This window comes from Ochotona curzoniae, unplaced genomic scaffold, assembly GCF_017591425.1.
Source record: "Ochotona curzoniae isolate NIBS_2020 unplaced genomic scaffold, NIBS_Ocur_1.0 contig_64, whole genome shotgun sequence".
NCBI lineage: Eukaryota > Metazoa > Chordata > Mammalia > Lagomorpha > Ochotonidae > Ochotona > Ochotona curzoniae.
This window is the reverse complement of record NW_024466502.1, coordinates 3,593,366-3,665,454: the sequence shown is the minus strand read 5'-3', so window position 1 is coordinate 3,665,454 and position 72,089 is coordinate 3,593,366. Positions and strand designations below refer to the sequence as shown.

At 41.6% G+C, this 72,089-nt stretch overlaps 1 long non-coding RNA gene across 1 annotated transcript; it reads left to right on the top strand.

Annotated features, from left to right (window-relative positions):
- The first annotated feature begins 24,818 nt into the window (after positions 1–24,818).
- On the top strand, positions 24,819–49,065 carry LOC121163471. The gene is made up of 3 exons (XR_005884894.1): positions 24,819–24,933; positions 44,947–45,123; positions 49,000–49,065. It is a non-coding gene; the product is annotated as an uncharacterized LOC121163471 (long non-coding RNA).
- The last annotated feature ends 23,024 nt before the right edge of the window (positions 49,066–72,089 follow it).

Here is a 72,089-nt window from a genome sequence, read left to right as displayed (position 1 = left end):
GACTTATCATTTCATTTTGCAAATTCCTCATCCGTTCTTCATATAATGTAAATAGTAACCATTTTACCAAGCAGCATCACTGTTATTTGGTTAGAGGTACGAAAATAATGGAAAACTATTCAGATTTGAATTTGATATGAAAAGCAAAGGAGAGATATTGTAATTAAGATGACTTGGATGTCAGAAAAGAAAACAGCTGGGCCAGGCTTAAGTATCCAGTTAAGTGTGGGAATGTAACACAGGAGGATCTTGTGTGTTTAATAAAAGTCCGGGGAAACTCAAGGTAATATCACTTCAGTAATTATTCCTTTTAAGATTTCCATTAGAAGAACACGTAACTTAGGTTTCCTGAGAATATAATCTGGAGCACATCTGAACACTTTTAAACTGGATTCTGCCTGTTGCTTAGGATGTTTTCCTATTTGAGAGATTTGACTGGCAAATGAGACTTTCATCTTTTGATGCTGTCAACCGACATCCTGTACAAAAGGTGGGATGATGGATTTCTTCTGATCATGTGATCACTGTGTAATTTTCCCTTCCTGAGCTTCTCTTTCTCGCCTGTCATTGAGCCCTGAAATAGAACTTGCTCTGTCAGTCGTCCTTCCATTTGTTCTTTTTGCACCAACACTGTTGTTGCAGATGCCCACACTATATAGTCTTCTTAAAATTTGAAATGGTTAAAATAAGAAAGTGACTCTTCCAAACATGTTTAAAACCCTTGATGTTTATGTAGCTGTGTTCAACATTGTCTTTTGGTGGAGAAAATCAAAACCATGTCAAACTGATGTCTTTTTTCCCTCTAATGCTAATTAAGCTGTAAAATTAAATGCTAGATACTTTAAAATTGTGAATCAGGGCCTGGTGTGGTATGCTAGCAGCTAAAGTTCTCACCTTGCACATTTCAGGGTCCCATATGGGCGCAGGTTCTAATCCTTGCAGCCCTGCTTCCCATCCAGCTTCCTGCCTGTGGCCTAAGAAAGCAGTCAAGGATGGCTCAAAAGCTTTGGGACCCTACACCTGTGTGGGAAACCTGGAAGAGGCCTCAGAGGCCTCCTGGCTTCAGATTGACTCAGCTCTAGCCTTTGTGGCTGCTTGGGGAGTGAATATTGGACGGAAGATCTTCCTCTGTGTCTCTCCTTCTCTCTGCATATTTGACTTTCTAATAAAAATAAAAATAAATCTTTAATAAAAAAATTGTGAATCAGTTCAGAATAAAACTAAGTCATTCATAACCTTGAATTCTGATCTTGGTTTCTCTTTGTAACTACCCTTCAGTGTCTTGATATGCTAGTAGATGTAGTAATTTTTAGCTATTCCATTTCTCTAGGGCTTTAGATGGAAATTCAAAACATTCCTACTTTTCATAAGACCATGAGTTATACCCACTATTAGGAAGATGAAATTAAGGGTTTGAAATGTTTAAAAAATTTCATGACTCATTATAAAAAGAATCAAAGCGGTTAGGTTCTCTCTCTCTCTGTTTTAAAGCTCTCCCATCCTCCAGTTCACTGCCTAAATGGCTGCAATGGCCAGAGTTGAGCTGCTCCAAATCCAGGAGTCAGAAGCTTCCTTCAGATTTCCCATGCAGATACAGGGTCCCAAGGCTTTGGGCCATCCTCCAGTGCTTTCCCAGGCCACTGGCAGGGAGCTGGACAGGAAGTGGAACAGCTCCATGCAACATGAACCCATACGGGATGCTTTGGCCTACAGAGGATTACCCATTTGAGCCATTATACTGGCCCTTCAAATTTAAAAATTTGTTATTTGATAAAAATGAAAAGTGACAGAATAGTTTTAGATCTAATAACCAATTGGTTACTCTATTTATGTTTGAAAATGGGAAATATATCTGTATTCTTTAATGGAAATTTGTCTTGCAGAAATTCTTCAGTATGTCCTCCATGAAACTGGACATGACAAACTTTTATCACAATACAATTTGGAATGGATAATCTTTCTGAGTAATTAGTATGACACAGGATGATTTAGCAAAGAAATCCTTTGAAAGTGTTATGAAAAATAAGAAAAAAAGATTTTATTAGAGTTTGTTAAAGCAAGATCAGGTGACATAGAATTTAAATGGAATTTTGTTCTATATAACTAAACATTAATCAAAAGAAATGACTGAGAAAATAATAAAATAATTTGCTAATTCTTTTACAGTTATTTTTAAATGCTACTTATTAAAACATAGTACAGATATCATGACTTCTTGATATATCATGTAAATGACTCAGTTAAAAAAAGTCAGTGAATGTGTCCCATTGATGCACGTGTCTACTTCCGTGGCAATGACAGGCTGTCTGGATTACAATTGCTTTGCAATATGTCTTGGAATTTGGTATTTTGTTGCTTCTAATTTGTTAATAATGGTTAAGATTATTTTAGCTATTCAGGGCTTCTTGTGTTTCCATTTAATATTATATTTTTTAGATCTTAGAAGAATGTTCTTGTTATTTAAATTGGGTTCACACTGAACCTGTAAATTGCTTTAGGTTATCTAGTATGACCATCCTGATAATATTAATTCTACTGTATGAACATGGAAGGTTTTAACCTTATTTTTGGTGTATTCTACTTTTTTTTCCTTAATATTTTGTATTTTTCATTGCAGAGGTGGTTCACATCCTTAGTTAAATTTATTCCAAGTTTAAAATGTTTGTGGTAACTATGGATGGTAGTAGTGTTGCAAGTTCTCCTTAGCCACGTGTAGTTTGATATATGCACATACTACTGACTTGGTGTGTGATTTGTGTCTTGCCATTTTCCAAGCTGATGTGGACCAACGGAACTAATTAGAAACCCCAGAATTTTAGCCACATATCTAATCTTTGACAAGTGAGCTGAAATCACTTCATAGAGAAAGGATAGTCATTTCAACAAATGTTACTGGGAAAATTGGATTTCTGCATACAAATGTATAATGCAAAGCACTACCTTACCCCCTATAAAAAATTAACTCACAGTGAATTAGAATCTAAACCAAAGGCCTTGATCTAACAATTTACTAGAGAAGATTACAGGATAAGTGCTGCAGGATATTGGTCTATGCAAAGACTTCTTGGATAAGACCACAGAAGCACAGACAATGAAAGCAAAAATAGGTATTAGACAAGTGGGATTACACCAAGTTATAAAGCTTCTGCACAGCAGTGAGGTGAAGAGGCAACCGACAGATTGGGACAAAATATTTGCAAACTATTCATCTGACAAAGGATTAATACAAAAATATGTAAGGAGCTCAAGAAATTCAACAAAAACAAAAAACCCAGTTAACGAATGGACAAAGGAAGGAACAGGTATCTTTCCAAGGATGAAATACAGGTGGTCAACAGACATATTAAAAACTGTTGGCTCACTAGCTATCAGGAAAAGGCAATTAAAAATCACACTTAGAATGTCTGTCATCCGGAACTCAAAAAGTAATCCATTCCAGCAAGGATCTGAGGAAAAATGTACTCTAAAACACTCTTGGTAGAGATGTAAACCAGTACAAGCATTGTGGAAGACAGCATGGAGATTCATTAGCCAGCTCGCTCCTGCATTTGTGCCCAATGGATATGAAATCATCATATGAAAGCGTTCTCTCTACCCCAATGTTTATGGCAGCACCTGAATTTACAGTAGCTAGGTATGGAATCACTTCGGGCGTCCATATACTGATAACTGGATAAAGAAAGTGTGGTATATAAACATAATCGCATATAATGAGTGAAATTTTGCTTTTTTTCCCCAGCAAAATGGATGTAACTGGAGACCATTAGGCTTAGTTAAATTAGCCAGGCCTCCAAAAGACAAATAGTATGATTTATTTGATTTGTGTTATTAAAATGTGTTTGTTTCATCATTGTTTGTAGTCCTCGTCTCTCCTCTTGAGGAACAGAGGTCTTCCTAGGTTCTATTTGTTGAATTCTTTATTTAGAAGAGGATTAAGCCTGTGACTACAAAGTTAACTCAAAGTAAGCTATTGGAAACATTTAAAACTCAAAGCTAGGAAGACATTTCTCTCTTTTCCTTTCCTTTCACATATATATTATTACATAACACATGTATAATTTGTTAAATTGGATAAAGAATACTGTGAAACAAATTCTTTACCCAGTTGTATATTGTGCCTTTAACTATGTCAACTACTTATATGCACATGTAGATGTATTTTAGAAACACATACACACACATGCACACGTGTCAGTGGCTGGAGCTCATGCCCTTGTACCATCTTCTGCTGCCTGATTTAGCGCGCGAGCAAGGAGCCAGTACTAGTGTTGTAGAGCTGAGCCTCCTGTGGCATATTGGACTACTCTTTGATGCAAGCTGGCAGAATGGAATCTGGATCTTCAGAAGAATGAGGTTGACGGGCCTGTTCTTACTAGCATATGTTGTCCTCATTACTCTGAAAAAGTGTTGGGATTCTTTTTGCCTTTTGGAGAGGTATTTGAGGTCTTTTTCTGGTTCGCTGGAGTACTCAGGCTTATCATGTGTGTGCAGATGGGTATGACCTCTCCTTTGTACAAGAGTTTGAAAAGACAGTGGTGGTCCCACATGCTGCCCTGTGTGCTGAGCTTAGGGCAGATACCCATAGGCTCTGCTCCCGGTGACGGGAGGAAGGAAGGAAGAAAAGAAGGAAAGAAGGGGAGGAAGGAAAAAAATAGGAAGGAAGGGGAAGATGGACGAAGGAAGGAAGGGGAAAAAGGCCAAGCTCAGGCCTTTGTACCCTAGGGGGCCTCCCACTTTGGATTTCAGAAGACATCAGTTAAAGTAACAAGAAGCCAACATTTACTGTATTCTGCTTTAAGCCAATACTTCCTTGACAGACAACTCTTATTCTAAAACATGAGCACTACCACGACAAAGAGACAAGATCCCAGTGCAAGATGCTCGAGCCTGCAATTCAGACTCAGTTCCCCTTTTTCTGTGATTATTTTGTAAAATAAAGGTCATTTAGTTCTTCTGCTGTTTCAGATTAACTGAGAGAGGGGTTCACCTGCTGAGTAGGCTGAGCCTGGGTGTAATACTTCCAGTCACATGGGGAAATGTAATTTCATGTAGGAAGTCTCCAGAAATACCTAAAAAACATTTACAAGTGTAACCATTATCTCTGAGAAAGGTTATTTCAATGCCATGCATGTGTATACTCCACAAACTTACTAAGTTGGCCATATGGTAGTTTTAAGCTTTATAATTGGGACTCCATGATACGTAACTCAATAAATAGGATGGAAAGTACCCTGAAAAATAAAAATGGTAGAAAAATATATGGAAAACGTGACTTGAGCAAGACAAAATGAGTTCCCATTTGGGAGAAAGAAAAACAGACAATAAATCAGTTGAAAAAATACAGATGAAAATCTGGATAGAATTATCTCAAATGAGTTAATGGGTTAATTCAAAATAATATTTTAGGCTTCCATCCACAGGCTCACAGATCTACTAAGTCTGAGCTCAGCACCGGCTTTCTGAATCTGTTCTGTGTTTATTTTAGTGGAAACAAGTAAAGAGTTAAGACTTAACTAAATTACTTTTCCATTAGGTAAATGTTGCACTGGTGCCATAAAAACAGTTTTCTCAAAGTTTAACTCATCGGTTGGAGTCTAAGATGAACACGAAAGCACACATGAAGCACAGATACACATTTATCTCGCATTTAGCTCTTACTGGTACTGTGGGCAGAGAACAAATTATGTCACCAAAACCAGTATTTGTTTCATGAAATGAGTTCCAAGATAAGTAGTTACTGGAATGCATTCTGCTGGCATTCTCTGACGTTCCGAACTCAGACCTGGCAAGCTTAGCATCTGCTTTTTATTGTATAAATTCATCTTAGCAATATTTGTAAACAGAAATAGAATGCCAAGGTTTGAACATTAAAGATGGTTACATCTCACATTCTGCAAATATTCAGAAGTATATACAATATCATGTTTCATATAAACATAAGTAGCCTTACACTCATCCCTGAAAAGGAGAAAACTACCCAAAGAGGATATATTTCCAGACATTTTTATAAGTTACCTGATACTGTAACCCTACCCTAAGCTCTGTTTTTCCTTACTATTAATTGGATAACCAGACTGGAAGAGGACATTTGTAACTTCTGTGAGTAGAGCAAGCAGTCATATCCAGAACATACTTTAAGGAAAAAAAAACCCTCCTACAAATCATCAATAAGAACAATTTCAAATTACCAATAATCCATGATCTGTTCAACAGCATTGGCCACTGTAGGTGGACACAAAATAAGCATGGTTTACTTGTTGGCAGATGAGAATGTGTTTTCTTCCCTAGTGGAATTGGAAATTCAGACAGAAACTGATCCAATTGCAATCATGTAGAGGAATACTGTACGTTACAGTACAAGGTCAGCTAAAGAAAATGTACTTGACTGATAAAAGCAAGCTATAAAGGAAGACAGCATCATGGAAATGTAAATTGTGCAACACAGGTGCAAAGGGGAATATACTTCAAGTATTTTCTTCCACTCAGGTGAAGAACAAAAGCAAGCCCAGTCATGTCCCATTCTACGGAGATTAGCAGACTGCTTTGGAGAGAGTATAATGAAGAAGAAAGAGAAGGGAGCTCATTGCTTTGATTTATAATGCTAATTCAGTCTCTTAAAAATAGAAGATCTGGGAAAATATTGCAAAATGCTTGTATTTATCCTCTATACGAGATCCCTAAATGTGCTGCATTTTGGGGGTACTATTCCATAGGTTTCAAATATTTTTTTGAAACCTAAGCAATTCAACCTAAGCTAAGCAATTCAAATGCGGTTAATGATATAAATTCAAGTTGAGTGTGTTAAAACATGTTGTTTCACCTTCTGTTCTTTTCATCTCCAGCCTTGGAGTATTTCTCCTAGCAAAGTAAATCCTGAGGCAAGCCTGTTTCATTGTGACTTCATAGGGGAGGGCTTTGTTGCGGTTGGGGAAATGCATCATGGAACGGCGAAATTTGCTTAGAAAGCTCCTGAACTGTCCATATGCATCAAGAGCAGCGACAGTCCCTGGGGATAAGGGAGGTGACAGGTCCGCAGGTCAGAGGTAGGAGACATCCAGAGGGAAGACTGAAGCGCTGCTTGACTCAGGGCTCTGCGGCATTTATGGGATCAGGGTGAGTGAGGTAAGCACCTCCCATTGACCAGGTACACAGAAGGCTAAGACAGAGAGGGAGCTGCTGGATGAGGCCAGCCGCTGGGAGATGGCTCATGGAAGTGTGGGAGAACAATTGGCTAGACTTGCAAGATGAGAGAGCAATGTAAAAAGCGAACTGATCTTTGCTCCCATCTCTCCTCCAACGCTCTGTCTGCTCTTGTCTGCTTTGTGATGGGATGGCTTCAGCGGTTCCACAGGGGGAGGCTCCAGTTGAAATGCCTGGTTTTGGATGGAGTGGTTTGAGAGCCAAGGGGCAACAGCAGTTACCACACATGCAGACGACTCTCCGTGGAATGCCGTGTGGTTGGGTCCATACAGGTAGGGGATTTTCTCTCTTTGTTCTGATCTCATAGAGCTGGAAGTTGGTGCCTTATAACAAAAAGGGAAATGGAAACCAGTATAGAAAATTGCCAATAGGTTGTGTTTACAAATTACATTTGATACAGGAAGAAATGTTTGAATTTGACTCTCATGTTTATCAAACAGTAACAAGAACTAAACTTGGGAAATTACTTAAGACATGTAACCCTTTTAGGCCCCTACCTTGAAATCCTGGATTTCTCTGTAGCTTTATTTTTTCTTCTTCTTCTACTTTTTTTTTTTTTTTTTTTTTTTGGTGTAGTAAACCCTTCCATTTGCTACATGTCCAACTTTGCATTTGGTTCTTTGCAGAACCAAGTAAATTGTTCATGATATCATTTCTTTTCAAAGTGAAGCATAATGTTCTTTCTCAGCGGCATATCCAAGGTAAACAAGTATGGAAACTTCTCCTTTGAAGACCCTCCGTGAGTCTGTTGCTGGTTAAGTTCTCCTTGCAGAAATCAAATAGAGTTTCCTGTTATATGTTTACCGAGGCCTTTTTAATTCAGAAAGTACAAAATGCAGGGCTGCAATTTTCCCATTTGTTAATTTTTTCCCGTTGAGTCCATTCCTTCTTTTTAAATATCTTCTTTCTTGTAGTCCACCTCGTTTAGCAGTAAATATGAAGGATTACAAACATTCTTGGTAGATATAAAACATTCCAGGAAATTTAATTTCTTTAGTCATGGATTTGAGCCATAATGATACTGTGCATTTGTATAACATCCCCGCTATGAGAAATATGAACCTCTTTTTCATTATCTGGAGACAAGCATTATTATCGTAATTTTGCATCCTATGTAACTGAGTCACAGGAAATGAACCAGAAATAAATCATACCTGGAGTATAACTTGCAAAACAATATACATATATATAACACAAAGAGGAGTACTGCCCTGGGCCTTGGGCCTTTGCATCCTGGAGGGCAATACGGCTGGTCTGGGCTGGGAGAGGATGGGAGCAGCGAAGGCACTGAGCAGACCTTAAGTGGGCACCATCTAGGGCTGCTGCTGCTAGGAGAGCGCAGAGCTTTGCTTGTCTTTCCAGGATGCTGCCTTGGGAGGCAGCTCTCAGTTGCATTTCATTTGAGCCTTCACCTCCACCTGTTTTCTTCCATGACATCAGCACCCGAAGCCAGAAGTGATGTCTTTGAGGAAGGAAAGGAACTTCATGGGCCTCCTGTGGAGCTGAGGTCAGTGTCCTTCAAGGTTCCCTCCACCTGGGAGGTTTCAGCAGTGTTCCTTACACAGGGGACTCTCACGTCCAGGCTCCGGAAGACCCAGAACCTACTAGGAAAAGAGGTTGATCTGTTAGTCGTGCCAAAAGAGGGCTCTCCTCCAGACACTGTGTCCAGGGCCTTCTAAAGAGGCATTCTGTATTTTGCCATTATGTTGTGTGTGTGTGTGTGTGTGTGTGTGTGTGTGTGTGTGTGTTTTATTTGTGCTTTATTTCTTGCTTCAACAGTGCAAGCAATAAATGCATTGGGTTCTAGAGAGAAAATGCATACCATTCAACCCTTGAAATGGTAGCTATTAGTACTTGAGTTCCCTGGCACACCTACAGGTCTGTGCATTCAAGCAAGCCTGCAGTTCTGCTGCCACTGATTCTGAAGCAGGTGGAACATCGGCTTCTGCACACAGGGAATCCCTGGACCCCAATTCCCTGGTAGATTCATGTGTCCCGAATTTAGCACAAGTAATTGGGTCTTTCTTTTTGGGCATTCCAGTCCTTGATAGACTTATCAATGACTTTGACAGAACAGCTTGTACACATCACATACTCACACACACACACACATACAGAAAGGAGAATCTGAAACTGTGTTGCCTTTTGGTGCCTCCCATCTCCAGTACAAGGAAGTTCTTTCATGAGAACTTCAAGAACGGAAACACACCGTGTCTGTCACTAAAAGGGAAAAAATGTCATTGGACCAGTAAGCAGTGTTAGAACAATGAGAGCTTCCTGGAGCCGAGAGTCAGAACAAATGTGTGAAAGGGGGTGAGGGGACATTACCATACTAAGCCTTTCACAGGAAAATGCTAAGTAAACGGAGGGCTTCAGGTCAATATTTGGATAAGGAAATATGCCTCGGTCTGATTCCTCAGCAGTGTCCAAAACACAAGAATGCTGGAGAAACTTTGTTCAGTGTATGCAACAACAAGTAAAATCATACTCTTGGAGTCTGGGCTGGCCATTCTCATGATAATTAAATGAGACTGGGCGGGGAGATGTCTTTGTGAACTCTGGGGTTACACGTCAGTGGCGCTCCTGGGAGGGGGAGGCCCAGCTGCGCACAGGGCTGCAGTGTGCCTTTGTGTGTCCCAGCTCTGAGTTTCTCAGGCCTGCAATGACCAGGCAGGGCACACTAAATTAGGGAAGATTGCAGCTTCATTTATCCTCGACACAATTTAAAAGCAGCTAGTAGATTACTTGCTTCACGTTGTATTGGTTAGGGTCATTTTTAGCAAAGGCTGAGCACATGGTTGCACACAGAAAGCAGCTGTGCCTCCAGACAACCCAGGAGGAAGAAAATTGCCAACATTATTGAAAAGAAATTGGACGGATGGGTGCTTCCAAAGGAGCACAGCCTTCCACCTGCTTACCCAGAAGCATCCTTTGGAGAAGTTGGTTGCTCTCTTATCTGTTTCGCTGGCACTTCCTCTACTCCTTCCCCACCACCCTTTAAAAGGAGCATTTGGGTCTAGAAGGGAAAAAATGCAATAATCCTTGTCTTTGGTCTCTGATTTTGAGACTTTTCAGTTACATGGGGAATCTGAAAAAAAAAAAAGCAGAGAAATTCAACTGAAAGAAACAGCAAAAAGGTTTCTCCTTTCTCTTTAGCAGTAACAAAGAAGAGAGAGAGAGAGAGAGAGCCAGAGCAAGAGGGAGAGAAGAACCAGAAGTCTTTTCTATTTTAACACTGAGAGTAGCATGGCATGTGCACAATATCATCATTTTTGTGCCATTTATTCAGATGTGGAGGAACTCAGAATAATAATAGCTGCTGTCAAAGGTGTTTATATTTAAAAGGTCTTCATGTAAAAATTTTTTTGTCAGGACTGATTTTTCTCCCAGAGAGGCTCCCTCCATTGCCTAGCAACCAGCGCGGCTATCTTTTTAATAGATGCTGCATTTACAAGGGTGCTAACCTTTCTGCAGAAGCACGTGCAAACGCAGAGCCGGACCTCAGGAAACTCCAAGCAAGTTGTTAAACTCATCCCGCAGCCAGACTTGCCACAGAAGTCTCAAGGGGTCTCTCCTCCTGGACCAGCCAAGTCTCACCATGTGCATGGCTCCCTTCCTGTTTTCTGCACATGGCAAATGGCCCCTTAAAGAACATCTTCTCAGAACTTTGATCTACTGGAAAAGAAGAAAAGGAAACAAACCTGAGGAAATACCAAGAGCTTGCCTCCCAGATTACTATCCTAATAGATAGATTATCTCTCAAGAAAGAAAACCTTTAGTAGGAGTTTGTTTCTTACAAACATTAAAATAATAATAATAATAAAAGAGTAATGGAAAGCTTTGAAATTCAATGATATCTGGCTACTGTATTTTCATTTATTTGTAATGTGTTAGTGCCATTTTTGTTCCTGCTGCAGTTTATAGTAGGGGCTTCCTGGGCATACTAAAACCACTGGAAAAGACTCTTAATCTCCCTCTGAGATAATTATTGTAATAACCAGATTAAAATGAATTATTTGAGGAACCAACTTGATAGATGGAAAGGAGATCAAGGTGGGACCCAAAATGTCTGCAGCCAGCTCTAGTTACACGGGTTGGATTTAAAGTAAAGATGGATACCATTAAAATAAAGTGCAATATTTATCTTATGTGGGTGTCTGTGTACCTTGTGGTGTTGAGCATGTCATTTTAGATAAAGAGTTACATCTTAGGATTTGATTACTTTTCATAGCCCTTGAAGAACACCGGCTTTTCTACTTACTACTTGTTGAATTCTTTATTGGTTGTTGATAGTGGCAAGGGGTGTGTGTGTTAAGATTGAAAGTGTGTTGTTGTAAAAATTAAAAGAAAAAAGTAGGGTAGAAGGGAATAACGGAGGAGGATATGGTGTGAAGCATCATTGTGCTCTTAAAACTGTGTAAAAAAAAAGTAAGAACATCTAAGTGAGCCAATTCCTTGTGGGTCCCCTGGAAACAGCACTTGTATGGGTGAAAAACTCCCAGATGAGAAGGGCTGCTCCCAGACCTCCCCTGGTTTCAGAGGCAGCCGATCTGTCACAGAACCCTTGGAGCTTGTGCCCTGTGAAGGTTGACTGAGCTGACTTCCCAACAGCTTTAATGTGGGTACACTGTGTTCCCAGGCCCTCCTGCTTTTCCTCACCGTCTTTCCAGACTGCAACTGCTCTTACTGTCCACTCAGGAAATACACAGATAGCCAGATAGCTTGTTGATTAAATAATTTCACTTTATTTTTATCACACCCTTTTTGTGTAATTGTGAATTTTGAGTTTCTATTTTTGTTGTTGTTCCCCCTCATTAAAACATTTCCCTGAATCCGTGACACCCAAGATTCCTGGAGTGTTTCACAGCCTTGCAGGTGTCACATCACCTCATTGACCTTCACAATGAGGTTGTGCAGTGAGATGCTGCTGCTGTTAACCACCACCATTGTTATCACCAGTAAGGAACTGGGGCTTGGGAGAGATCACCTAGTGACAGCCAGTGCCAGGGTTTAGGAGCAGTTGGACGCTGGAGAAACCAGCTTCTCTTCCCCCAGGTCACAGAACTTCCCAACACGTGCAGCAGCAGGCAGAGCCTCGGTGGGAACTGACACCAGGTGGTCAGGAACCCTGCTTGAGTGCTTGAAGGAGAAGGAGATGGTGCCTCCTCATGCATAAAGCCGGTGTTGGGTGCTGGACATGGGGCAGCACTCCCAGCACTTCCAGCATCTTAGGATGGAGGAGTGTCTGCAGTGCTTCACCCCAGATCTCTTGTAGATCCTGGAGAAGGTCTTGCGGTTGACCAGGACTCCATACTCAGGTCAGTGGTTTCAGCATTACCGGAAGGCTTAGAAACACACAAGTAAAGCTCAGCTTGGACTATGAAGTCAGCATCTTGGGAGCTGTGGTCCTCTACTAAATGTTTGCCCTTCGGGAGGTACTTAAACATTTTAAGGAAAACGACAACAACAACAATGTTTTTTAGTTAAGAGGCAGATCGACCGGGAGACAGAGGAAGCTCCTACCTGACAGCTTACTTCTGAGATGCCCACTGTAGTAGGCCAGGCCAGGCCAGGCAGGAGCCAGGAACCAGGAACTCAGTTCAAGATTGAGTGCCTTGAGCAACAGGGACCCAGCTGCATGAGCCATTGCCTGTGGCCTCCTAGTGTCTGCCTTGGTGAGCCACTTTAAACCCTGAGAAACCCTGTCCTTAGTACATCTGCCAAATCCCGCTTGCTGTCAGATTCCTCCTTAATGTCTGAAATCTTCACCATAAATGCATCCTTTCCTCTGTCCCCCCAATTCTAAATCTGGGGATATCTTCTTTTCAAGAAGCATTTGTTTTGTTTGTGCCTTTCTGTTCTTCTTTTAATCAACTTTCTAAAATAATTATTTATTCCCACTTTATTATTAATATAAAGTTCTAAAGTATATATTGAAATTAGATAGTTCTCAGGTTTCTGAAAGATATTTTACTGTTCAGTATAAATGAAGAAAGAGAGGTGAATGTTGTGAGAGAAGAAAAAAAAGAATTGTGTAAAATGAATTAGAAAGGAAAGTGTTTTGAAATGCGTGCTGGGTACTGTTATTGATTTGTTCTGAGTGTCTCTGCAGTTCCTATATAGGATGCGAAAGAAGACTCTATAGGATACAATCAGAACCACAAAGCTGACTTTAGCTCCTTCCCGAAAATATGAGATGGTGGATCAATTCCGTTAACAGCTCAGGTAATTCAGGGAGAAAACTCTGATTGGCTTTTTGCGGTTTTGAGGTCAGCCTACCCACCTGAGCTGCAGGCAATGTTGCTCTTTAATGATCTGCTTTGATGTTACAGAGATTTAAAATTATGTCACAAGCACAGCCCCGGAAAGGTGGATTTACTGGTATTTATTTGCCATACTCTACATGTTTACAAAGATACTAGATTTTATTCCTGCAAGCCTTTATTTAATCCTAAACACACATGTAGACACACATATGAATAAACAGCTTTCTTAAGCATGTGTCACAGCTTTTGTTTTAAAGCACAGAGGAAAACAAAATACCTTTCCTTGCCCAGCCCCTCCCCTTCTTTTCTTTCCTACTGTGTGCTGTCCCACAGAGCCAAGCCACCTAGGAGAGCTGAGCTGGAGGGAGCAGCTCCAGGATGCTAAAGGTGCCTAGGCCAGACTGCAGAGTAAGTGGCTGTCCCAACAAAGTTTCCCATTTTTGACCGGAAATCCTTAACTCACAACAGGGGATTGAGGAGCAATTTGAATACAGCTTTCTGTGTAATCAAAAGGCATGTAATTGAGGCTTGAGCCAGAACTATAGCTTAATGTGTTGTTTCTGAGTTGTTCTATTTTTGTAACTCCATATGGGGCCAGCTAGGCGACATGATGAATAGGCTGTTGTGAAGTCTCAATGCTTTGTCTTGGATCCTCATCCATTTTCTCTTGTCAGGTTATCAAACCCATCCCCAAATTTCTCTCCCGATTTATAGTATTTGAACAAATACATTTTTCATTTGGACCTAACTGGCAGTCCGACTGAAAATAGCAGAGCCAACCTAGTAGCCAGACTTTCTCTGAAGAGCTTTTCTTTGGAAGAGGGGAGGAGATATTGACTCAATTGGGTTAGAAGGTGTAGCATTTAGTTCCTTTCCATGACGCTGTCTACTCCCCCCGCTTAGGGTTCGTTCAGTCTTATCCCTAGTGGGCAAGGCAAGTGTCTTTTCTAGCGCCACACGGACTCTGCTGTATCTTTTGGTTTCTGAAGAAGCACACAGATTGGTGGGCATTTCTGTGAAGGAAAGTTTTATCTTGATTTTCAGACATTCTGAAACTTTTTTTGAGGGGAAGGAAAAAGTGTTAGAAGCAAAATGCATTCCTTGTGGTAGTCAGTCACCTTGTCATCCAGACTGCTGAGAGCGTTTTTGTTTTGTTTTAGCTTTTGTTTGTTACTGTGCTGCTGGACAATGCAAAACTACAGACTTCACAGTTTCCCTTCCTAAGATGAAAGTTCTGGCTACACAGGAAACTTGTCTGCACCAAACCAGACTTAAGATCGCACAAACCACCTCAAGGATCTCAAAGGCCCAGCGTAGGTCTTTATCACACAACAGGGTTGTGCGATTTCTGCAACAAGCAGCTTAGTAAAGGAAGTGAACCCCCTCTCTCACAGGGGACACTCTCTCACCCCAAACAGCACCTAGTCCCTGCCACCCTCCCCAGGCATGCGTTGCCCTCCCACCTCCCTGAGCCTTCATTTTCCAAGTCTTCCTTGTGTCTCTGGTTCTGTGTCGTGGCAAGACTGGAAGCTGCCACCTAGTCATTTTCCCGGAGTCTAGGAAGCACTCCTCTGCTGGTTCTTTCAGGTTCCTTTGTGTTCAGTGGCCAGACTTCAGGGTGCTGTTGTAAGACTACAGGAACCATGTGTTTCTTCTTCATATCAGCGATCGTTTCAGTGCCGTGTTTGAGATTTGTAGGTAGTTTTTCCCTCCTCTTCTGTAATCTCCCCCACCTAGGCACCTTTCTAATTTTTCCTCTTGTGCCTCCCTGTGCTCACTGCCTAATTTTTGCACCACTTGCCCTTGTTTGGGTGTTTAGTCCTGGAATTTCACAACAACTGCACTTTCCTTTAGGGATAAACAGTAACCCTTTCAGAGCACAGAAGGTGCTCTTAGCCTGGTTCCCATTTCTCTCTCCTTATCTGTACTCTCAGGGTTAGAGTGGGTGACCTTGTCATGGCCTCTCACATTCACCATCTCCTCCTTTCCAAAGACCACCACACTGTGTGACCCTTGCTCACTTACTTAGCCTAGTTTCAGAGCTAGTCTGGTCACGTGGCCCTTAGTAAATTCCCAGAAGCCATAATTTATTCACTAGTTTTCATTCTTCTTATATTGCCATTGGTTCCTTTGGGCAGTGGGCTGTGAAGTTGCACTCTTAGCATTACCCCTGCCTCTTGAATAAAGCTCACTCAAAAATGAAGTTCACACTGGAATGAAGTATTGCTGAAACATGGGTAGCTTCCTCCATGACCAAAGCTAACACCTTCCTTGAATTTACAACCTGTGGGACACAATAGTTCCCTTATGTGTTTATCCCAGAGTTAGAAATGTTTGGGTTGTTGGGAGTGTACTTGAAAACTTTGTGGAAGAAGGATGGAAGGGTTGGATCTGTGCGTTGTTTGGGGCTTTCGAGAGCTGGTGCTCGTGCCAGTGTATATTCAGTGGGATGGTGTAGGAAGGCTGTCTCCTGTAAACCAGAGGAAGTTGGCATAAGGAAGTAACAGGCAGAGAAGAGGACTGAGAGGAAGGCAGGAATGAGATGGAACTGAGCTTTGCTAATGAGTTTCAGGTGATTTGCATAGTGAGGTGCAGACAAGGCCCAGAAGCAACCCAGGGTAACATCGTGTCTGTGTTTCAGAAAGGCAATTCTAGAAAGTAGGAAAGGCAGTCAGGACACACAGAACTCCAGAAAGAGGTGGTGAGCATCCAAGGCACCCAAGAAAAACAAATATGGCTTGTGGATTGGTTGGGTCAGAAGGAGGAGGGAAAGGAAGAGTAAAGAATGGGGACACTGCCCTGGCCACTGGAGACAGCTAATGGGCCGATGACTGTGTCATCCACTGAAATATGGTGAGTTTCTTTTTGGGAGGTGTTGAGTTGGGAGTGTCGGGAAAACATGCAAGTCATGATGTCCATTAGGTCATTGGTTATGTAGAGTTCATCCTGGGGAGTTCCTTGGCTAGAGAATTAGATTAGTAATCAGCAGCAGGGCTGAAACTCTTGGAATGAAGCAGGACCATCTGGAAACTATGTGGAGGGAGAGGAGGCAAGGGCTTAGGACAGGAATATGCAATAATCCAGCATTTAAGAGGCTGGCAGAGAAGTGCTGTCACAAATGAGACTGAGAAACAGCATCAGAGGTTGTAAAAAAAAAAATAACTAGCGGTGTTGCAGGGACCTGGGAAATTGTGAAAGGTTTGAGGAGATGGAAGACACAACTCCTCCAATGTTTCTGCTAGTTTGAAAATGGTGTCTATAGGGAAGTCCAGGTAAATGATATACAGAGTGAATTGGAAATAGAATGTAAGAGGAGGAAATGGTAGATACAGACTACACTTGCAGAAAGCTGTGAAGAATGGCATCTGCTGTTTCTGTCCAAGTGATTGGCGACTAAAAGAACTGGAAACAAGGAATAGGGACTGGCATGGTGGCACTCCAGGCTAACCCTCTGCCCTTTGGCATTGGAACCCAATATAGGTGTTGGTTCATGTCCCAGCTGCTCCAACTCTGATCCAACTCCCTGCTTATGGCTTTGCAAAGCATCAGCGGATGACCCGAGTCCTTGGGATGCTGCACCCGTGTGGGAGACCCAAAAGAAGCTCCTAGCTTCTGTTTTCAGATGAGTTCAGCTCTGGCCATTTGGGGAGTGAAATAGCAAAAACAAACAAGAAAAAAGACCTTCCTTCTCTAGTTCTCCTCTCTTTTTATGAACTCTGGCTTTCAAATAAATATAAGGAAGTCTTGAAGAAGGAGGAGGAGGAAGCAGAGGAGGACAAAAAGAAGAAGAGGAAGAGGGAGAAGAAGAAGGAGGAGGGGAAGGAGAGGAAGGAGAAACCAAGGAGTAAGAGGCCTTCCTGCTAAACTGGAGGGGGGTGGATTATAGAATTGTCAAGTTCTCACTGTGTCCTTCAGTTGCTGTATTAAGTAACAATTGTGCACTGCACTTCACTGTAGCTCCCTGCAGGGGTTTCCCATGGAAATGTGGCATCAGCAGCAAGAACGCTGGTTCTCAAATTAAATATTCCTGAAATGTTTGTTGAACCTTGTTCAGGAATTGCTTGTATATGGTCAAACTGTCACAGATATGAGGCTGTATTATGATGTTTCTTAGACTGAACGCGCTTGAACTGTTTGCTGAGCCTTGTTCATGGATTGCTTGAATATGATCAGATTGGATTACTGTATTTATTCACCTTCTTATCTCTGCTTCCCAAGCTTAAACACTGTAGGGCAGTAGCCCTGGCTTCTGAAGAGGCAGCTCTCTTCCTGTTTACCGTTGAAGTGAATGGCTCCTAGTTTCCAGCTCAGTCTAATGAGATACAATGAGTCTTGGGAAAATACTAGGAAACTGGGAATTTAAAAACAAGGTTGGGTGACATGAGAACTCCCTAAATGATGGATGCTGAGAAAGTGAGAATGCTGACCAGGAGTTCAAGAAAGGGCTGAGGAGCCCAAGGGGCAGTCTTCCCAAGAACTCTCTGCCATGGTCCAGCCACTGCACTGTGTCCACAGCTGCACGTCTGCTTCTGCACTTCAAATTCTGAATAGCCTTTTTTTTTTTGCAATGATGGCAAATGTGTGGGCAGACAATTTCTAATCCATCTCTGCCCCCTCATTAATTTGTAATACAGTCGATTGTTGTCACTAAATATAAAACAGTTTACCTGCACTTAGGGAAGAATTGGTTTCACACACAGAGCAACCACAGGGCATCTGTCTGTTCTGCTTCCTTCCCCCGGCTGCTCTCCTTTCCCAACCCTCACACTGTGCATAAAGACAGTAGACAAGAAAAACTCTTCCGTAGCCTCATGACCCATGGAGACTACTGGCTTAGTATTAGCAGTTCCCTTTCTTCATTGCACATCTCTTCCTCCCCCAAACCCTCACTGCTGAAAAGAAATTGAATGAATAAACTTAACCACCAGTTTCAAGCTATTCCTGTATCAGCAACAGTATATTCTTAAGCACTACATGCATCGGAGATTTGTCTCGATGTGGTCCATTTATTTTAATTTAGGACTGTCAGCGAGAAAAAAAAGAAGTAATTAAACTTGTGACTAGCATGGAAAGTCATTTTAAGTCCTGAGGCTGTGGCGTGATCCCCACCAGTTTCTCTATATTTCTTCTCTTTGTCAGATCAAAGTCTCAGCTCCTAAAACTCAGCCATGCTTTGATTAATTACTTCATACAATGAATTTGTAAATTACAGTTTCATGTGATTTATGTCATTTTTAGCTTCAACCAGATTTTTTTCCCTGATTGCTTTATTCATAGAGTAAGCCCATTTTCATGAAGAAACTATGTTTTAAATATTGCCATACCAGAGTTGTAATGTTATGGCACGGTGAATAACCTGGCATCCCACAGTTCATGTCCCAGTGCTTCCACTTCCAGTCCAGCTCCTGCTAATGTGGGAAAGCAGTGGGCGATGACCCAGCTTCTTGGGCTCCTGTCGTCCTGAGGGGAGAGCTCGTTGGAACTTCTGGCTCTCTGTTTGACTTTGCATAGTGCTAGCAGTTGCTGCCGCCTGGGGAGTGAACCAGAAGACGAAAAGATATTTCTCTGTAACTCTGAGTTTCAAAATAAAACAGAGCTCCACACATGTATTTTAAAGAAGAATTATTAAGTTTTGAAATAAAATTACCATGACTATGTGATAAGAAGAGTTATATAGAGGGCTTTCAGGAATAAGCTGTATCTTGACATGAGCGTGGAAGGAACCTGTTCTTACACTTGGAGGTCAGACATGAGCACGTAGGTTCCCGTCCTATGACCTCACCCAATACTCTGATCTTAGTACTCCTCTGTTTCTTTTCCCTGGTTGAATAATTCACATAAGAAACATAAAACTTACTGTTAGTCTTCTCCCTTGATTTTTTTCTCTCCCATCTTCAATCTCTTGTTAAGATTAGCAAGGCTAAATTAACTAAAATGTTTAAAATGGTTTTCTCCAAAACCAAAGTTGAGGATTGATTTGGATATTGGATGGGATATTTGAAATCTTAAAAGAAAAATGAAAACAGATATGAGTAAACTCTGCAGAGGTTTCGAAATTGGCTTATCCTTCAATTCTAGTTTTCCCAGAGATTTTTGAAATACCTTGTAACGTGGTAAAAATTTTCAACCCAATTTGTGGGATCATTTTTGAAATACAAATCAGGAAAAGATGCTTGTCTGCTCCTGCATATCTTCACTGAAACTGCAAAAGACGCCCTGTGCTCCGAGTCCTTGCTCTGGCACTGTGATTTCAGCTGGCCGCATTCTCCCTCATGTATTTAGTAATAACTGTGTTCACATCGCAGGATTCTGAGGAAGGTAGCTGTAATAAGGACTGGCAGCCAGCAAAGTGGGAATGACAAAACAAACAGAATGACGAACTCTCAAGAGAGCAGATTCCACTCACATAGACAAGCGCTTGCGAAAGCTGATATTCATATGTGAAATAAATCAGGATAGATGTGAATCAGCAAAGATAGTTTTGCCTTCATTTTTAAAATGACACGATAGTAATATGAACATTATAAATATTAATAATTCTTTTTTGTTCAAAATAGTGTCCATGATAGAATTTTTATTCATGCAGCCTAGAGAGAACAACATTGCCAACAACTTACTAAAATATTTTATTTTAAAAATAACACAAACTGCATCACAGATAAAATAGTGAGTAGAGGGCATATCATCGTGATCCTGCTTCCCTTCCACATGCGTTCTTTTCTTTTTATTCGTTTCTTTCCAATCTCTTTTTCTGAAGTGTTGATTTATCCTATTTTAATCAGAATTTAAGTATTTGAATGCATTATTTACTTCCCATTGATATTTATTATGTTAAAATTTGCATAATATTTCTTTGTGTGTGTGAATACACAATAATTTATTTGACCATTTCACTGCTTGCAGTTAATTTTTTCTCAGGTCTTTAGTGTTATAAGTGTTGCCGGAATAAATAGCTTGGATCAAGTGAGTATTTAAGTTAGTTTCTTAGACTAGATTCCCTTAAAAACAATTGCTTGGTCAAAGTTCTTTCTATATCTATTGCCAAGTTATTTTTTTTAAGGAATTCTATCAATTTATAATGTTAAGAGTGAGTATTTAATACACCAATCTCACTACAACTTGGCTAACATCTTGTTATGACATTAAAAACTGATTTGCTATTTATTTGTTGTTGAAAATGCCTTCTGTTCACCTTGGTATCTTTATTTGTGAGAATTTGCATGCTTCCTATCTAGACTTACAAATCATCTCCCTGAACCATCTACTCTTAATCTTTCTCATTCGCCTGTTCACTTTCCGATGTCCTTCATCCACTCCCTCTTCTCCCCGCTTTAATGATTAATTTGAAGTCCTCATCCTGTTGCTATATTTGACGATTCTTGTTTCCTGAAACAGTTTCACTTGGCTGATCTCACACAGCCCTCCCCTTTTTCTTGTTTCTTATTAGCATCTTCTCTGTCTCCTTCCCTGGCTTTGTTGCCACTCAGGTATGTGGGATTATTTTTTCCTCTGAACTCTCTTTTCATCTGCCACCGTCTTGCAAGAGGACTTATCCAGTGGCCATAACTACAATTCATGGATGACTTAGAAATAGTAACTCAAAAAATGTCATGGAAAAATGAAGTTTAAAGACTAGTTTATTTTGGCACAAGAATATTTTTTTGAAATCCGTGCAGTATTTTCATAATATGAGCTTCCTGTAAAATTTTTGAGGATCCCTTCAGAACAGATCTTTCTTCTGACTCATATTTTTAATTCTCTACAGTATGTCCCAGCTGAACATCTCAAAGCCTACAGAAGAGCCTGTAGTAAGATTTGGATATAGGATTTGTGCCTTAAAAATTATACTCGTTCTCAGTCATGGCTTCCCTACTCACTTGGAAAACTACAGAGGTAACATGCTCCCTTACTCTTCCTTCTTGATCCCTCCCTCACAGGCCTTCACAGTCCATCTCCCTCTGATTCCACTGCCAGTCTCATATTTCTCATTACTTCTTCAGACTATTCCAATTCTTATTTAGCTTCCTCTTTATTTTGCGTTCCATTTGTGATTACACAGCCAAAGGCTGTTGGAAGACCAAGATTATACAGTGTCTCTTTCCTGCTTATAATTCTTTAAGAGTTTCATATTCATCTTGTAATAAAATCCAAGTTTCTGGATCTAGACTATAATCCTGTTTATGGTTTCCCCTGCACACAGCAGTAAGCTTCTCTGCCTTCTCTCTCACTTATTAACTGTTGTGACAATCTGGGCATTTCTTGCACATGTCAACCTCTGTCCTGAACCCCAGGACTGACACGCAGCTAGAGCACCCGGAGCGCAGGTTCACTGAGTTCTTCTCTGGATCCTTTGTCAGCTCTGACACTAATATCACCTCCCCAGAGAGAAGTTTCTACATCCTCCTGGAAAAATTCCTCATTTCAAAGTTTTGATAACAGCATCTGTTCCCTTTGATCTTCCTGACCTGATCATAATTCACAATTGTGCCATTCAGCCCTGCGTTTGCTCATCTCATGGAGACAAGGATCATGTCTGTTGACTGTCCTGTGTGCGGGCATTCAGAGAATGGCACCTTCAATGCACAGTTACTGAATGAATGTGCAACAAGGGCAATTTAGCTTTTTGGATAGTAGGGAGCCCTGAACAATCTCAACTTTCTATTGGGTAGATGTTTGGGAAGAAGAGTGACATTGGATCACTTCACAGAAGCCTGGAGAACAAATTGCTGGACTATATATTTAAAAGCCGAATGAAAGCATCGGGTACTTTTTGTAACCTCAAGGCTACAGATGGTGAGTCCAAACTAAGGAGTTAAGACATATAATTCACTGAGTGCAATGCCACGTGCACACTTGGCAGAAAGAGTTCATTCTGTTTGCTTTGACAAGCAGATTTAGTGCTGATAGAGGGGCAGCAAACACATTGCCTAAGACTGTGGATTACAGGCCAGGCCAATGGCAAGCAGGTGGCTAAACATCCTTTTCTGTGGTTAACTGTAGGGAAAGGAGAGAATGGATGGTAAGAAGGGGGAAGTGTAGGATTTAGGAAAGGATTTTGATTGTAAAGGGAAGAACTGAAATACATGCTCTTAGAGTACAGTGGACACAGATCATCTTGAGAGTGTGGGTTGGGTAGAGAGAGAGAAGTCAGAGGCTGAGAGGGGAGCAAGGCCAATGGGTTTGCTGTATTGTGGTGTGCAGAGGGACTGGTCTTGATAGGATAATCTGCAGCATTTCATTTCTTTGAGATTGAAGTGAGGGGGTGTGATGGATGTAGAAGTCACTGAGTGGTCAGTGCTGACATGGCCAATGTTCTAGTCCTTCCAGTGCGAGTCCCTTGGAAATGGGACACGGTTTTAGATCCCTTTGGCTTCTCCCCAGGGGAGGACCTAATGTCAGCACATGGGAGGATGCCACATAATGGGAAGCTGAGACCCTGCCAGGCTGCTCAAACTGCAGAGCTGATGCTGACTTGGGTGGCCAGCTTTTGTTGTTGTTGTTATTATTTTTTGCTACTCTAGAAACCACTTACAAGCCACATATGCAACCCAACCTCTTGAACCCAGGAGCCCACCTTTCAGCTGGGTGGTCGCTTGTTAGGTTTACCCGGCTGCCATGGCTCTCAGCACGTTTCAGTTGTATGTTCCAGTTATAGAAGCTTTTCCCACCCATAGGCATTGGCTTGCCTTCCTTTGTGTTCATTGATTGCAGCACGAAGAGCCGCAACCTGTGCGGCAGAATGGCAGCTTGGCTTCCTCCTCAAGTGTCATTGACATGTGACTGCACCACTGCCCACCAGCACCTTTTTGTCATACCTTGTTGGTCCTTTTCAGGGTCTGGGGCCGGGATAAAGCACAGGGGAACTGGGTGGAGCCATGACACAGTGAAAGGAATGACACCCTCCTGCATCTCTACTGTTAGCTGTACAAGTGAGTCAGGTTTTAAATGCGATGAGCTCCCAGAGGCCTTGATGTAAGTGGGTACGATCACCTTGGCAGAGCTCCCCTCTGGGCGCTTCACTCACTGTTTGCTGCCTCTTGTTGTGACACTTGTTCCCATGGCCAGAAACAGAGAAAAGCAGGAGGCTCAGTCACACTCTCCCTCGGTGCTTCCCTTGCTGTAGCTTCCTGCGGGAGAGGGATTTTGCTCTCATTGTGCAAACCATTTTTCTAGAGCCAATCTAATGAGTCGTGTTTAGTGACCTCTTGTTCATCTTGATGGGACATTATTACTGGCTCAACAGGCTCTGGCAGGAAACAGCAGCTTCAGGAGGAAAGATTTTTTTAAATGGTAAATTTCAGCTCCACCCAGAAAAGACTACATATATATTTATAGAAAAAAAGGAAAAAATTCTGAGTTTAAGAGACACAGGAAGTAGTATAGATAGATAAATGCTTATAAAGGGGGTTTTAAGATATTCATAGAAACAGAGTTAAAAGATAAGTTTATTTTGGTGAAGAACATTTTTGAAATCCATGCGTAGTTTAGTTTTGTTTGGTTTTTTTTCTGTATCTGTTTCATTGAACTCTTGGAGATCCCTTTTACGTTTAGTCCTGCATTTTATTATATATAGGTTGTAATATAAGATATATTTACCATCTTATTTTAATCATATAGACATTCCACATATTGAATGTAAGTTAAAAGTATAAATTTGATAACTGACAGAGTTTTTTGAGAGATAGACTTGACACTGTAATGGAACCAGTCCTTTCCCTGAGAGGACTGTAGCAGATGATTTGCCCACAAAGGTTTGAAGCATCACAAAAGCTCAGCTTTCAGCAGTAGACATTTTTGCAACAAATGGAGTTAATCAACAGTTTGAGAATTCAGTGCTAGTTTCTATGTGCTGATTGAGTTACATTTATAAGGGGGCATAACTAGGTGAAAAGCTGTTTATAAATTTGATCCAGTTCTCAACCTTTGAAAATAACTGCATGTGGCTACTTCTCTAACAGTTAAAGGCTTGAAACCAAGTGACACATGCAAACCTCCACAACTGGCCCACAAACTGAAGCCCAGCTGGTGGCGTTTTTCCAAGGATCTCCGCCTGGAGACACTACCTCTGCTTGTCCGTGTCGCAGGGACGCCCCACAGCTAGGGTTATGAGGTTATGTTACTCAGTAGAATGATCTAATTGGTGTTAAAATGACTTTGCCTTCTCAGGTTAGCATTCACTCAGCCATTTGGAATACTCCCCTCCAAGTTCGCTGTAATTTATGAGAGATTATAAGAAAAAAAAATTAACCTGGGGATAACTATTGCTAATGATTTGCTGATTTCCTCCCGTCTTCTAATTATGAATACACGCAACTGGGAATGCGTGAGCATAGTTTCATTTTTGTTTTCACAGATCGTAACGGGGCATGTGTGTCCCCTGTCGATGACGAGGAGCTGTGTAATGCTACTTCTAGTCTGTCGCTCGTTGATTTAGCTACCTGACGCTTGACGCGAACACTTCACCACTGTGAGTAATGCTGCTACAGACATGCTTGAGCCTAGATATTTGTGGCCACGTCCACTTCCCTAAGATAGATTCTGAGAATCAATCTTAATTGTGTTTTAATGCATACATTTAGAAGACTTCTGGGAAGAATGTGCCAAATATTAGGCCTCAAATGTTAATTTTGCTGATGCAGGTTAATGTAGGATATCTTATCATCATAAATAAAAAAAAAAAGCTGTTCTGTTAGTTTGATAGAAACTAAACGGTAGATCACTCTTTGGAACTATAGGTGTCTTTTTTTTTTTTTTTTTTTACAAGTGAAAGTGGTCATTCTGAACAGGACTGCCTATGAGAAACACCTGAGTGCTTTTAAATAGCTGGCCTGGTGCCAGACCCCGCCCCCAGTCACTGTGTTTCCATTGACCTGTGTTGGGAAGTGGTTTTTTGTTTGTTTGTTTGTTTATTTTTTTCAGTTTTTCAGGGCATTCTTATCTGTAGTCAGGGGTGAAGACCAGGGATCTAGACTCTCCAGATAGGAATCCAGTGCTTTGTTAAAGCTTTCTTTTGTTTGTTTTTTTATTTTCAAAAAATTTTTACAGATACTTACCTTTTCTCAAATCAAGTGCAAGCATGGGCTCTTGGAGTGAAAGGTGTGTCCTTAGAAGTGTCTACACCCTGTGTTGCGTTTATTAGCTGTGTTCTTTGGAGCAAAGTCATCTTCTGTCTCATTGCCTCTCCTTTTTTTACGTACAGAGTGGGTTACTCTACGGCATCCACCTTAAGTCTTTGTAAGAAAGGTTAACTTGCTTGCTATTGGAAGTACCTGGAATGTGCCTTGCTAACTACAGGGCAGTGACTTTCTGTATCATTTCATCCACTGATCCCATTCTAAGAAAATCTACTGGTCTGAGATCAGGTGAATGTTGGACACCGTCTCTCAAGTCTCTGGTTTTAACTTTGTGTGTCATGGCTCCCTTCTGCCCCTGCTTCACTGAGTCCTTGGACGAAGCTGAAGTGGAGGAAATAGCCACTCTATCAGGACCTCAACCATCTGATGTCAGCTTCCCTAATCCTCATCCAACCCAAGCCACTTCCATCTGATACCATGATACCAGTGAAATTTGTTTCCGGAGGCACCCTGTGGCTCTCCAAGCCTGTGTAAAATATTGCAGGCTTTGTTCAATTTTCAAAGCATATCTGCTTGATTGGGGCCTATTTGACAATGCTCCCCTGCACACCTTGTGCAGATGTCCAATAGCCCAGCTGTCCTGAGGCTGCTTGTTGCTTCCTGAGTGCCTTGGACTGACAGCTGCAGCATACGTCCGTGCAAGTCAAGGGGCACAGGGATGGCTGCCAAATGACCGAGGGTCACAAGTACAAAACACTTCCCATCCATGGTATCAGGCAAGGTGACTAGTGGTATGAAGATATGGAGTTTGATTATGGAATCTGTGAATCTGTGATACTCCTTGATCTCTTCCAGAGAAGACATATCTCGGGAAGTTTGGTTCTGACATGTTCATTTCTTCCTCCAATTCTTCCCTGTGTTGGACTTTAACCTCCTTGCTGGAGTTCACGTATTATGTTGCAAGAGAAGTTAAATGAAAGGAGATGAAGAACAGCAAAAACAACAAGAAAAAGTTTATGCTTTTTCACTGTAGGGAAGAATATAAACATCTCTCCTGTCGTTGACTTACCAGTTTCCCGTTGGGAAACTCGTTGGGCCAGCTTGCTTTCTGGAGTGATTGCACCAGCACAGAGGAGGGAGATCGGCATGTCCTGGTGGCTGTCGCAACGCCTGGATTTGCAGAGTTTCGGCCAATGTTCTGGAGTTCATGTTTTATTTCACAAAATGCTTTGCAACTGAGGCCAGTTATTGGCTGTGTGGCTATCTTGAAAGAATCAGGAGACCTTATCCAGTTCAGCAAGCCTGTGGCTACTTACATTATATATGTCTCATAATTTGTTATCACCAAAGCCTTCATAGAGGGTCTGTCAAGCTCTGAAATAAATTACCAGCACAAAAAAATTCAAATTTTTATGAATCTCATATTTTTAGGCAAAAGGTTGTTAAAACCATGAAAGTTCATGATTGTAAGTGTGTGGAGAAATCTTACATCTCCATTTCTTAGCAAACTCCAGACCCAAGGAAATGTTTGTTGGGGGAATGACAAGTTACTGGCCATATTAAGCAACTGTGAGCGTATCATCTAGGTTATTGAATTATATGCCAAGACTTCATATGTCTAACATCCCCTTTAAATTAAAGCGTTGGATGATGCTCCACTCTATTTTATGTTGAGTCACATTTCTCCCAGTCATAATAGAAGTACTCCTTGTACACTGCAGTAGCACTGGGAGCACCCTTTAGCGCAGCTAGTCAGTGCTGATGAAACTTCCGCTGCCCCAGCTCGGGTGAATCCTGCACCATAGGAGTGGTCCTGGCTGGAGCGTGGCCTCCCTGGGCCTTTCTCACAGCCACAGCCTGGCGCGGCTGGGGGTGGGGTGGGAGCCACTGGCTCCAAGCCTCTCAGGAAGCAGTCGGCTAAAGCGGGTCACGTTTCTCTTGTTTACTTGCCGAGGACGTTTCTGGTGCGTAGTTCTTTTGTTTGCTGCAGAAGTAATCTCTGTTACACATGGAGTTCAGACAATGGAGATGACCCTGTCTTCCATGCACAGAGTTCTCTGTCAAGATATTGTTGTCCCTCGCCGGGCCCAAGTCCCATTTTAGCAGAACGGAGAAAAAAGAAACAATGGAGACAAATTTAGACACCGATGGGAAAGAGAGGCCGTTCACTGTCCACCCCTGCTGCCTTTGAAGCGACGCCCACCAGCCCACTTCCTTTAACCTTCGCAGGGATTCCCGGACACACAAGAGAGCCCCTGGAAGCCGTGGCAGCTGCCAGATGGTTAGCTTGCGGCTCACCCCTCCCCTGACAAGTTCACCTCCCACGCATCCCTTAAAAAACCAAAGCAAACAAAAAAAACGGAGCGATCAGAAGAAACTCGCTTCATGCGTGTGAATCAGAAGCCAGCCGTTTGTGGCAGCCTCGGCAGCCCTTCCACACCCACTCATGCACTCCTCCCACGGCTGGGACAGGGGTCTTCTCCAGGACCACACCCTCCCTGAGCCCCCGCTGAATGCAGAGCTTCATCTTGGAAAGTCCTGGGTGCTGTGTCACTTCAGTTGCTGTAAACAGACACAAGGTGAATGGCTGATTTGGAAAGCTCCAAACTGGGCGCTGTTTATGCTTGGATATGTGTGTGGACTGCAGTGGCTTAGATAATGAGCGCACTAAGCAGGAGCAGTGTAGACTCCTCCTGGGCTGTCTGTTAATGAACTGTGACACCAGACAGATGCAGTTGTAAATACATAATCCACTGCACTTGGGAAGAGCTTTGCGTTTGAAATCATCTGTCATATCACCAGGAGAACTTGCTTTGGTTGGTCAGCTATGCGACTTCTCCTTCTTTTGATGTCTTTAATAATTACCTACAGATTTGGTTGAAATGTAACTTCCAAGTACGCATCATCTCTATCGCCACGAATGTCACCAGCTTCCCAAGCAAAGACGACAGTTCACACTGTTTTCTGCCCATCTGTGAGTGCCAGCAGCTACATGCTCCTTAATTTGCATAGATGCAAGGTGTTGGACACAACTTTCCAGGCAGGCTTGCAAGCTTTCCTGCTCATTCATTCCCTGATGCAGTCATTTCCCTTTGTCGTTTCTCTCCTAAGATCGCCACTTGTTGAGCAGAGAGGAAAGAGAATGTGGCAGGGGCAGAGGAGAGAAACAGCTAGTAAGCAAAGATATGGGACTGAATGAGAGAACTGTAAGACCAGGGCCGAGAAAATAGAAGGCCAGTGTTTGCTTGTGTCCTCTTAATCCTGATGAAAAACATAGCTGGTGGACTGTAAAGGTGTGCAGTTACTGTGTCTAACTCGGCTTAGTGGAGAGAACATGGAGGCATGGGAAAGTGAAGTGTATACTCTTCTGCACAGATCTTTCATACCTTTTTAAAACGTAGAAACGGTTTTCTTGCCCCTGTCCCCGACAAACCAGCATGATCCCTCTGAACTCTTGACACCCTCCGCCACCAAATTGAGCCCATTTACTCGGTAGGCACCCAACCTGCTGCATTATGAAACCTAGAATTTCAACCTTTGCATCTCTCCTTCTGTTGTTTGTGCAACATTGACTTGGTTCTCACCACGTGTAACCTCTCCAGGACAGCTGAGCATGCTCTCCAGCCACCAGCATGTCTCCTAGAGCTCCCCAGCTCTCGGGATGTGCTCCCTGCCTCATTCCTAGCCTCAGGAGACAGCAGCTTCTCTTCTTTTCCTTTGCCATTTGATTTTTCTCCATTTGGGTTGATATCAAGTCTGCCCAATTTTTTGGATGTAAATTGGAAAGGAGGAGGTTGTGTTGGATTTCATGAAGCAAGTTTGGCCACACCACAGAGCTAAAGACAATTCTAACTGGGTAAGGAATTTGTACCGCATTATGGTGTGTTCCCTAGTGCAGCAGCTAAAGGCTTTAAAAAGTTAAGGTGATTATTAATTAATCATTGTGCATTCCTTTGGTAGACTATCCCTTCCTGTACAGACAGTGGATTTATGGTTAAATTCATTATGCCTGTCCCTCTTGCTAGATACAAACGTGGGCAAAAACTTGGTTTGGGTTTCTTGTATATCTCCTCTCTTTACTCATAGGCCCTGTGACCATGGGGAAAATAAAAAGAGTGGTGTGAGACAGAAAGGAGAGGGCCCTGAGGACAGGGTCAACAGGAGCCATTCTGGGTGGCTCCTTCCTTATGGGGCCATTCTAAACATGGTAGGCATTTAGCACTCAGCCCTCATGTGGCCATGAAAAGGTCCCCAGACACTGCCAGATGTCCCCCTGGGCAGTCAAATCTGTCTTCTGCAGTTTATGAAGCCTTGGATTAGACTTTCACAGCCATAATTGATTTGTTCTGCCTGCAAGCCTGCTGGGTCAGAAAGCATGGGGATCGTGGCTCTGGTGTCTTGGACCCTAGCTCCATGTGAACTTGCCATGCATTGCTCCTGAAATTCTTCTCTTCAGGTCTCGTCTGTCAGGAGATGTCCCCAGGCCCCTCGCTGTGTGAACAAACCCCGTAAACGACACAGCTCTCTTCTCTGCCCCTTGCCTTTTATCACACAGCACTCGTCCTCACCCGAGTTAGTGTCCAGTTCTTGTTTGCTTACTGGTTGCTGGGCTCACTCTATGGAACTTGAACTCCTGAGGGCTGACATTTCAACCTGTTCCCAAATGTATTCCAGGTGCTCTGAGTGTGTCTGGTCAATGAGTGAGTGACTGGGCCCTGACACACGTGCAGCCAAGTGCAGAATCTGGTGCTGCCAGAGAAAAGCCTACGAGAGCGTTTGCTTATGTCCAAGGCCACAGCACCCTCAAGTCTTTCGGTTTCTATTCATTTTTAATTGGTTAGCATTGTGAATTTTTTCCCAGTGTGGAAGATTTATTAAAACAAATAGGTACTCCTGTTCAGGTTGAATGGGTCTTTGGTGTTTCATCTTTCTTTTCCATGGAAGAGGACATTGTGAGAGCAACGTTCTCTTTCCCATTTCTAAATCATTGTCAGGTTGCTCAAGGAAGTGATGCTGGTGGTTAAACCAATGACTCCCTCCCTGAATCGAACATCACTTCTTGCCTTAGAAGAAAAGCAAATGCAGAGAGGATGCGTATATACATAAATGTTTCTTTTCTTTGTGCTTAGTTTCTTTTTTAGCCTGTTTCCTGAAAGGAAGCGAGCTGTGCAGCACTCTGGGGCCAAACGTGCTGGAACTCGGGGTGCTTATTTGCACTGGAATGTCTTTCTCATGAATGGACACATTTTGGTTTTGCAGGAAGCCTCATGCCTCCAGGGCCCAGGTGCGGTCACAGTCGTGTGGTGTGGGGTTGCTGGGGCCAGGATGCACAGCCATGCTGAGTGAGCTTCGAGGTTCCCTCCTGTGTGTGCCTTCCTCACTGTGCCTCCAGAGAAGTGTGCTGTGGGCTTGCGGCTACAGCCTGCAGGCCAGGTGACCTGGGCGCAAGTGCAGCGTCTCATGGGAGATGCCTAATCTCGAGGTCTCATTTTCTTCATCTCTCAGATAAAAACGCCCATTTGTGCTCATCCTGTTGGATGACTTAATGAGATACAGAGTCCTGGAACGATGCCCAGGTGCAGCAAGTTCTCCAACCAGGTGACCTTTGTTATTGTTTCAATGCAGCCGGACCTCACTGACGAGCTTCATAAATACAGTAAAACCTGGCTGAGAATATCCTCTGGTTCAACTGTGTTCAGTTCTGACACAAGCAGGAAATGGAAGAAAACAATGGGAATTTTAATTTTTCTCATTTAAAAATAATACATCTCACTTTTAATATATATAAGTAGCATTTTTCGTAAAAATAATGGGAGAAATTTTTAAAATAGAGGAAAATTTTCAAAAATAGAGGCAGTGAACTTGTCAGTGTTTTTATGTGTGTGCGAAATGTGTGAGAAATGAATTAATCTACTATCGAGAAATAAACTCTTTTATTTATTTCTTTTTTACTAGTTAGTAACTATTTTGCAAACACACACACACACAAGCAAACAAAAGGATGTAAGATGAACCACTCCTGCCCGCCATGCTGGGACCACACATTTATACTGGGTTATAATTCTTTTCAGGAGTTTTCCTTCCCAGAAGTTTTGGATTAGGTCTGAAATCTAATTTTCGTATTATAAATTTTTCATTTATAACAGAAAATTTGCAAATGAAATGGGTAAAATGTAGGGAATTACCCTAAAATGACTTTCAAAGGGACAGCTCTTTGGACTCAACATGTGAACATTTGATGAGGTAGGACAGTGCCAGCCTGGAATGAGACAGCACTGGACTCCAGCGTTGCCGCCAGTGCTCTCCAACAGCACAGCTGTCGGCATTCAACCTCATCAGACCTCAGTCTTCCTGCTAGTGGAGTAGGGATACTAAAGCCTCCCATTGCGTGAATGACATATCCAAACCTGGTGGCGCCCCTAACACAGAACTAGCAGACACTTAGCAGAAAACATGATGTAGAAGCTTGGCTTGCAGGATTCCTTCGCAGTCTCCCCCAGCTAGTGAAACTGCACCTGGAGGCGGATCCCAGTCTGCATGAGGTTTGAGGAGAGAGAGAATCCCAGCCCAGAGGGCATCTTGGAGTGCCCTTTCCAAAGAGGTTACTGTTGAAGCTCTGAATTTCAGGTGATTCCTAGAAGTGCCTAAAGCCTAGGCAAAGATTGAAATCTCAAAATTGAGGGTTGCATGCTCAGGGTGGGAAGGAGAGAGGAGCTGACAATCTCTACTCTGCTTGGGTAGGAAAAGATGAGGCAGGCATACAGGTTGGGAGCCTGTGTTGACCACCCAGTGTCACCACCTCCAAGATAGCTTGTTATGCTGGAGTCTCCTATTTGAAAAATTATTCTCTCACTTAAAGACAAAGCTCAGAAACAATAGCTATAAAGAATTTCAAAAACTTTGAGGCAATTCTTACAGGAAACACAAAGAGAGACTCTTTTATCCTTAAACCATGTCAAATGACCACAAAAGGCAGGAGCCAGGAGCTCTCTCTGTATCTCCCATATGGGTGATGGAGTCTCACATGCTTAGGCCATCTTCTACTGCCTTCATAGTCACAATAGCAGGAAGCTGGATTGGAACTAGAGCAGCTGGTCCATGGACCAATGTTCCAAAATGGGATGCAAAAATCTGGTTTATTACAATGCCAGGACCCAGCCTTGGTATTTTTAATAAATCCCACTAGAGTTTGCCACTCCCTTTCCATCTTAATAAAAGCCACATTGTTTGAGTGCATTTCTTTCTTAAGTAAGAATGGTTTTAACCATACCTACTATGCACTAACATTGTATGTGGTTTACTCTTGGTTTTCTCCCATCATGCACTTTGAAAATCCTAAAAGAGATTTTGGATACAATTATGATACCTATGTTTCTGAAAAAAGTTACATACTATCGGGGAAAGTTCCTAACTGAATGTTGAGCGAAGAAATGACAGCTTCCTATACAAGATCACTATAATTGATTACATTTAGTGCTCTCTATCTTTCTCTCCCTCTCTCTATTCTCTCTTGCATTCTCTCTTTCTCTCTCTCTCGCACACACACATACCTGAGCACTCAGTGAACCTGCTCTTTGAATGGAATGAATTAATCAAATTGCTATGGGCTGATTTCATTTATTATTTCACATCACTCTGTATTTCTCAAAATTTCTAAAATGAATATACTGAATTTGTGCAAAAACATATTAAAAATGTCATTTATGTTTTTCCCAAAGGATTACATCACTCCTATATTTTTAAAGAAGTAAAGTTTCATCTTTACTTTTTGTATCACTTTGAGCATCTCTCATATACAAGTGTAGGATGACATCTTTGCTGGTTTAGCAAAGACCTGAGGTTGGGAAGAAATCTACAGCAGAGTGCCCTCTCTGGAAGTCGATTAGAGATGTTGCTGGGCAACCCACTCAGCTATTCCAGGATGAAGATAAACATGAGCAAGTTTTAGCAAGTAGCTCCTTTTTATCATAGTATCTGTCAAAGTTAATCTTCCATAATCATAAAAAGCAAAGAACTATCAAATCCATTCTGACAAAACTCTCACTGGTTTGCCCAGTGGTGACACTGATGTGATGAAAGTTTTAAGCATGTAAAGAAGTGATGCCCAGAGTAAGAAATCAGTAGTTCCTGTTTTACACTCTTTCGACTCAGAATATTTTATTTTTGTGTTATAGCTCACTAACAGATATTCAGAACCACTGTATGATATAATTAGTTAAATGACAAAAGCTCCATTAACCTCAGAATATGTTTGCAGCAGTGTTCTGTTTCAAAGCTTGCAAATCCCTTCTGAAAGAAGGCAATCTGTATGGGGTTAAACCTATTGTCTGGAGCAGGCTTCTAGTACAGTGCAAGACATGGGAACCGTTCATTCCTTGGGCTCTCCCAAGGCTGTCACTTGAAATGCATATCAAATGGGTCTCTAAGCAGGCAGAGCAGCGTGTTCTTTGACAACCAGCAAAGGGAGATTCCCGTAGCGCAGCTGGGACTGGAGAATCCATCTAGCTGGCATCAACATTGGCTTCTGGCTGGTTAGAGATTCCAAAAGGATGGAGGTCCAGAGGCTGAAGATGGCTTTTGGGGGCGGGGGTGGGGGTGGAGAGACAGGAATTGTGGATTCCTCTTTTTTATTTATTTTAATTAATATTTGACAAATTAGATCAACTTCTAAGAACATAATGGTATCCCCTCTCCTCCCTCCTTTCCCGCTTCCCACTATCTTTTCTCTGTCTTTTTAAAAATAACTTTTGACATAACATAGTCTAGATTCACACCACAGTAAAAGGTTCAATATTTCACTGAATAAAAATTTTAGCAAGTGGAAAGCAGTAGTTTAGTTTAGTGCAGCACAGAAAATGGCTATTAATGATAATTGAGTAGAAAAATGACCATGTCACTTATAAACAGTAAATTATAATCACATATCATTAAAGCTGTAACAATATAAATAATAATAGAACTCTGTAGAAGCTTCCTGATGCATCCATATATCTATCTTACAGCCAGTGTCACTAGTCCATGTGGTGGCACATGTCTTCTACTTGGGATAGAATTGTCCACATGAAAAGTCCTGGGGGTAAAAGCGTGTGGTCCCCTGAGCTACTATATGATAATAGCAATATTTCTCTCTCTCTCTCTGTGTCTCTCTCTCTTTCACAGACACACACACACAGACACACACACACACACACACACACACACACACACACACCCCAGACACCTTTTCTGGGAGAATGGGAGTTGAGCCAGTTTGCTAATATGAAACCAACAGTGATATTAACAGTACATGTAAAATAAAGAAGGAAGACAATTTGAACAAATCAAAACCTCAGATGAACTCCCTGGGGAAAGTGTCCTGAGGTTGACAGAAGCCAAAAGTTCTCAGGCTAACAGTGTGTCAGAGTAAGATTACATGGAAGACAGAAGGAAAAGATAAAGAAAAAGCAGGGGAGCAACATTGTGGCACAATTGATCAAGTTTTTGCCTGAATTGCTGCTAACATCCCATATGAACACTGGGTCTACATCCAAATGGCTTTGCTTGTGGTCCAGTTCCCTGCTAATGTACCTGGGAAAGCACCAGAAGGTAGCCCAAATGCTTAAGCCCTGTCCACCCATGTGGGGTACTGGATAGAGTTTGAGTGTCCTGGCTTTAACCTGTCCTTGCTTTGGCTGTTGCAAGCATTCCAGAAGTGAACCAGCAGACAGAAGCTTGGATAGGGGTTGGGGAGAGGGTCTCCTGTCATTGTAACTTTGAAATAACTAAATAAAATCTTACAAAAAGTTCAGGAGGGGAGGCTGAAACCAGAAAGGTAGTTGTAAGTGAGAAGTCACCCTGACCAATCACCAGAGCAAAGAACAAGTCCTTTGAGTAGAATATAGGAACTTGGATGAGGAGTAGGGAATAGAGGAAGTGCAGCTCTCACTCCCAAATATGATCTCAGAACACACATACTTGTGAGAAGATGCAACCCACATGGCAGGGAGACAGTCCCTGACACAACACACACACTTTCGGGAGCCGTGGACTCTATTTCCCTTACTTTGTGTTGCCCTTCAACCAAGTTCTGTGTCCCACCAAGGCTAGGCAGTTGGCTATACTGTCTGGCCGATGAGCAGGTCCCTTGCCAAGTAACTCAGCCTCACTCTTGCTAGAGGAAGAACATTGTTCACTAAAATAATTTGTCTTTTGATGGCAAAGGAAATCAACTTGTAATCAAGGGCTGAGAATGGACTGAAGTCATCAAGGCTGTCTTGCTGCAGATTTGGCAACCTCACACGTTCCCAGGGTTATTAAAATAATTTACGTTTACAATAGGGAGAGGCTTTATGACATTGGAAATTTGTTTTAAATAATGTCCGAGCTGCTGGTGGAACTGGCAGCCTCAACATCGACAGTGGATCCCACGGGTCTCAGGGACATGGAGGCACACACAAGGAGGAATTGGGGTTTTTGTTGAAAGAAGACAAGGAAGGGAGAATGTCTTTAAGTGAAACCTCATGACAATCACATTGACATATCTCAGAGGCTCTACTGTGGTTCTGTTTTGTTTGTTTTTGTCTTGAAGGGCTGTAAATAAATGCAATGAGAGGGCATCAACATTTTTGGAAGATCCAAGATTTCCTTGTGTTCATATTGAGTCTAAATAGTTTTGACAGAATGCGTATTCCACAAAAATCTGCTTAAATATGATATCTTCTTTAACCCTGAAGTTGGGTTTTGCCCCATTTTAGGAATCCAGAATTGAGGTTCAGATGGTGAAGTGCTAACCCAAAGTCTCACATGTGGTGAGTCGCAGAGATAAGATGTGGGTTAAAGTCCCCCCAGCTATACTCTTTCTCCTGTGTTCTCTGTGTTACTGCAGAGAATAAAATGTCTTCACATCTTGAGTGCTCTTCAGCCCAGCAAGGTGACTCTGCACTTTTAAGGGAAGCAGTCCGTCAAGTCGGTGCTCTGGCTCTGGAGCAGTGGGACCCTAGGTTGGGCTCAGGCATCTGTGTGATGCTGCTCCACTGTCCTCTGTTGCACAGGGACTGTCCCAAGCAGAGACTGTGAGAATAAGGCTTCAAACACAATGACAGTGCGACCTAGGCACCTGATCTGGGACAAGCAAGAAGTCAGAATATGCAAGGTCAGGAACCCACTCCCCCCGTTTAGATTTTTTACTAAGCCCTTGCCCTTAGCAGTATGGAAAGCTCAAAGGGCAAATAGAATTTCTGTGTGCCTCTGATAGATGATTCAAGGAAATAATACTGTGATGTCTCATTTATTGAAAGTCTTTGTTGTTGTCTGAAAAGAAAAGCATTTATTTTTGTGAAAATGGAAAATGATGGCAAAGACTCTTTCCTCTTAAGATGATGCACAGTTAGCCTCTGCATTATTGGAACGGTTGTGATATTCATGAAAGCTTATTCATCCTTCACAAGTGATCAAGACAAAAAGTTAACCAATGGACCTAGAAGACAACAGCAAAAAGCCTAAGGCTCTGGGAGCTAATGGCCCAGGCGGTGTCTTTATGCTATCATCACAGAGTTATGTTTGGAGCGCATTTACTCGCTGGCGCAGAGTCATGTATGCTGAAAGCTGCCACCATCAAACAAAGTTCTTGGCTGTGTGTCCTCTGACTGCCAAACGCTCCTCTGTCCCTTCACTCAGCAGCTTTGCACTGTTTTGCTTAATGGAGGCAAGGCACTTTCCCCCACATAAAAGAAATTAAGATTCCACTATCGGCTCTAAGGAAGAAATTAAAGTCATCACAATTCTGATGTGAGTAGGCATTTGCTTTAAAAACGTTAAGCTTGCTTTGATTTGTCCGAGCCCCTTTCTGAGGGTGCTACATACAGAGAAAGCAAGTTTGACTCTCCATTCCAAGAGGACTGTTCATATTGCTTAATACCCAGCTCCCAACCCTGAAAATAGAAAGGGGTACTCTCTGCTGGGTAGAGGGGGATGAGCAGGAGAGCAGGGCAAAGGATCCAGACAGGAACTCCTGCAGCTGTTCTCAAGAGGGACAAAAAGCAAGGTCGCCAACAACGAGTCTCCCGAGGAAGCCGAGGTCAAAGGTGGAGAAGTCTCAAGTGCCATGGGTCTGAGCAGTACAGGACTTAGGAGGTTTCCTTCCAGGGTACCTCTGCCCCTTGCTGCTGCTGGAGGAGACTCCAAGCCGGGGCAACTGGCTGTCGATCACACGATGACATCCACCGGGGCGGCACCCCTGTGCCACAAATGACAGGCACTTGGAGAAGATGAGTAATCTACGCTGGTACAGAAATATCCCTCTGTGTCTTTACTCCACAACTGTATTTTTATGGCAATGAGAATAAAGTGCAACACGGCTAATGTGAGGAGTAATCTCCCCTTTGGCGAAACCATTGTTTTTCCCCTCCTGGTGTGGTGTAGCCTTGGGAAAGACACCCTGGAATATGGCTCCTTAATGCCAACTCTAGACAGACAAATGCTAAGATTAGGTGAATAAGCCAGAAGAAATCCCTGAGTACAGAAGCCCTTCAACAGCTTTAATGTCTGACAGAGAAGGAGCCAGGAAGACTTGGTTAGGTTGAGAACGTCCTCCTTCGAGTTTATTAAATGAAGATTAGCTGTGCGGTCCTCTGCACTGTCCTAACATTTTGGCTGCTGGCATATTCTCAGATCCCTGGAGGGGTTTAATGTTGGTTTCTCTGGACACGGCAACGGCTAGGGATTAAAAGTACAATGGCGTAGCATTGTTGTCAGTGTTCACAATTGCCATCTTGAGGCACAGCCTGCATCCTATAACGCCTAGAATTCAAGCCGTGGCCGCAGCACTTCCTCTGAATCATGATCTAATGTGCAAAACAATACCATACAAATAAATAGATTTCCTCCTCTTTGGTGACTTGAGTTTTCCCCATTGTGTATGTCTTCATTGGGCATTGAAAACGGGGAAATGTCTTGACAAAGGGTTTCTCTCACTTCAGGTTAGAAGCCTCTTTCTCACTATTATTTGTTGGTCTGATAAATTCATGTGTTATTTTCCCTCAGTGAAACAAGATGATGACTAAGTTCTGTGCACTCAGCTCTGAAGTCTGCAGTGACTGTTAGAGGGGCCAGTGAAGGTCAGGGGGCTGCCAGGACCCTTTGGAAATGTCAGTTTGTTAGTTTCATTGAAAGAAAGTTTGTGTTGGCCCCTGCGGCTGACCGAGGAATGAAAATTGAAGGCCAGGTTGTGGACTTGTGTATTGCTATGAAGCCATTAGGCGGAAAGTTCCATGGATGTGTGCTGTTTTTGCAAGCAAAGGGAACCACCCAGCCTCCTTCCTGAGCCTGGAGGAGAGACAAGCCCTTAGGAATCCTCCCTGAGCCTTGCCAGGTACTGCATGCACAGGGAAGGACGGAGAACCAACCTCTCCCAGATGGGCACTGCTGAGCCAGCAGCAGCCTGCTTCTTGGACACCAGGAGTCCCCATGGGAGAGTCCAGGAATGCTGATTCATTTGCTGCTAAGTCAGAACCTGATCAAGGCACGCAAAGCATTGTGAAGGATGCAGATGTGCGTAAGTCATGCTCCCACACATCAGGGGTGTGGGGCGGTTACATCACTGCCCAGTTTAACCTCGCACCAGGTCTCAGTGACTTCATCACAGAAAGGAGTTGTCTTGGCTCTCACTACATGTATGTTCTCTTCCTGCGCCTACCCAGCACAATATCCTGTCTCTGCCTCTCTTCTATGCCCTAGACCTGGAACCCATTTTGTGTGTTCTCATGAAGGCAACCTGTGCTTGGTGACTACATAAGTCATGATCTCTCACATGAGTCGTGTGTCTTTGCTGCACCTGCAGCTTCCCCAGCTGTGGCCTTAGAGAAATGCACTGAAATTACTACGCTAGATAGTCATAGGTTCCTGGGGCTACACATTTCTGTGATTCTAGATCCAGCTAAAATTCCTGAAAGGAGGATCCAGAAAGACTTGTGATGATGTTCTTAAAGGTCTCATTCTTCCAAGCCCCTCAAGGATAAGCCCTGGAGGGAACTTCCCTGTGGACATTCAGGATCTCCTACAGTCAGTGTTTTTATTATTTTTGTGTTATTTATTTATTTGTGTGTTTGTTTAATGCACTTCTGGCTGCTCTACTTCCTATCCAGCTCCCTCTTAGTGTCCCAGGGAAAGATGGTCCAAGTGTTTGGCCCCTGCAAGCATGGGGGCGACCTCAAAGCTTTGACTCCTGCCTCCGCCTGGCTGGCCCAGTCCCGGCCTTTGCCATCATTTGGGTATTGAGTCAGCAAATGGAAGACCTCCTGACATTCCATTCTAGCTCTGCAGCCCTAGCTTTTCGAAGGGCTCTGCATGTTACCCAAGCGGACCATCTCTAATTTTAAAGTTAGCCTTGTTGTTGTTCATATCAATCCTGTAAAGTTGCTTTGCATCAAGCCACACTTGCTGTATCTTGATTTATAGCATTTTAATTTGTTTATATTTTGGAAAGTTGTGGAAGTCAGGGGGTTATAGTCTGTCCAGAATATTTCCATCTCCCTAAATGCATTTTGAATGTCGTAGTCACTACTCATTGCTCTCCTACTCAACCTATGGAAACCGCCAATGTACTTTGCACCTGTATGCATTGGCCTACTTGCGACATTTCTTATAGTGGAGTCATTTACAATATGACTGAGAGTGAATCTTTTCAGTTATCATATCAACTTTGAGAAGCTTTTATCTATTTTTCTTGCATGTATCCATTCTGACAAATACCATCCCACTGGGTGGCTCTACAACATTCAGTTCTATTTATTCATCATACATTTGCAATGTTTCTACCGTCTGCTAGGAGTGTTCATGTACTTCTTTGTGCATGAATTTGTACTTTCAGTTATCCTGGCGACACTGGTGAATTCTGTGGCGTCCATGTCTAGCTTTCTGAGGACATGCCCAGCTCTTCTTCACAGACACTGAGCTCTTTCATATCCCCACCAGGAAGGTATTAGAGTCCCAGTCTTCCTGTATCCTTGCCAACATTTCTCATTGTCCATCTTTTGAATTATGACTATCCTAGTGTGTGAATGGGAACTCATTGTGGCTTTTGATTTGCATATCCCTAATGATTAATGGTGTTGAGCAGTTTTTTGTGTGCTTGTGGACTGGCTATATATCTTCTCTGGAGAAATGTCTGTTCATATATACAAGCATTTTTTTAGTGGCTGTATTTGCATGTTTAATGTTATTTATATAGACTCAGAAACTCTATCAGATATGTAGTTTTCAGACATATTCTTCCATCCTTTGTGTTTTCTATGACTTCCCTTGAAATGTAACGGTGTTTCATTTTGATGAGGACCAATTTATCTTTTATTCTCTTGTTGTATGTGTTTTGTAACACATGTAAGAAAGCTTTGTCTTGCCTAATTTCATGCAGATTTAAGTCTGTATGTTTCCTTAATTTTTTTTTTAGTTTGTTTAATGTGAAAGATGGAGATATCTTATATCTACTGGCTCACTCACCAATGCTTATAAAAGGTAGGGCTGAGGCATGCTGAAGCTCAGAGTCTGTGAGAAGTATGGACTCAAATACCTGAACCATCACCTGCTACCTCACAAGGTGCTTCCTATCAGGAAGCTGGATTGGAAGCAGAGGACCTGGAGCTCAAACCAGGCACCCTAGCTGGGATGTGGACATCCTAACCAACAAATTAACGTCTGTGTGATACGCTCATCCAAGTCTACATATATTCTTCTAAGAGCTGTGTAATTCCCTTCCCTTCCCTTCCCTTCCCTTCCCTGCCCTGCCCTGCCCTTCCCTGCCCTGCCCTGCCCTGCCCTTCCCTGCCCTTCTCTTCCTTTACCTTCCCTTCCCTTCCTCCCCCTCCCCTCCCCCTCTCTTCTCCCCTCCCTTCCCCTCCCCTTTGCCAAAATGTCATCCCTACCAAATGCCTTTTCTGTCAATGGGATGCAATGCTTGCTGGAATTTTCCCTTTTATGCTGTGAAGTACTGTCTTTAAAATACTTTGGGATAAGGGAGAGTGATGTCAAACACTCCTGTGTTTATGATCTCAATTAATTTTGCATCTTGACGTAACCTAGCATTCCTAGCTTGCAACTCACATTTCTAAGTGCCGTAAGCCCTTCACTAGGTTATGTGCATTCATTCATCTGTACGCTGCTGTGTTCTGTGTCGGTGTTTCTAATGCACATTAGGACATACAGTGTTTTCGGGTTTATTATCAGAGAAATACTGACCCAAGGGTGGGTGTGAATTTAGAGGTCTTTTTTCTTATTCTATTTTTCTGAAAAATTTTAGAAGGACTGATGTTAATTCTTTAAATGTTTGGTAGGACTCACCAGTGAGGAAAACTGAGCTGTGATTTTCTTTGTGGGAGTTTTTGGTCGTATGTAGTTTAGCTGCTTTAGTTGTTATATGTGTATTTATACTCTATATTTGATTCTTTATGTCTTCCTAGTAATTTTTCTATTTCATCCAGGTTATCTGATGTGCTAAGCATCTAATTCTCTATATTTATCTCTTGCAATCCCTTTTATGTCTAAGACTGTAGTAATAGCCCTTCCTTCATTCCCAATTTTAATTATTTGACATGTCTCTTTTTGCTATCTCTTATTAGGTAGACACTTATTATTATTATTATTATCTTTTCAAAGAGCCAACTACTAGTTTCATAGATGGGATTATTTTTCCTATCCTCTTATTTATTTCTGCTGTAATTGTTATTTCCTCCCTTTGACTTTATCCTGTCTCTCAGGGTGGGAGCGTTATATTTACTCTTCATCTTCCTTCTGGTTCTAATATGGGCAATCTGCAGCTGTAATTTCCTTCTAAGCTGTGATCTCACCCCTTAATTTCTGACATCCTCTCATTTTCACTCCTCTGAAAACATTTCCTCATTTCACTTATAATTTTTACTCAATCATTAAGTTACTGTGAAAGGTGAAAAATGTATACAGTGTGAAGAGAAACCAGAGTATATCTAGAGAAGGAGGATTCCCAATCTAATTACTAAACGTCTCTTGGGAATAGAATGTTAAACTTCTGCCTTTTTTTACACCTACAATGTCATGATACACTTAAATAGCAGAATATTGGAGTTGTGACTATTGATGAAGGACTGTTATTGTAATAATATGGGGGAACAGTGCAGGAGAATAGAGTGGCAGGGGAAATCCCTGTGCCTATGGAGCTATATCATGAAAACAAAACAAAATTTAAATGGAATGCATAGTTTAACATACAGTTTAAAATTGTGAATTTCAAAAACATGGAAGCAACCGTAATGCCCATCAGCAGAAGATTGGATAAGAAAGCTTTGGTTCATCTACTCCATGGGATACTACTCAGCTATTAAAAAAAACAAAATGCAGTTCTTTGTGGCTAAATGGGCCCAACTGGAAACTATAATGCTAAGGGAAATGAGCGAATCCCAAAAGGTTAGATACCACATGTTTGCCTTGATTTAACCTGTAATTTTTGTTTGGTTGTTTGTTACTTCTTGAACCTGTCGTTGATACTGTCTCAACCCAGGTGTTTTGAAGAATTGAACTTGCATTATTTTTAACATATTGTTTACTCAATACTATGTCAATTAATTCTATAACATTGTATATTGATGCTGATGTTTTGTTGGGGCTTTTAACTGACCGGAACTTTACTCTGTTAGCTCTACCTTCAGACCAGAGAAGGTCTCCCCAAGAAGCCACTGAACTTATCTGGACAATAAGATGCTGGACTTTATGCTAGGTATATGCTTGCAATGAAGGAATCTCAACTGAACTTGAACTGTGGTTATACAGCAAGGTGGAGGAATCCACTATGGGGGGAGGGTTGTGGGAGGGGTGGGGGGAATTCCAGTGCCTATAAAACTGTATCACATAATACAATGTTAATAACAATTAAAAAAAATAAATAAAACTTAAAAAAATAAAAATAAAATAAAATTGTGAATTTCCCAATATTTTCTCCTGTCATTAATTTCTAATTTAATTCCATCATATCTGGAGACTGTATTTTGTGAGATTTCAATTCTCTTCAATCTCTTGAGACTTGTTCTATGGTCTAACACATAACGTTTTCCGGAGATTATTCCACGTGCTACGCCATTGGGTACATTAGTCTATACATGTAAGTCTAGTTGGTTCATAGTCTATTCAAATCTTGTGTTTCCTCGTTGGTCTTTTGTCTGCTTCTTCTGTGCATTACTGAAGTCTTAAAAACTATTGTTGAAAATGTTTAGTTTTTAAAAAATTCTAACTTACCTTGTGTATTTTGGGACAACCTCTTGTTAGATACATGCACATTTGTCATTTAGTTCTTCATGTATTGGCCCTTTTATAATTATAGATATTGTCTTTTTGCCTCTAATATCATTTCTTGAACTTAATATTTTAATTTTTGAGACAATTAATTTTTAAAATTATGTTGTAGTTAATGATTAATGCACCACTAAATAGTTTAACAAATGAAAACATCCTAGTTCAGCAAGAAAATGGGCAAAGTCTATAAACAACAATCAAAAGAAAAAGATGTTCAGCTCCTCTAGTGGCAGGTGTAAGGATATTGAGTGTGAAACAGATGTTCCGCTGCTTTTGTGTGTGTGTGCGTATCCATAGTTCAGGCTGCAGTGTCACTGTGTTTATCCTATTGTGTGTATTTCTTGAAGCTAACATGTGGTTGTGCCACTTTTAAAAGCTTCCTTTTAGCAATCTATGCCTTTGATTGGTATGTTTAGCGCATTCTCATTTAGTGTAATGACTAATAAGGTGGCAGATCTGAAGCTCTGGTCTCCACCTCAAGGTTTGTTGTCATTGCTTTGTAAATTTCCTGAACTAATTCTGTAATATGTCTATGCTATTTGTTGCATCTGGTCACTGAAGTCTTAGCTCACTTAGGTTTACCAATAGTCAAGAAATTAATGGACTGAAATTTCTTTGAACCAGTGATTACTCAGCGCTAACCTGGGGCCCTGTGTCCATGGTGGGACACAGCTTCAGCACACCAGGGGAAAGATTGCTAACTTCTGGTAGCTTTTATCTGCTGTGTCTCTGGGCCTGTCAGAGATGAAATTTTAAGGCCATTCCAAGCTTTTACTAAGCCTGCACACAGTTTGGCATGTGCACACAATCTCGAGTCCCAGGAATATGTCAGATTTTTTTTTTCAGTCTCTGCCTACACTTTACTCAGATTTTTGTTATCAGTTTGCCATTTGCCTCCACTCTTTCTCTGCCTCAGTCAGCCATAACACTAAGTGATTTCTAGTAATTGTTTTTTAGACAAAGTCCTGGGGAAGAGACTGTTTGCTGAGGGCTGGCTCTTAGTGTCAAGTAACAACAAGCCCTCAAAGTCAGGGTTCTCATGGTGCTGGTGGACAGATCCAGCAGGGCGGCTCTCTAGGCTTGGGGTAACTCCAGACCCTTTCTTCACTGTCTAGGGAATCCCAAGGGGCTGACTGTTACGGCTACTGCGGGTGGAAGGCATGCAGAGCTGGAAATGAAAGGACAAAGACGGAGAAAGTGAAAGTGCCTCCGAGCTTGCAGACCAAGATCCAGCTGCTCTTGTGGAATAAGCACTCCTCAGGCGGTTGCAGTCCTGGATCATCGTCGCAAAGGTGAGCATGCTCATTTTGTTCCCTCTGTCAGTGTTCTCAGTGAATTTCAAAGGTCTTTCTCCTCCGTCCCAGCAATGCCTCTCCTTTGTTGACGTATTTCATTTTATTTTTACTAACTCACTCTACGTATTTTCCAATGCTTTTTAAAAATCTTTTTCTATTTCAACTGAAAAGAAACTATTAAATACAATAGGTGTTGTATTGGGATATTGAGTAAAGAGATCCTCGAAAGAGTCCCTACAGCAAAGGAAAAAGCAGACGCCCGTTTAAGGACAAGCAGGTTTGGCCTGGATTTCCAGCCGTAGGACTCACAGTTTTGATATTTGATTAATTGTTAATTTGTGCCAAAAGCAGTGCTGAATACTGTGCCATAGAAATCATGTTTTTCTTCACACAGCTGTAAATTTTATTTTCCAGGTATTCTTCCATTTGAATTTAGAGGGCCCTTCTGCCTGAGCATGCACAGGGAGACTCAAGCTCATTCTTTGTTAAACGATGGTATTGCTGTTACAATAATCACATTAAGAGACAAATGAAAGCAAAAGCTATTTAGTAATGGGAGTTAAGATTGCAACATAAATTTTCAAAGAATACTGCTCTATTATTTCTGCATTCTAGCAGTAATATGAAAACCCATATACCATTATGCATGAGGATTCAATCTAATTAAAACGTCAATGGGAGTCCTCATGCCGTGTATTATGTTAGCCATAAATGACAATCAGAGGTGCCAGGAAAGTCATTCTCTGTCCCTTTTGCATATGTTAAAGCACATAATGAGGGAGAGCTGAAGATGGAGCTGATGTACTTGATTCCAAATTGCTTTACTATTATATGCATTTATTGGGGAGTTGGGGGTTATACCTTTGTATCTTGAGGAGTAGTTGCCACGAGAGAAATTAAATTATTTATTCACTATTTTTATGTACATAGGTGGAGAAAAATGCTCTACATGTCTGTTGGGATGTCACCATTTTAATTAAAAATATTTTGGTAAAATGTTAGGTCTACTGTAATTAGTCGTGTGTTAATTTAATTAATAGTATGTTAATAGTAAAAAATAGTAAGTCATATTATTGTAATTAACACTGTGATGAAATAATCCTTGCTTTGTGATTTCTTAAAAATTAGGAAACATTTGTCCAGAGTAATTAGATGCCTTTTTACTTTAAGGTAAATTGTCATACTAAAAATAAAAATGCTTAGCAGTACCTCCAAGTTGCAAATAGGATGCGCTTCAGGAATTTGTATCTTCACTGTTTTCTGTGAGACCCGCTGTGAGCACCTGCTCTGTGGGATCCAGGCACAGGGAGTGTAATGGCTAACCATGCCGCTCCATCTGTATCAAAGTTTGATATTTTGGAAGAAGCAGCAGAGGAAACCAGAGCATTGCACTACCTGATGGCTTCTTTGGGGGAGGCAAACCAAAAATTATCAATATGAAGGGTTGAAAAGAAAATATAGTAGAGATTTCTGTAGGGAAAAAAAAACCCAGACAGGAAAAGTGGAACATAGGAAGTTAGAGATAAGTGTAGATGTGCTACTTAGAATTCAGTTTGGAGTTCCAAAAATGAACTTTTAAAGAGGAATATAATACGAACCATAGTAGTCACATTAAAAATACAAAACAAGAAAATGGTGAAATAATTGCAAAAGCATGCTTTATTGAGCCAAGTACAGTTGACCTTCTGGATACCTAAGATTTCATGCAAATTTTTAATAATTTAGAATAAAGTTGCACCTGTACTAAACATGCACAGACTTTTCTTGTGAACAGCCCCTAAAAATACAATGTGACAATTGTTTTTATAGCATTCACATTATATTTAAAGTTTTCTAATAACTGAAGGTCCTCTTTATAATCCAAAAATGAGTTAAGGGAAATAAAACAACACCTAAAATTTAGCTGCTCATTCAAACTGGCCACATTGCAAGTGGCACTGGACACGAGTGGAAACTTGCATAAGTCTCTGGCTTGAACCAGCAAGGTGTTTGATCAACTACAGGTATTTGGTAAGATTTGGTTGAAGTGGATTAAATGAGAAGCCCAGCCTGGTTCACCAACATGTGTAACAGCTCTTAGCTAATCAAAGATGGTGAGTATAAATTCGACCCAGGCTTCTTGACATCTAGTAACATGATGAAAAAAGGTCCAATGTTGACCTCCAGAAAACAAATTTCAGGAATTTGGATAGCAAAGGATGCTCTGAATACATGTCTAGGTCCATTTGGTACTTGAGATGGAAAGAGGGAAGCAGCAATAGGAAGAGTTGGCATAGCAAAGGGTATCTGCATTCCTACAAGTCAAAGCTATGACGGCAACAGCAATAGGAAAACAAAGGAACAGTAGCCTCTTACCCGTAGGGAGACTCTGATTCAAAAGCCTGGACTGAAGCCTCTTTTTCCAAAATGAAGTCTGTTGGCGGTGTGCAAAAGTTGTCAGCTAAGTACAGTGTCAGGGTTGGAGTGCAAGCAAGTGACATCGGGAGAGGCAGCATATTGGCTTGTGTCGCTCCCTTAAAGTGTGTTAGCTTCCCTGGGAACAAGGAGTGGATCTTTTCCTATTCTCAGCTGAGAGAGCTGGACAAGACCACTAGTGGACTGAGAATCCTTCCTGGGGAAGAATATTATTAGATAAAAGAATTAGTTGAATCAGGAGGTTTACTTTATCCTTTCTTTATTGAAAAAGTTGATTCAATTCACCTTATCGAGAGCTCCTCTCTTTAAATTTTTTAGAGGTGATGAGGGAAAAACAATCGAGGAATACAATATTGTTGGCTAGAAAGAAACCTATTTTTTTTCTCGGTTTGATTAGAGTATTAATGATCACCGCAATTTGAAGGGTAACAGTGGTAAGACACTATATTATATTGTTTTAAAATATTATTTATTTGGAAGGCAGAATTACAGAGAAAGTAGGACATGCACACACACACACACACACACAAGGGTGAGAGTGCAGATTTCATCTGAATCACTCCCCTAAACACTGCCACAGCCAGGGCTAGGCCAGGCTGAAGCAAAAGACTGGGAATACCATCCATATCTCAATGTGGGTGGCAGGGCTCCAGCACTTTTATGCCATCTTCCACTGCTTTGTCAGGCACATAAGCAGGAAACTGGATTGGAAGCAGAACAGCCAGGAGTGAAACAAGGTTCATATGAGATGCTGATATTGCAACAAGTTGCTCCATTTTATTTAATGTTTCTATGTACATATATTTAAAATTTATATATAATATATACTTATTATATATAATTTATATACATATTTAAATTTTATTTATTTTGAAAGAGTTACAGAGAAAGAAGAGGGAGAAGGAAGGAGGGAAGAAAAGAGGCAGAGACAGACAGACACACACACACACACACACACACACAGAGAATCTGCTGGTTTTCTTCCCAGGTGGCCGCAGTGGCCAGGGAGGGTCAGATTAAGAGCCAGGATCCAGGAACTTCTTCCATTCTCCATCATGTGTGGCAGGGGCCCAAAAACTTGACCTGTGTTCTGCTTCCCGCATGTTAGCAGGAGGTTGATTCAGAAGTGGAGCAGTTGGAACACAAACTGGTGCTGACATGGGATGCCAGCATCACAGGTGGCAGCTTTACCCACTACACCACAAGGCCAGTCCCAAACCACTGAATTTGAAAGAAAACCAGATTGTTTGGAAAGAGTTGACTAGTGTAAATCCCATCAAACTTTTAAAAAAAAAGGAATGAAAAGTTTCCTGATTCATATTTATTTAGTAAGTCAATTCTTGCAATTTTACAATTTGGGAGAAATGTTACCATGCCATAGATCAACACATTGACAAACAAGCCGGGACAAAGCTGATCACTGCCAAAGTAGATGCGTGTTCATCCTGTCTCTTTCAGAGTGGGCACAAACAGGAACCTCCAACGCTTGTCCCTGTGGAGCCATGGACAAGGACCCATCCACTATGTAATCACATTCTTCCCAGTATGTACCTGCTATGGGGAATGTCTCACATAAATTTGGCCTCCTAATATACAATTTTGATAGGGGAAATGGTAGTGAGTTTTTAAGGAAACTCTATATAAAAAAGAAAAGATATAAGAATCAAGATGGCAGAATAGGGTAAGAACATGTTTAAATAGAGGGAGAAACATTAGCCAGTGTGAAACAGAGATGGCACATTCCAGGAAATAGAAGAGGACAGAATGTCAGCAGAGGGGTACCTGAAGACTGAGACATGGGAAAGCAGTGGACACAATGGTGCATTGCTACATTGACCAGATACCCCAGCGGCATTCAGCTAGTGCAGATCTGAATTACAGTGACATCCAGGACTCCCCCAGCAACAAGGTGGGAAGGAACATCCACTGAGGAACCTCAGGAGATCAACCCAGAAAAAGAACTGTTCATCCTGCTGGTTTGTTTGATTTGCCCAGGAGCAGAGACAGAGCAGAAGGTCCTAGGCAGGTGTTGTGGGAACAGGGTGGATTTCACAGCCCAGTCTGTGCCCTAGGGCTGATAGGGCATGATTTTGTTTAAGGAGAGCAAAAGTATGGGACAGTACTGCAGATACACTGAGCTGGGAGTTCAGTGAACTGCAACAATGTGGCATTCCACAGGTCCCACCCAAAATAGGTGCGGGCAGCCCTCAGACCTGACAGCCAGCAGATCAAGAACTCTAGTAGTGCCACATCAGGTGTCATTTTCTACAGTATGGCAAGGTTTAAACAGTGCAGGAACAACAGTGAGTTGTGCATGTGCTGAGCTGGGAGTGAACTCACTGAGCTCATTGCATTGCACTGGTCCCACAAGGTAAAATAATACTGATGTTGGCATCGTATGGGTCAAAACAGGTTCATGTGATCCTCAAACCTAACAGCCAAAAGATTCAGAAAGATCAGCACCACCAACAACCTACATATTTGGGCACCTGGTTTCTCCCTAATCTTAGAAACTGCTCTAACAGGAAGTGGGAGAATGGTTGTACAGACAATGGTCCAGACTCAGTTCAGTACCAGGAGGTGGAGACTGGTGAACCAGGAACGGGGGCTACAGAGACCATAGTGGAAGTCTAACATAAGAACCCAGACCCGGAACTCGCTGGAGGGAGTGGCACAAGTGACTGCAAACAAACAGCCATTTACCAACCACAATAAGTAAAATTGAATTGTAGGCCTGTGGGTGACACAGTTTAGGAACCTGCTCCAAGGAGAAGACTCTGCTAACAAGAAGTACAATGACCAAGAGCAAAAGAAGACACAAAGGCACAATGAATATTACTGCAAAGAACCACAAGTCTTTGCCAACCTCAGAGTTAACTGAGGAAGACATCAAGAAAATCTGGGAAACAGAATTAAAAACACTTGTAATAAAGCTTCTTATCAACAATGAGAAGTACGTAATACAAGACTTCAAGAAATTTAAGAAATATGTCACACAGGAAATGAATCAAATGAAACCTGATATATCAGAAATGAAGAATACAGTGGAGCAAATTAAAAGTACAGTGGAAAGTCTTCATAATAGAATGAATGAAGCAAAAGAAAGAATGTCAGAATTGGAAGATATTTTCTGTCACCAGGTGAAAGCTGGAAGAACTGGGTCAAGCTAAAAAAAGTATTCACAAATTGAAAGACACTATTTAAAGGTCAAATATAAGAGTTATGGGAGTCCCAGAAGGAGCATAAAGAGAAGCTGGGCTTAAAGATGTATTTAATGAAATAATAAGGGAAAATTTCCCTAATCTAGAGAAAGAATTGGGAAACAATATCCACGAGGGGCACAGAATTCCCAACAGACTTGATCAAAAGCGATCTTCACCAAGACACACGATTATCAAGCTCTATCCAATTGAATATAAGGAAAAGATCCTTAAATGTGCATGTGAAAAAAAAACAACTGACATATAAAGGAATGGCCATTTAAACTCACAGGAGATCTCTCACAGAAAACTCTACAGGCAAAAATAGAATGGAGTGACACATTCCAGGTTCTAAAAGAAAAAAAATTGTAGCCTAGGATAATGTACCCAGCAAAACTTTCCTTTGTCTTTGAAAATGAAATAAAATTCTTCCACAGTAAAGAAAAGTTCAAAGAATATGCCTCTTCCAAACCTGCCCTACAAATGATACTTCAAGATGTTCTCTTGACAGAGAACAGGAATAGCACCTACCAAAACCAAGGGCAAATGTGAAGAATATCCCAATACAATAATAACAAAAGACTAAATCAATGTACAACCTATTGTTAAAATGGAAGGAAAAAATTACCACCCATTCATATTAACCCTGAATGTAAGTGGCTTTAACTCTTCAATCAAACATCATAGATTAGCAGAATGGATTTCAAAAACAAAATCCATCTATTTGTTGCCTATAGGAGGTATGTCTCACCCACAAAAATCTGCAAAAATTATATCTCATGGATTTTGATTTTTTGTTAGTTTCATATCTTCAAAAACACTTTCTTATTAATTCTCGATTGACTCACAGAGCAGACAGTAGCATCAGTTTCTTCAACAAGGTTGATTTTCTTGTTCATTTCTTCAGTGACACTTTGGTCATTCAGTAGCAAGTGATTTAACTTTTTGACATTGTCAATTCATGTTTTTCCTTCCTGTTATTGATTTTGTTTCGTGCCTTTTCATTTAAGCGGATGTACAGTAACTGTGTAATGGAGACCAACATATGCAGATGTGAGGATACAATACAGTATGCATCTCTACTTCCAGATCAAAAATGGACTCCCAATGAAACTAGTAAGTATAACTTGACAACAGGATCCTGGACTCTCTGCCATTGTCCATGCCTGCATTGATGAACACATGACTGTTTATAAAGAACTGTACTATAGTAATAATATAGGGGAACTCGCTGGGGAAAGGGATTTGAGGAGAAGTAAGGGAAATCCCAGGGCCTCTGGAACTGCATTATAAAAAGATAATGATAATTACAAAAGAAATAAACAAATATAGTTTTCAGTACATGATCACTTTGACTAGCTGAAATTGAGAAGAAAGCATACACTCAAAATGTCTAAATTATATGGGCTACTGGAGCCTTACACTCCGTTCTAACAGACACAGGTGAGTGTATACAGTAACTGGTGGGACTAGTGATGGAAAGAGGGTTGTGTGAGTACTCTGCAGCAGCTGTGATGTTTGTAAGCATCCTCAGTCTGTTCTTTTTTCCTCCCCTAAAACAAGAGATTTCTTTCACCAACTTTTTAATGAGTATTTTGATTTCTACCATTAGCTAAAAATAACTGAATTACATGTACTTAAATAGCTGGCTTTTATTGTGATAAAACAGTATTACCCCTTATACTTGTTTATTTCAAGGACACTTAGGCAAAAATTATTCAAAGTATAAATAGAACAAATTTGCTGATACAGTCTTAACAGGATAAAAATTGTGAAAAGTAAGATAGACTTGGGAAAGACGTTCTGATAATGCTTACCAAGGTAAAACTAGCCCACGAGGGAACTCCGAAAGGTGAGTCTGGGAATTTTGAGGAGGAAAGTCTAATTGCGATTATGGCTTACGTATTGGGGTAAGTCTGTCTTGTCTCTCTGTTGTGTCCTGACCCAGCCAGCACTGGTGGTCGGAGTGGAAGGCCAATGATGCTGGATGCGCCCTTCACTCATGCGGATGTGACCGAGGGAGCCAGTCCTTGAACAAACTTGATCAGGAGCCATCAGGCTTATGCACCTAGCAAGGAAGCTGTTAAACATGCTGAGACACACTGTTATTATATAGGTATTCCACCCTGTTACTGCACACGGCTATTGCAGTATCTGTTCTGAATACTAGTTTATGAAAAATATTTTATATTTATGAGAAACACAGAGAAAATAACACTGCATGTACAAAAATCTGCATTTATACACTGTATATTGAGAATCGAACTTCTGGCTATATTCTTTCTTTTAAAACTGCACATTGTTATTAGGCATAATCTCTACAACTTTGAAAAGCTGGACACTCCCAACTGTTCATTGGAGCAATTGGGCCTGAGACACAGTGTGTAAAATTATTCTTTAACAGAAAATAGATTTGAGTGAAACAAAACATTCCTTAACCAATCTATTCAAGGAAGTATTCCATGTAAATGAAAATTCTTGATAACTAAAATTTTCCCTATGAAATAAAATTTTAAGCGATGTTTGAATTCATTCACTCTAATTTGTGTTAGATATCAACTTAACAAGGTGCTCATACTCCAAGCTTTTCTATGATGACTTATGAAAGCATATGGAGGATGCCAATGCAATGCAATGGTACTCTTAGTATGGTGTGTTTTAAAGTGTGGCACGGGGCCTGGCCTGGTAGCTAAGTCCTTGCCTTGCACACTCTGGGATCCCACATGGGTGCCAGTTTGTGTCCTGGCTGCTCCACTTCCCATCCACCTCCCTGCTTGTAGCCTGGGAAAGCAGTAGAAGATGGCCCAAAGCCTTGGGACCCTGCATCCACTTGGGAGACCGAGAAAAAGCTCCTGCCTCCTAGTTCCTGATAAGCTTTGCTCCAACCACTGTGACTACTTGGAGAGTGAACCAGTGAACAGAAGATCTTTCTGTCTCTCTTTTCTTTGATTCTGACTTTCCGTTAAAAATAAATAAATCTCTTTTTCAAAAGCAAGTTTGACACACATAACTACCTGGAGCTTGTCAGTGACACATGTTCTCAGTACAGCTGCATCTCTAACAAGGCTTGTACCTGACTTGTGCACAGTCAGCGAAATCCCACTTCGAGAGATCCTGCATTGTGAGCATTACTTCGAAGGTATCATTGAGCTCTCACTGGCAGGCATTCTTCTTCACCCATCCATGAATTACTTGATTCAACACTTTAGTGCCTTGCCTATCCTCCCCTCAACCCCAACACACACACACACACACACACACACAGGCACACACACACACACACACACACACACACACACACACACACACACATTTTTCTGATTCTGAACCAAGAGCCAGAATGATTTAAATGTCTAGCGAGGGTCACTGGCCAGTAAGTGGTGGTTCAAAACCAACCCCTCTGACTTCAGAGTCAAGTCTGCAGAGATAACCATTTCGAAAGCTTTCATAGACTTGTCGCCTCCCTGCTCTTTATCAGTCTCTACCCTGGGAGCCATCTTCATGGTCTCAGCAGTCGCAGTGTGGGGTAGCAGTCAGGTGTGGTGGTGCTTGGGGCTGGGAGTTGATGAGAGCTTTACCTCCAGCAAACCCTGTGCTCCAGCCCCATCCACTGATGCTAATGAGCTCAGCAGCAGGAGGCCAGGTCACCATCTGTGAAAGAAGTGGGTCTGTAATACCAGCAGCAGTCTCCAAGCAGCACCGCAAAAATCACTCTGTAAACGAGTCGCTTGTCTGAGCATAATGCATCATGCTGATTATATAATAGCAATAAGGGCTTATTGTGGAAGATTTGGAGAAAGAGGAAAATATTCTGGAAAGTCTAAGAGGCAGGCTGGATGGAGAGAATAGTGCTAATGTTGGAAGCTATTTGAAATAGTTTCTATGTATTTAAAAATAATCATGAAAATACAGATTCATGCATTTCTATTTAAATATGTAGGCATTATTTATACATTTGGTGCCTAAAAATCTGTGAGAGATTGTTTTATGCAATTAGTGCTATACTATATATGATACATTACATTTTTCTTTCTTCTCTTAGGACATTCTTTCATGAATATTTTCCAATGATATCATTAATTTTGAAAATAATTTTTCCTTAAAACCACAGCAGAATTTTTTATCACAGCTCTATTTTATTTTAAATTCATACTTATTGAAGAAGCATACAAACAGAGCTTTCAGGCACTGGTCAACTCCACAAGTGGCCGCAACAGCTGGGCTGGATCAGGCCAAGGCCAGTTGCTGGGAACCCTTCCCAGGTCTTCACAGGGGTGTGAAGGACCCAGTTCCTTCAGCTGTAATCTGCTGCCTCCCACCGATCTGCCTTGGCCAGACGCTGGGGACGCGAGTCAGAGTCAGGTGTCAGACCCTGCCACTGGGGTACGGGACGTGGCTCTTTGCCTGTGATTCTGAACCTGATTTAGAACTAATTTTGTTTCCTTTTGTGTCTGATAAATATAGTGCTGAAAGAGCTTTGTGTGTGCATTTTATCCACATAGAATTGCTTTTTAAAAATGGACTTGCACACTAGGAACCATAATGCCTAGTAATATGAGCCAATCCCCAAAAGAAAAATGTCATACGTTTTCATTCTGACACATGGTAGCAAATAGAGAATAATAATAATAATAATTAGCAGCATATATGAGTGAAAAGGACATCTTGTGGTTTGGTTGTTGTCTGTACTATTCTGAAGTGTGAGGTTTATACGCTCTACTTGCTGAACATTATGGTCAGTGGCACATTAAGCCTGTGATTATAAAGTGAAAAGACACTATGTTATTGTGAAACAGAAAAAAGAAAAGGAAGGAAGGCGAGATGATGGGAAGGAGGGAGTCTGGTCATTGTCTTAGAATTCTATGCCACACATGAAATCTGCTCTCTTTACATTAACAAGAGATTTTAAAAGATAAAATTTTAAAAACAAGAAAAAGGAAGAGTCACCAAAAATAAACAACAATAAAACCAACAGTCAGAAAAGGACCTTGTTCAAGAAGTGACTTTCCCTAAGGCGCTTCATGAATGTGCAGCTTCATGGAGGTCAACTGCACTTTTACAGCTTCCCCCTAGCTCATCGCATGCAATACCACTAAAAAAATGCTTCTTTAGCTTCAGCACTTTGGATAGTGTGTCTTTCATTTCAGTTTTATGGTAGCTGAATTTTTTTTTTTTCCGTGTGTATGGCCCAGCATTTTGTTTTTCTGCCTGTATGATCTGTCTCTATTAATTCCTTCTTATCTTTTTAATTCAAGTGTTTACATGTAGGCTTTGGCCATGTTTCCTATAAATTTTGCAAGGGATTCTTTGCAGGTTGAGAGATGGCTGTTTAGTCCCTGGCTTCATCACAGTGCTTCCGTGTGTGTGGAACTATCCAGATTTAATCGTGAATCCTTGGCTCTCTTGGAAACAGTCGATGTTAATGAAAAAATCACTCCCATAAATGTTTGCCATATTTTGTTCTGAATGATAATTGCAGGTTGGAATCATGCTTTACTAAAATGACTAAGTGTTGTTTTCAAAAGCTTTTTCAAGGCTATAAGAGAAATGGGTCTTTAACCTTTTAAAAATTTCATCTGCTGATTTTCAGTTTCTATCTTCGATGTGCCAAAAACAGGAGCCCATTCTCTGAAGTGCAAAAATCACGCCCAGAGGTCTGGCCCACCATCAGGTGTGCATCTTCAACATTTTCATTTTTCTAGTGCTGCCATTTCCTCGTGCTTACACATAATAAAACACATTACATGTTTCAGCATTTCCTGACAATTTAAATATATTTTAATAGCATGTCCCATCTTTTTATAAACACATCTTACAGAATGACTTTTAAACAATGATGAGAAAGAAAAAAAAAAAAGATTCCCTGGTTCCAGGCTGCCATCGAGCCAGTTGAGATGGTGGTGGGTTCAGACTGACCTTCAAATAATGAAGGCCACACCCCAGGACACTGTGCACTTCATTCTGTCATTCAAGGGCATGTCTTTATTCATGAAATGATCATTGTGTTTCAAAAGAAAAGAAGGAAAGAAGGGGAGTGTGGAGCTACTTTGAGGCTTCATCTTTACCAGCACTCAGTCAGGGACTAGAGCAGTGGGCCGAAAAGTCAAGCTTTCCCTTGTCAGTCTCAAAGGCATACATCTGGTGAAGGCTCAGTCGCCTCCCATTAGGATGATTCAGCCGAAGTGGTCCCTTTTCCTGCCTCCCACACTGACCCTCTCCCTAGGCCACTCACAGCAGCTGCCCAAGAAGGATGTTCCTGGGGCTGGAACGCAACATGGGAAGATTCAAGTCTACAGTTAACGTTCACTTGCTCATGTGCAGATTTGCTTCCCCCTTGCCTGGGCTGTGCACAACCCCCAACAAGGTGTATTGAGTGGATGGCCGGTAATCTTCTGAGGCAGCATGGGCTCCCTTTTGGTTCTGGTATAAGAAGGCACGTGCTTGATATCTGTTGGAAGGCAGCATTGCACTCTTCACCTGGGCAGTTTGTGGACAAACATGTGGTACCTCTCTCCACATCCCCCTGTTAAAAAAAAAAGGTAGATACTGCTAATGCCAGATGATGGAGTGGGAAGAGCTGGTGCAGAAGTACTTGTGTGACTCGGGGGGACGGGGTGTCACTGAATGAGGTCCCTCTCTCTGGGCAATGTTGGTTCTTCTGCTGTGTCAGCTACACTAAATGGATGGGGAAGCAGCTGGTGAGGGAATGTCCACAAACCCATTCGTGATGCACAACAGACACAACCCGAAGGATGCAGAGAAGGGAGGCTCAGGGATGGGCCTTTAAAAGGAGGGATATTGTAGCAGGCAAAAAAACCCCCAAAGAAACAAAAACAAAAAAAACCAAACAAACAAAGAAAAACAAGCATAACAGGAAAAGGAGGAATGGAACAGAAAAAGACACCTTCTGGGTTAGCCATGGTGGTAGGAATGAATCCACACATATCCAGTAGGGCATCTCACTTGAAAATCAAGAAGGAAATGGACATTTCACCTGCTGTTTGTTTCTCCTGTGCTTCCTGACTTGATGCTTATCCTCATCAATGTTCTTGACCAGATGCACAGACAGCTGGATGTTTGTCTTCTTGCTGGCTATGCCCTGGTGCCCTCATTTCTGTGAACTTCCCTTTGTATTGATTGCCATTTCTCTCCTTCTCTCGCTCTCTCTCCTTTTCATCTCTAGCTCTGTCACCCATTTATACTGCTTACTTTTTAAAAATTTATTTATTTGCATTGGAAAGTCAGATTTACAGAGGAGAGACGAAGATCTTCCATCTGCTGGCTCATTCCCTAAATGGCCGCAATGGCTGGTGCTGAGCGAATCCAAATCCAGGAGCCAGGCACTTTTTCTGGGTTTCCCACGCAGGTGCAGCATTCCAAGGCTTTGGGTGATCATCCACTGTTTTCCCAGGCTACAAACATGGAGCTGGATGGGAAGTGGAACAGCCAGGACATAACTGGTACTCATATACCCATATGGGATCCTGGCATGTGCAAGGAGAGGATTTGCCACAGAGCCTTTGTGCTAGACCCTATCTTTTGTCTTTCATCTATCTCTACTAACTCAACAACCAATCAGTGATTAGTTATACTGTGCATTCTGTCTTTTCTTGGTGGCACTGATCTGGAATCTGCATGGCCATAGCTCCCAGTACAGAAGCTGGCCATCTTCTCTGCACCTCCTGGGAAGGGATCTGTCAAGAGATGTGGTGTCTAGGATTGGGGTGTAGATTGATATCAAGACATGCTTAGACCCATTACTTTGATTGGATTTCAGCCATGATGTCAAATTTCTTTTGGTGTGTTTTAAACACCATTAAAGAATCCCATAAGAGTCTCAACAATCATCAAAAAGAGAGAGGTATTTTAAATAAATGGATGATGCTTAAAGAAAAGAATTGGAACCAGCCAACTGGTACAATGGAGGGAACCAATGAAGTAGAAACTTTAACTGTTCCAGTTATATCATCCTCATTGTCTTCTGTGCAATGTTGTGCCAAAATCAAGGTGAATTTTTCAACTTCAGGAAGACAACATTTCACCAGCTAGAGTTTATAATGTGCTGAGCAACACTCAAGAAGGAAAAGTTTTGTGGTATGATTGAAGTATTCCACCCAAGGGTTTTCTGTTCAGCTCTTCTGCAGACTGTTATGGTGATACTTAGAGAATTTTTAGGTATGTCAGATTATCTTCTTCCATTGACATTAAAAATGCTTACTAGTGAGGAACAATAATCATTGAAAATTGTGTGTAGGATCCCAAATTTTTGGACATTTTTTTAACTCTCCTCAATAATGCAATGAATTTCAGGAGGCAGAGTTGCTTTTGGAGTTTTTTATTTTACAAGGTGAGCCTGAAACTTAATTTTGCATGACAATGGTGCAGCTCTGCTGGAAGGAGACCCTACCAGGATGCTCCTCCTGGCTCTCCAGCATGCCCATCACACACTGGGACTTTGATAAATGCGATTTAGGAACCAGAAGTGCATGCTTGACTGGAGGGAAGACTGTGACAGCCAGCTGGAGAGCCAGAAAGGGAAGCATGGCAGGCCAGGGTGACAGAGGCCAGCTGGGGGGCACCAGCAATAAGTCTTATAGCTGTGATTAGAGGAGCCATCTGGAGCCCAGCTGCAGCCCAGGCACAGCCGTCCTGCACCCTCAGCCCGCGGACAGGGCTTCCCTGTGGGGACCGGTAGGCTTCCAGAGGCTGCCCTACCAGTGTGCTGATCCTGTGGTTGGCTTTGCAGCAGGACAACAGCTTGGTTTGTTTGCATATGCGAAGGACAAGAGACTGTAACTGTTTAAGCTTCTGATGTTTACTTGTTTATTAAAATGCCATAGGTCAAATCACATTCTCCAAAACAATGAAATTCAAATGAAAAGCAGTAACAATCCAGATCCACTGAGGCCAGTTATCCACTGAGTAACTGTGTATTGAAGATAACCATCTGCATGCAAAAAGCTTATAGTTTAGTGGCAGAGGTAAGACATAATACCTGAACAGCCATGATAACGAAGCAACCAAGAGCTTAAATGATGTCTTAAACAGAGTTTATTTGAAAGGTCGAGTGGTAGAAAGAAAGAAGGCATAGAGATAGAAAGAGAGAGAGAGAGAATGAGAGAGAGAGAGAGGCAGAGAGATCAATCTTGCATACTATGGCTCATTCTCCAAAGGACTGCATTGGCCAGGACTTGACTAACTCAAAACTATGGCCTAGAAACTCCATCTTGTTCTCCCAGGTGAAAGGCAAGGACCTAAACACTTGGGCCATGTTCCGTTGCTTTCCCAGACATAAGAGCAGTGAGCTGGGCTGGAAGTGGAGCAGCTGGCATGCTGGCAATGTGGGCAGCGTCTTACCCTGATGTATTACAACACCACTCCCTAAACTGGTATTTTCAGAGTATAATCCAGATAGGTCCTGATTTAGGAACATCCCACAAACTCTGCCTGTGTGACCCTCATCTGACTGCGGAGACACTGTTCCCTCCACAAACATGTGGAGAGCTCAATACACTCTCCACCAAGCCTCCCCAGGACACCCTTAATGAAATGCAGGGATCTTAAATACACGACTGAAGTCACTTATGGAAGCTGATTCTGTCTTCCCTTGGGGACCATGTGTTTCTGAAACCGAGAGAACAGATTCACCTAGAAACAATGTGAAAATGATGGGCAGAACACCATGATGCTGGCTCAGTGTCCTATCGTAGTGCAAAGCAACTGTTTGGAGATGGCATTCGGTTGTTTTCCTCAGGCCAGGTCATTTGCAAAGAAAAGATTGGACAATATATATTTCAAATGTCATGTCCATACAAATGAGGCTTTTCAGAAATTGGTCAATGTGTCAGTTAGGACTTACATGAGTGGAATTTCACAGACAGTCCTCAAAAAATTTCCAAATCGATTGCATTTCCCAAAACATCTCACGTAGGTCAGGGGAGTCCAGGAAGAAGCAAGCTGACTTGGGGATGTAGGTACCAGCTTTTCCCACTCCTTGGTAAGTACAACAGATAAAGAGTTTGGAACAATCCAAGCCCCAGGAAAAAAGGACTGGCCTAGAAGAGCAGCTACTGAGCAAATGACAATGGGTCTCACTGTCCCTGGCCCTCTCTCCAGGGCCCTTTCCAGTCTTCTTTGCTTATTGCTTTAAACATTCACCTGGTCAAGAAAACATGAATTTCAAATAGCAGTGATTAATGACCAGTGCCTACGGTGAGACACAAGGAACACAGCTACAAAGTTTTACATATTAAAAGTGGGTGAAAGGTATGTTTTCCATACCAGTCAACATAGACTAAATTTGACAAGAATTAAGCAGAATCACTTGGCTTTCACTCTTTGGGCAAATTCTCCCTGGTGCATAAGCGACAGGATGTTATAATGCCCTCCACTCCTTCGTTCAGTGTCTTTGATATGCAGCTGTCAGCCTAGTGTTTCAGGGGGACCCACCTGCCTGCCCCGTCTAGGATCGTCCTCCAGGGAGAGTGGTTGTCTTCTGTTTCTGATCAGGTGCTTCTTCTCCCAGCCAGCCCCAGCCCTGGCAAGTGACTTTGCAGCTGACAGATACACTTACCCACTGTCTCACTTCACCGTCTCTTTTGGAAGGAATCCTGGAAAGGTGCTCTCTTGACTTTGAATGAACTTCAAAGAAGAGTCCTGATCCAGGTTGCACAGTGTGGGTGTAATGTGAGCCCTGGAGTTCCAAGGTCCATGCAATGAGCATGGATGCTGTGTGCTGGGGAACTGACTCCCATGCTCAGGACGCCGTCACCCACGCCGTGAAAAACGCAATGGGATCCGTGTTGCCACTGAGTCACGGCTCAGTGTTTGAGGTGCAATGCCTCAGGAATCCTAAGGACAGCTTTCTTTTCTTCAGTGAGTAGGACTGTTTCTTTTACTGAAAAGTGTATCTATTTTTTTAAAACAGTGTTTTAAGACTTTGGTTTTTCTAAAAGTCTGCATCTATAGTGTCCATGAGCAAAGTTTAATAAATCAACTAATTTTATAACTGTGTGCTACTGTTAGGACATGAAGCATTATCAGGGGAATGATACATTTTGTGTGTGTTGCTGAAGCTTAATTGCATGACAAAAAGCTGTCAGAAAAGGGAATAAAAAATAAATTTGTGTTGGTGCAAATGTATATGTATATACATTTGTATATACATATGTATATACATGTATACACAGGGTATCAAAAGTTCATGGAAAGTGTATATTATTAAAACAAATCATAAATTTAAAAAAAAATTTTTGCATAAAACATCTTTAAATTCTCTTTTTCCAAGAACATCTAGAAGTCATCTTGTATGCCCTTGGGAAATCAACCTAAATGATAAAGTCGTAATACCATCAGCAATCACTTACTCACCTACAGGATAGAACAATGAGGATCGGTCTGCATATTGGCTGCTGCTGATGTGCAGTGTTTTCATGTCGTGAGTCACCACTGCTCTGCCACATCTTGAGAGTGCAGACTGCCTACAAAATAATTATAGACTGCTACTTTAAGATCAAGTAGATTATTTTATTTTGCTTGAAAGGGAAAATTATAGAGAATCAGCAGGAAGACAGAGCAAGAGAGATATCAGTCTTCCATCTGCTGACTCACTCCTCAAATGGCCACTGTTAGCTCTATGCACAGTTAAGTCCTCTTTTCAGCATAAGTTTGCCACCATTGAAGATAAAAAAAAAATACCAGAGGCGGCGAGGTACCTAAGATGTTCTTTATTCCAGCAGGGTAAAGAACGGAGCAGAAGTGGAGGGGAAGGGAGCCAAGAGGGTGGCAGGAGGAGGCTGCAACAGACGGCTAAGCGGCAAGAGGAAGGAAAAGAAGGCAGAGCCAGGCAGGAGAGCCCCGGGACATGCAGGGGCAGAGAGGAGGAAGAGGAAGTGGATGGGAGGACGGCCATGAGCCATTGGTGCATAAGATTGTTGGAGCTACACGGGATTGGCAGGTGGGTAGGGGACGCAAGGGGTTGGTGGAGAGGGCTGTCATGGCGTCATGAGTTTACAGCGGATTGGTTGGAGGGCAGGCTTACGAGGCTAGAGTGGATTGGCAGACAACGAAATTAGAACCTGAAGACGTGCCAATCTTAAGCAAGCCAACCTAACAGAAGCAGATATTTAAAACAGTACAGAATGGCGGGGCCTTCAGGCCAATGTTCCAGTCACTGCTCACATCTCTCACTTTTGTTATCTTGCCTTTTTCCAGCTAAGTTTGGGTACAGTGTACTAGGCGGGAGTCTCAAGTGAGCCGGGGAAGAATGGGAGATTGGGAGAGGCTCCTAGCCCTGAAAAAGAAGCAGCGGGTTAACGGTTTGGTTAGAATTTCTTTTTCTTTCTTTCTCTCTCTCTCTTTTTTTTCTTGGCATTTGAGTGTGGCTGACATAGGAATGGAGGGAGAGGTTACTTATCTAAAGTCCTTTTGAAAAGGTGGCTTGAATTCTTCCTGAGGCTCACAGGAATATGTCGTCTCCGTGGGTTTGTTTTGATGAGGAGCTTCTCACAATACCTCTGTGGTGGCAGATGGATCGTTATGGCAGGCGTTGACCTTCTGTGCAGACTCCACATTCCACCTATTCTTGGATGAGTGTCTGCTTGGCTGTGGGATGGTACTGGGGTCACTTATGCTCAGCTCCAATAGCCACAACGACCAGGGTTGGTCCAGCCTGAAGCAGGGAGCAAGGAGCTTCATCTAGACATCTGTCATGAATTTGGGTCATTTTCCACGGCTTCTCCAGGTGCGTTACAAGGGAGCTAGATCAAAAGTAGAGCAGCTGGGACTCCAACAAGTGTCCAAACAGGGTGCAAACATTTCAGGTGGTAGCTTAACCTGCAGCATCACCACATCAGCTCCTAAATCTTTGCTTTCACAAGAATAGTAACTTCTGCAATTCTTTTCAACTCATACTGACAAAGTTTGTTGCAAGAAAAGTGTTTCTAGAAAGTGGCCAACTTGTGTCATTCTTCTTAGCAGCTACAGCTAAAAAAGAAATGGAGCTGTGAGTGAGCATTGACAGTTGGCAGCTAAAAGCAGATCCATTTGCGCAGGAAAGTTGTACCAAGCAGCACCTGTTTGGGTAACTTCTTCCCTTGTCTGTGTATTAGGCTCACTGTTTGTTTTGAGTTGAAACATTAGCTTTAAGGTATGTGTAGCTGATTTATGGTAGAGCACAATTCAGTAGCCAGTGTGTCTAGTTGGGTTGTCAGAACTGTCCCAGGATGCTGCTGCATACAACAGAGCTGCTCTCATTAGCTCCGGCTTCTCTGATGTCCTCACTGGGACTCATGCTAGGACCAACAGATATGGTTATGTACATTGCCATCTCATGAAAAACCTAGAGAAGGATGTGGGAGAACCTCAGTCTCATTTAGACATAAGATTACTAATACAACAGAAAACAGCAAGTCTAATTCTCACTGTGATTTCTGATTGTTTTCTTGTGTGACAGAGATTTTGGCAGCATATCCATAAATATTGCTAACTAGAAAAGAAACAATATAAATGGATCTACATGGAACATCTCACCAGTCCTACCCCAGGGAGTCTCTTGTTTAAACAGAATTGAGAGGCTGTGTTTTTGCTGTTTCTGCAGTCTTATGCAAGACGAACAGACTGGGCAAAGGTTGGAGTCTTGGGACTGGTGTACCACAGTTATACACGCAACTTAAAACTCATCACAGAAAAAAGTGTAGATTGAACAGGAACTAATTCAGAAAGGAATTAGTAAGCTTAACATGTTTTTACAAGGTGTTTCAAATTGATTGGGTAATCCTCCTAACATCTGGAGTGAGGAACTACAGAGAGTAGCCCCACAGAGACTGCAAGTAAACCAGGATTAGAACTCAGCCAGAGTAATTAGTCCATTAAAGCCAGGCAAGCGGTCAGGGAATTTCATATATTGTACTTGGCTGATAGATTGCAAGTGATGCTTCATTTTGGGGGAAAATGAATTTTAAGTGGTTGAGACACAGTGTAGGTGAATCTTTGAGCATTTGCATTTTGGGTAAGATAAGCAGAATGGCTTTCAGGCTTTGTTTCAGGATACTGCTGAAATGAGAACTTTACCCAATTCTTATTTATCCAACTCTATCATCTTGTAAGGATGAACTCAAGTGTTATCTCATTCAGCTTAGAAAAGTGGTTATGATTTGTTGCTAAGCACTTTATTTCTTGTCTTCACAACAACCCTGAATATTTTACAGATTTTTAAAAAAGGAGCTGAGATTTAGAGCAAGTTTATGTTTGACGAAAATCAGTCCAAAAATCAATGCTCTGAGCTAATGAATTTAAGTCTGGAAAACTAGATGTCCCACAATCCTGTATTATATAATTGGCTTCCATTTGGATCCATCTTGGTCACTAGCTAATATTTTGTGTAGTTTACAACTTTGCACTTTGAAAGCTGTAACTTTACTTCTTTTTCTAATAAAAATCTTCTAGTGGCTGGCATGATGCAGTAAAGATAGGCAGTGAGATCCTCTGATTCCTATTTTGCTCATGAACGTGCTGACACTCATCTTCCTGGTCTTCAAGTAGAATCTACAACATTCACCTCTGTTCTGTGTAGTGCATGATTTTTCCCCCTAACCTGATGCAGATGTTTGAAGCGCAAAGTCATAGTATGTGACCTCTGGGAGGTGGCCTGGCAGAAGGTCTTTAGGACATGGGGACTTGACCTTGGAAGTTCCCTCTGTAGGGAGGGTTGGCCGTAAGAAGCAGAGCTGCTTCCCGAGTTTCTGCCAGCATATGACGGCCCCTTCCCCAACTTCCAGTTGGCCCAGATACTTGCATCCACAGAGAGTGTTCCATCTCCACCTCTGAACTTCTAAACTGTACGCCATAAATAAACCTCTTCCTTCCTAAGAAGCTACTCTCAGACATTTTCATTGAAGTTGTGAAAAGCTGACTAATACAGACAGCAAGTGAATTTCCTTTCTCTAAAGTGATGCTATTTCAGTCATGTCATCTTTTCCTGTACAAATGTCCGAAACTGCTTACTAAGGAACATCAGTGAAGTGCTTTATCTTCGAAGTTGTAGACAGTCTTGAAGAATGTGGCTAATAATATGACCAAAGTAAACACAAAGTCAACGCTCCCAGAACTTAGGTGAAAGCTGTTATGAATCACTGGGCATTCGGTGTCTTGGGGTGGGGTGGAATGGGACAGAGAAGCAGAGAATAGATGCATTATGAAGCTTGCTACAAGAGGCAGAGAGGAAAAGACTCAGTCTCTGGCAGTGCCACCTATTTGTACAGCAGAGAGAGCTCATTTGTTTCACTAGCATCTAAGATGCAGTTAAAGCATACAGGGAAGCACGAAATATACTTAAGTAGTGCCACAGTTCCGTTATCACTCAGCTATCTTATTTATCATTTGGAGAAAATAATGAAGGGAAAGCTTCCCCAATTATGTACACACACAAACACACAAACCATAAAAGCTTAGACTTCTTAAGTTAGAAAAGATTTTAAAATCTTTTAAGGGCCTTCATTTTTGTTTGGGATTGTTTATTGCTATTTCCTGCCTAACAACCCCAGAAAATCTTATGGTTGTAGTATAATCCAGTTATGAAGTGAAGTGAATAGCATTGGTTCAGAGGAAGGCTTCATGCACCTGCTCATGGGTTCATTTACCCATTACACTGGACAACTGAGTGTGGACAACTGTGTGCCAGTTGCTATTTTCAGTGATGTCAGAGCAAACAAGTCAAGGACAAGACCTTTGGAAATGTGACAAAGAAGCATCTACTTCTGACACTCCATAATACTTGCCGACGGATGAGTGTTGCGAAATGTTGTGGAGATGCACAGGAAGGAGTGTTTTCTGCTTGATGAAGCTGAGAAGCGTGTAGCAGAGGTGGCCTTGCAGTGAGACCGAAAGGTTGAGTGACGTCAACTATTTGGAGAAAAAGGAGAGCAAAAGAGAAAGATCATCTGGAGAAGAGGAAAGGATACACATACATGGTAAGCTGACAAAAGAAAAAGTCATCTGATGCTGTCTCAAAGCAGGTAGGAAGACAGAAATGACATTTGTTGTTTAGCCTAAGGTTTTATTGACTATACCTATTGCCAGCATTTTAATATGTACAAACACTCCATATCCCCTTTCTCTTTTTCGGCCTTTGGGCAGGAAGCAGAATTCATTTCCACAGTCCTGGGGCATGTTATGTAAACAGGCATGGCCACCTTCACAATAGCCTGGTTCTCCTTGTGTTAAGTAAACAGGAACCAACCTCTGACATGCTATCAAAAACAAAGAGAGCTGGCAATAATCACACTTTGCCAATACACAGTCTTTTTGAGTATTTTTTTTTTAAGAATAAAAGTGCCACATTTCCTAAATACATACTATTGACCCTGAAGTGTGTTTCCCGACTTTTCTTTGTAATCCATTAGAAAGCACATCTTTAGCTTATGTTTGCACTTCGATTTTCACAAATCCTACTTAGAGCGTCCCACTGTTCCATTTGATATTGAACTTTAGCATTAAATTGATAGTAAAGTTACAAGATGAAAAAAAAATGTACTTAGCTAAATGTAGACAGCTTCGAATAAAGCTGGAAGGGTTTGATATGTTCAGCTTGAAAGAGTTGTGAAAAAATGTGATGGCTTCAAAGGGCAAGTCGCAAGTTAAAAAACAGAAGAAAACCTCCAAACAGTTCCTGAAGACACACCATCGCACTTAGGAGCTCTTTCCACCTTATTTTTGTTTTTGCATTTTCTCTGAAAGCATGCCTGGCAAAATGCCTGCAGAACACCTAGAAAGATGAATTTAAACTTTTTTTTTCAGCTTTTCTTTTGAATAGCTGAGCTATACAGTCCAACTGGACTCATTTCTCGGGCGGTAGGATCTCGGTGAGGATCAAGGGCATGAACAGCAGAACTTTCTATTTGGCTAAAGCCACAAGTTTATTTCCATACATTCCTCCCAACTCTCAAATGCTTGCAGTGTTAGCAGCTTCTTTTGTGGCAGATCTTCTCCTTCCCTGACCAGCCAGTATAAATATTTCTCATTTGCAAGATGATAGTATGTCCTCACCCCAAACTGCATGTACCAAAAGGTCCCACCTATTTTGAAATGACATTTCAAGGAATGTTGTAAACATGGCGAGAGGACTAGGACAGTTGCTGGAGATGCATGCACATGGCAGAGGCAGGTGCACCTGCTGCTGTAACCCAGCCCCTGCTGCTGGCTTCCTGTGGTCTGTCGTGCAGAAGCAGAGCTGTCACATATGGGATACTGCACAACTCTCTGGGTTCCCCTCTTCAAACAGAGCCTTCACATCATAAAATGTCTCATTGTTGTTCCCCTGCCATGCATAGTGCTGTTTATTCTTTCACTCATCTTTTTAAGTGTGTGCCTTTCACATCCATCCCTCAGACACAATCGTTGGCTGCTCACCCAAGCCATTGATGGCTAACTTTGTGTAGATGGTGGAACGAACACAAAGCTTACTTTAGCCGTGTACTTAGTAAAAAGCATGCCAACTTACTAGTGAGAGGATAAGGAGTCCAAGAGTGGCAACAATTTCCAGTGTGCACGACATTCTCACGGAAGGACAGTAATTTTATCTACTAGTTTACAATGTATGGTTCCTAAAGGTTGATCCCTTTCTCATTTATATGTACGTGAAAACAGAAATGCTGAAAAATGCCAGGACTTTTAATATTGCTAGGGAACAATATTCTTTGCTTAATCTAATCTTAAAAATTCATCTTAGGTTGCTGTAATTGATGCTAAGACAAGTATATGTAATCACATACAATAAACTAGAAAACCAATAAATAAAATTGCAATCCATCCTGTTAAGAATGGCAAAGGACTTGAACAGATATTTCTCAATATGAATGGCTAAGAAACAAATGAAGAAATATTCAACAACACTAGCCATCAGGGAAATGTCAATCAGGCCACAATGAGAATTCACCTTACCACTACCAGAACGGCCATTATCTAAAACAGGGAGCAACAGATGTTGATAGGTATGTGAGAAGAGGTGAACTCTTTATACACTATGGGTGTGAATATAAATTGATGCAGTCACTGTGGAAAACAGTGTGGGCATTTCTGAAAAAGCAAAACCCACTAGCAGGTATGTACTCAAAAGGCACGCCTACATTGAATCAAAGAGATAACTATACCACAACGTTCACCAGTGTTCACAATAGCCAGAACGTGGAGTCAACCATGGTATCCATCTGGGATGAATGCCTAAAGAAAATGTGGTACACACACACATACACACAGCAAAATGCTTGTACTTGAAGGTCGTCATGCTGAGTGGACAAAAGCCAGACAAAGACAAACACTGTATGCCCTCCCTTACCCATTGGACCCGGAATTTAAAGAAACAAGGCCTGAGTGTATCGGTTTTGTTACACACACAGTGTTTGTTGCACTGTTCAAAAAACTTAGGAAACAAATTGATAGGGATTATATACCACCAAAGTGTTAATGACTGTCTGCCTGTTTTAAAAGTTATACGCTTGATATTGAACATCCTTTCCTTTGATTATTGTATATAGCCCATGCCTATTTTCCTTCTGGACCATAGTTTTTTTTTTCTTTTCATTTGTCAAAATTTATTGAATGGGATATACATATATAGTTTGACTATAATGTAAGTTTAAAACATTATCTCAAAGTCATTAGTGTTTTTAAAAGTTTGATGTTTAAAATGCATTTACATTGTCAACATGTGAAACAAAAGAAGTTAGAAAGTTTAAGGTGAGAAATTCTGACAAACAGACATGGGAAGTAACACTTGGGAAGATTATTCCCTGACAGACCTCCAGTAGCTCCTGCTAATGGCCCTCTGATCTGTAGACGCTGGAGGTGTTCTCACCTCCAGCCCCCAGTCCATGATTACACATCACAGGCTGCTTTCTCGGCTGCCTGTTCTCGACCACCAACCCAGCTGCTTCTGTTTCTGTTTTTCACTCTCTCCAGCACTCAGGTTATTTTTTCCTGTTGTTGGAGTGATTTCCTTCCAACTGCCCCCATTCATTTAGGATGAGCTTCGTTCTCTTAGATTAGCTGGGTAAAGCATCTGATTGGCGGTAAGCCCAAGGAAGCCTTCAATGACTGTAAGTTCCTTGCTCCATTACAATCACACACACTTCTGCGCTAAATTGACCTGGCATTCCTGTTTCTGGCTGATAGCCCCTGGAGTCCGCGGTGAGACACTTAATGATTCTTTCGGCACAAGCTTTGCCACGAACACTTGCTTACTTCCTCTCATGTTATCCACCAGTTTTTTTTTATGATGCTAAAAACACATTAATGAAGATTGAAGAGTAAAGAAAGAAAATAGCTCATCAAATTAGTTTGAATTTCCTGAGACACAACCAGCAACTGAAATGCTCCAGAGAGAAATTCAGAGGAGCAGAAAAAATTCAGGCTGCACCTGCTGTTATTACAGAAAAATTTACAAATGGAAGAGATGCTCTTTTGGGACGATCTTGTTAGTTGTGCCACACTCCAGAGCTGGGCCTTCATCAGCCGACTTTAAGATCTCTCAAGTCACTATTGACTTGGATATGGAAAGTGCTCTGGTGTTTGAGGAAGAAAAGGAGGGAGATTTCAGCCTCTGAAAATCACAGTGACTTTCTTTTATCCCTGTTAAAATAGATAACCACTTGTAAAACATAGCCACATTTGGAAGCAAAAATGACTTGTGGGGAGAAAAGGCACTTGGTTATAAAAAGGTCAATTTTGGTAATGTGTGAGGCATCATGTGTAGAAACTCACCAGTGCACACTAGCCTATCTGTAAACGACTTTGGCAACCAAGACTGGAACTGGAAGGAAGGCTAGCTGGATAGGACTCCTAGAACTCCACCCCCATATTACAGCTAGCGTCACTTGGCTTCCTTGCTTAACTTTGTTTTAAAAAATTGTATGAAGTTATACCAGAAAAGGCATTGCTACTTCAGAATTACTTCCACTTTGAAAATAATTTAGTTTTTTTATTTGTTTCTAGTGTTTAATAAACACTGAACATTTCACTTGATAGTTTAAGGTTTCATGATCAAGAAAGACACATGCAATCTAAATAAGAAATAAATTATTAACATGACCAGCTATGTTATTAAGATCTGTCCATTGTTCAAAAGAGCCTTCACATGTCTCCAATACAGAAAGAATGAGAGTAATAGTCATCCATCTTGTAACACAACACAAACTGGTTGAAATAGAAGTAATTTACCTAAATAAAATGTTGCTGCTATAATTTGCAGTAAAACTTGAGTGCGACCCGTGTTGGAATCTGTTACGAGGCAGCATCCTTGCTGTGCCTCCTGCTTACTGTGGGTGCATCTGGCAGCTCTGTGACTACAATACAATTTAACAAGGCAGAAGAAGTGAGGAATTAGACACAGGCAACTGTCCAAAACTTCCTGATGCTTTTCAAAGGACCTTGAACTTTTACAGGCACACCTTTAATTTAAAGAAAAACATTTGCTTGTAGTTCTGCTGACTTGGAACATTGAGTTTCAAAATGAAGTATATCTCCCGAGCACTGCAAATATTTTAAAGTATTTTGGCCATGTTAGAAAAAGGAGTTTTCTTTAATCAGCATATTTCATAAAGTCAGCAAAAGGTCACTTAACATGGACAGCAAATCTTTTAAGGTCAAGGTGTGAAAAGTGAAAAGGAGCACGATTCTAAGCATAGGCAATGTCAGGTGTGTGGGTGTCCTCAGGTGTCAGTGGACAGTGTCGGCACAGCTGCACGTCCCAGGGCATCCCTCATCCATCAGCAGGGCCTGCCTTGGCCTTCAAGAGGCCACTGGGCCTCACTCCTCTCCTTGCTCACTGCTGAAGGCAGGGTGGACAATGTGTTTCTACACAATGTGCTTGGGTCAGGTTGCATTTTGTGAAGCTTAGTGACTGTTGACCAGAGACGGGGAAGGGAGAAATGGGCAGGGGATAATTCATGGGTGCTAAGTTAGGGTTAGACAAACATAAGGAGTACAGGTGCTTTATTTCTTAGTAGAGTGACTGTAGATAATGAAGCTGCACCATATGTTTATTCTAAAACACAAGCAAGAAGAAAATGTTTTCTCCATAAGGAAGCAATAAATAATTGAAGAGACAGACATATCTTGATTTGAACATTACACAACTCCTACATCGTGTATAAATACATATAATCTGTATGCAAAAGTTAAAAATAATTATTTTTAAAAATCCAAAGTTTGTAGAGGCCAAACCAAAATATGAAGAAATGAATGGATTCTAACTTCTAAACAATTTTTTCCAGTTTTTTTTCTCGTTTTTCTTTCCCTCTTGCTGTTTCCTTCATCCTTCTCATCTCGCTCATTTCCTCTTCTGCCTCTTCATTT